This window comes from Magnolia sinica, chromosome 7 (assembly GCF_029962835.1).
Source record: "Magnolia sinica isolate HGM2019 chromosome 7, MsV1, whole genome shotgun sequence".
Lineage (NCBI taxonomy): Eukaryota > Viridiplantae > Streptophyta > Magnoliopsida > Magnoliales > Magnoliaceae > Magnolia > Magnolia sinica.
In genome coordinates this window covers 22,333,367-22,405,455 of record NC_080579.1, presented here as the reverse complement: position 1 = coordinate 22,405,455, position 72,089 = coordinate 22,333,367, and the positions used below count along the sequence as shown (strand labels likewise).

The 72,089-nt window shown below is 39.2% G+C and overlaps 1 long non-coding RNA gene and 1 other non-coding gene across 2 annotated transcripts; both read left to right on the top strand.

Moving 5' to 3' along the window:
- The first annotated feature begins 31,166 nt into the window (after nucleotides 1-31,166).
- LOC131252396 (small nucleolar RNA R71) lies at nucleotides 31,167-31,273 on the top strand. Its single transcript, XR_009174418.1, has one exon. It is a non-coding gene; the product is annotated as a small nucleolar RNA R71 (small nucleolar RNA).
- Nucleotides 31,274-53,808: 22,535 nt separating this feature from the next.
- On the top strand, nucleotides 53,809-54,368 carry LOC131252022 (uncharacterized). Its single transcript, XR_009174104.1, has 3 exons — nucleotides 53,809-53,944; nucleotides 54,055-54,111; nucleotides 54,203-54,368. It is a non-coding gene; the product is annotated as an uncharacterized LOC131252022 (long non-coding RNA).
- The last annotated feature ends 17,721 nt before the right edge of the window (nucleotides 54,369-72,089 follow it).

The window sequence follows — 72,089 nt, the reverse complement described above, 5'->3', positions numbered from 1 at the left end:
AACATCTCAAATTTTCACGACCAGAGTTTATACTCATGACCGAGAAATTTGGGTGTTAATAATTGAATGAATTAGATGCTTTAAAAATCGCACCATATATATTTTTTCCATTTAGATCACATCCAGTTATATTCATGAAGGTAACCATTCATGAGAATAAAATCAACTATAATTATTATTCCATAATAATTAGAGAATTTAGAAAATTGTCAAATGACCTCTTAATGGGAGCTTATTACATTATCAAGTTTGTAGCGGAAGTATAAAACTAAATTATAAACTATCTTCTTATTCTTTAGTATAATCTTCCATAGGGAGATGTTCCTCTAGGTTTTCAATCTGTACATCACCAACATCATCTGTACGGTTGGAGAGGGTCAATGCCCTACTCATAGTGACGATTATCCTTTAAGATTAACAATAATTCAAGAGATTCATAAAAGTAATGTAAAGGTTTTGATACGCCTCGTACTCTACTACTACAAGGGGTATCAGTATGCGCAAACAACCTACATGAGATGCATGCCTAGCAAAGTGTGTGTAGCTCATCATACATAGTGATCATCATAATATGGAATATAATTTATAGAAAAGCCAACTCGACCCGCATCTCATAACTATAGATATTCGCCAGCATGTCCAACACTACCATGGATTTATGTGAACACCTCGAGGTAGCACAACCCATGATTCAGATGAATTATGTGACAAGATTTGTTCATGGAATGATTATTTGCGACATCCAATTTCGGAAGTGATGTAACATGTATTGTGAATTACTTACATCGATTTGTGCACTACTCAAACCTATGGAATTATGCGTCGACCAAGAGGGTCTCTACCAGAGCGCATTGCGTCCATAATATAAAATTGAATCACTAGTTGTGATACCTTTAACACATCGCTTATATAAAAGATAACTGAATCATAGGAGTTTTGAAAATCCAAGGCACTTACCTAAGCCTTAAAGGTAAATAGCACAAGGCTAACAAAATAAGGAGAAGAGTAGCAATGACTAACTCAAAAAAGAGGAGAGTGGTAATGGCCAACCCATTAAAGAGAAGAATAGCAAGGGCTAACTCAACAAAATTGGTAAAGGCAAGGGTAAGACTTGTATCCATCGCCCTACATAAACAAAGATACACATAATTACGATCAAGCCTTAACCATCATTCCCAAAGGATAAATAATCATTGGTGGTAAATAAAATAATTCCAAGAGGAGAATCATAATTGCATGATAATAGGGTATATAAAAGGCGGAATAAAATATACCAACTTAAATCAAAGTAAGCTTAAAGGAGAAACCCTCATATAAATTCAGAAAGATCATGTATAATTAACATTACATCTTAACCATAATTCCCATAGGATAAATAATTGATGGGGGTAAATTAAATATTTGCATGGAGGATTCAAAGCATGTGAGGGAACAAAATAATTCATATCAACTTAAGTTAATATAAGCTTAAAGGAATCCCTCACCTTACCCTTAGATCTAAACCTTAGGTAGATATCCATGTAGGAAAGCTTTTACATAAATCATAACATCGCTTGAGCAAGAGGGAGATATTAGATGTTTGGAGAAGGAAGCAGATGATGGACATCTAGGCTTCTCTTTCTCTTTCTCTCACTCTCTCTCTCCCTTTCTCTCTCTCTCTCTCTCTCTCTCTCTCTCTCTCTCTCCTTGGACGTTTGAGAGGTGAGCGTGTGAGTGAAGAGGGGAACACACGCCCCCTTTTAAAAAGGGAGTGGGCGTATGAGAGGGGCGTATTTCACATCACACTTGGATTTAGTTTCTCTAATTTTTCCTTTTTTGACGATATTTCTTTAAATCCAATTTGTCCATTGTGTCAATGTCGTCGAATAGAGACGGGGTATATGATTTTCTTGGTGATCTGAAATTTAGATTGACTAATCTTGAAAATTTTCTTAACAGGTGCCAAAACGAACTTGATCTCAATTAACAGTTCACACTTAATGATTAGAGCCCAATTTTGAAAAAATATGTAGTCAGGATAGAAAAGCGGTTGGGCAAAATTTGGTGGTTGATCGATGGTGGAAAAGGCATGGATTTAAAATATCACATTTTGCATTAAAATGAAGGAACTGACTTCAGCGTTCAACAGTGCAGGATCATAGATCGGGGTCTAAATTTTGTATAAGCTCATAGTCATATGATACCAGAGTGTGGTCCAAATTTAAGTTACGTTGGATGAAAGAAAGTAGTTAAATCGGAATATCCAGATTTATAAGGAGTAGATAGGCCTTAAAAGGATAACTTCGGGCTTAAGAAGAAGCCTACCAAAGTGAGGTCTTCATATTTCTCACTTAGTCCATATTATGGACAATCCAAGTCATTCATATGAAGAGAAATATCCTACTATGACTAATCACGAGGTTTCTTCAGTCGATATACATCAAAATTAATGGTTAAGGGGATGATTTGTCAATTGGGTCACTTTTACGATGATTTAAGGGCCAAAATTTGACATGTATGGTTTATTTATGATACATAGACATGGTATAAAATTTCACATTAAATGGATCGTGGGAACCATGTGATCTACAATTTAAGGGTTTAGTTAATGGCAAATTTGTAATTATTGCTGACATGAGAGTTTTGGGAAATATAATGGTTCTACATGGTTATAAGCATGTTTCTAAGTAATTCTTACAAAAGGACTTATATCTAAATCATTATGAATGAAGAGTTATTCACCAAATTAATTAGGGAATGTACATATATCAAACCACATAATGGATGGTCAGATGACATATTTAAAATAGAAAAACTTGATGGTTGGTACTCTAAAAGTGTATATAGGTATATGTATGACCAGTTTTGTAAACGAAAAAACACGAGGTAGGTTTCTGGAGTGATTAGGGGGTAGGACGTGTATTGTTAGATTCGAGTGTCTTGTTCACATGTGTAAGTTTCTTAGATTGTAGTTTAGGTGATGAATAAGATGAACGTATCAGAATATAAACTTGATGTGTGTATGAGTGGATGTAGAGATCAAGTAGCTAGTTTCCTATGATCGGGTGGTCCAAAATCAAGGTGGACGGTCTGATGTCTCTATTTAGCAGTGCATATTTGATTGAGCAGTTGGTTGTGATGGACAATGGAGAGTATGTGGGTATATGATGATTTATCTTACAGTCAACGTTTAGTGAATGAAGATTATTCTTAACGGTCAGATTCGTGTTGGAGAATAGGTGTAAGGCTATGATAGCTAGATTGGTATCGTACACATGTACATAATAAGTTAAATTTTATTGTAACACTCAAGAACTTTCAACACTCAGGTATTTAAAAGTTCAGGGTGTTATAAATAGTCCTTGGATACATCATATCTTCCAATGGAATCGAGGGAGACAAAGCCAAAATTGATTTAATCTCTAACATATCTCCACTTAAAAGCATACGCGATGTGCAATCCTTTTTAGGACATGCAAGCTTTTACCAAAGATTCGTTAGGGACTTTAGTCATCTATATCGTCCTTTATGTAATCTTCTTTAAAAGGATACTCTTTTTGAGTGGAGTGAAGAATGCTTATCTTACAATTAACGGTTAGTGAATGGAGATTATTCGTAACGGTCAGATTCGTGTTGGATAATAGGTGTAAGGCTAGGATAGTTAGATTGATATCGTACAAATTTACATAATAAGTTAAATTTTATGATAATACTCGAGAACTTTCAATACTCGGGTATTGAAAAGTTCAAGGTGTTACAAATAGTCTTTGGACACATCATATTTTCCAATGGAATCGAGGTAGACAAAGCCAAAATCGATTTAATCTGTAACCTATCTCCACCCAGAAGCATACGCGATGTGCAATCCTTTCTAGGACACAAAAGCTTTTACCGAAGATTCGCTAAGGACTTTAGTCATCCATATCATCCTTTATGTAATCTTCTTTAGAAGGATACTCTGTTTGAGTGGAGTGAAGAACGTCGAAAAGCTTTCTCTAAGCTTATGGGCATGTTGACTAGCGCTCCTATAATACAGCCACCCGATTGGAGTATTCTTTTTGAGAACATGTGTAATGCAAGTGACTATGCTATTGGGGGCAGTCTTAGGCCAGAGAAAAGAGAAGAAGCCTTACGTGATTTATTACATGAGTAGAACTCTAAACTCGGCCCAAGTGAACTATTTCACTACGGAGAAGGAACTACTAGTCGTAGTGTTTGCTTTAGAAAAGTTTAGGTCCTACTTGATAGGATCTAAGATCATCTTGTTCATTGATTATGCGGCGCCGAAGTACCTTCTTTCTAAGAAGGATGCTAAGCCCCGTTTGAGATGGATCCTTCTACTAGAAGAATTTGATATCGAAATATAAGACAAGAAAGGAGCGGAGAAGGAAGTAGTTGACCATCTCTCTAGACTTATCATATTGGACTCCATAGAGACGAATCATATTAATGACATATTCTTGATGAAAAGCTCTTTAAAGTCTTCCAATTACCTTGGTATGCTGACATTTCTAATTATCTTGCTACATGTATCATGCCTACTTATTGGATCGCACAAGATAAAATCAAATTTATCTGGGATGATCTATACTTGTTTAAATATTGCTCAGATCAAATCATTAGGAGATGTGTCCTAGATAACGAACAACATAGTGTCATCTCCTTTTGTCATTCTCACGTTTGTGGGGGCCACTTCTTAACTAAGAAAACTACAACAAAAATTTTGTAGTGTGGCTTTTACTAGTCCACTATGTTTAAAAACATGTGAATTTTGCAAAGCGTGTGAGCACTGTCAAAAATTGGGAGGTTTATCTCATAAAAATATGATGTCATTGCACCCCATTCTTACTATTGAAACATTTGATTGCTGGGGCATTGATTTCATGGGTCTATTCCCCCAATCATTTGGATATATATACATTTTACTCATTGTAGACTATGTCTCTAAATGGGTCAAGGTAATTCCATGTCGGAATAATGACCATTGCACGATCATTAAGTTCTTAAAGGAAAACATCCTATCTCGATTCGGAACCCCTCGAGTCATCATAAGCGATGGAGGATCTCACTTTTGTAATAGGCCATTTGAGTTTTACTAAAGAAATATGGCATTTCACATAAAGTGAGTACCCCCTATCATCCTCATACAAGCAGTCAAGTTGATATTTCAAATAGTAAAATCAAACAAATCCTTGAAAAAATGGTTAACCCGGATCATAAGGATTGGTCACTTCGGTTGACCGATGCTTTGTGGGCTCACCATATCGCATACAAACTCCCATTAGAATTTCTTCCTTTAGACTTATCTTTGGGAAAGCTTGCCATTTGCTTGTTGAATTGGAGCATAAAGCTTGTTAGGCAATAAAGAATTTTAATTTTAATCTTGACAATGCTACCTCACTTTGCAAATTACAATTGAATGAACTTGAAGAAATCTAGAATGATGCGTATGAGAATTCTAGAATTGATAAGGACATGATGAAGATGTTCGATGACTGGAACATTCTTTCAAAATCTTTCTAGCCAAACTCAAAAGTTCTTTTGTATAATTCTAGACCTCACATTTTTCTCGGTAAACTAAGATCTTGTTAGACCGGCCCTTTCATAATTAAAACAGTATATCATCATGGAGTTGTCGAGATAGAAAACCCAATGAATGGTAACATCTTCAAAGTAAGTGGTCATCATCGTAAACCATTCATTGAGAAATTTGATTTAGAGGATACGTCTATACCTCTGATTGATCCTATCTATTAGGATTGACCTCTAGTCTGATGGAGATCCATTTAGATTTATTGCTTTCTTAGGATTAGGATAGTTTGTTTTAGTTTTAGTTTTAGTTTTTGGTTTTACTAATCCCTTTAGATGATGAATAGCTCAAATCATTTCAGTTATCTTCGTCAGGTACTATCATTCTTACTCACTCCTCTTTTATTTTTGTTGTCTCGTATTGATTTTATTGCATATTACTTACATTGAGGGCAATGTAAATTTTAGGTTGGGGGTGAGATTAGATAGATCTAATTAGTATTTTCTTAGTATTGAGCAAAATTATTTATTTAAAACTTTCACTTTCAAAACTTTTTTTTTTAAAGATTGATATGTTGTGTAATTAGATACATTTGAGTATTATGATAGGATATAAAATATTCTTTTAAAAATCTAGAGTCTAATTAATTAGTAGATTTTTGAAAAAGTCCTCCTAAATAACTTGATTAATAGAAAGTTTCAACATCAAAGTCTAGTTCACAATTCACATTTAACTCATATTGTGTGAAGTGTACTTAAAATTCTAGTTTTAGCTTAAGTATTACTTAAAAGTGATTATGAACCAAGTCTGGAGATCCTTATTTACCTTAAGTATAGAACGAAGAAGAAAAAGACTAGCTTAAAAATAGTGAGATCGAAAATGGCTACCTATTATATGTTTTTCAATGTAAAATCAATGAAAAAGAAAGAAAAGAATGAAAATAATGTGAAAGTCATCGATATAAAATTGAAAGCTAGAAAATAAATGAAAAGGAGTTATGTTCAAAATTAGTTACTTGTGCTGATTTGTCCACTTTAAAGTAATGATCATCGCTAATATTATGAAAAGAAAGTTAACTTTTATGGATTATGAGTTGGAAACCACTAAGCACACTAGAAACTTGATGTTTAGATGCATTCTATTGATTAAATTAATGACACAGAGTTTAGTTCGATTGTCTACTAGTGATGTTGAATTCTAAATTATCAATTTTCCATTCTTATATCTTTGAATTTTACTCATATATGTTGGATTGCACGAAATGTTATTTTTAGAGAAAGGTCTAGAATTTGAAGTTTGAAAAATGGGATTCTTCTCATGTTTTGCTTGGGACTAGTAAAATACTGGTTAGGGGGTGACTTGAATGTGAAATATTATATACTTTTCCCTTGATATGCATTGGTTTTGTGAATATGGAGGTGCTTAATTGATCTAATTACACATGTTTTCTCTTACGAGGTGATTTTAAGAGCTAAGGAGATAAGGATGCTTAAAGCATGGATTTGATGATCAAGAATTACTAAAGTGAAGATTGGATCTCTTAGGTTAAGATTGAAGATTTCAAGAGTCAAAGATCTAAGAAAACCAAGTGATGAATGAAGAAAATTAAAGTGCAAAAAATTAATAGTGCTGAAATCGACAGTTTGATGCCATCGACAACACCTTCAATGCCATTGAAGTAAGTGTTCAATGCCATTGAAGCCGTTCGATCCCATCACAAAAATAAAAAATAATCTGAATTACTTGTTGAAAATATTGGAGCATTCCTCGATGCCATCAAAGCCAAGTTCGATGCCATCGAAGGAGGTTCGATGACATTGAAAAAATCTACGAATTTGAAAGTTGGTTGCTGGACAGTTTCACAATTTCAGTCGGACTCTTCGATGGGACTTTAATGTCATCAAAATTGGCATCGAAGCTGCGATAACTATGTAAATTTGAGGCAATTTTGAAGTCGATCTAATCCAAGCCTATTTAAAGGGATGTTTTATGAGTTTGTAAGTACGAATTAGGGTAGAAGGAGTAGAGTAAGGAGTTGTAGTGCTTCAAGGAGTTCTTTTTCCTCTTCAATCCTCTGGTTCTAGTTAGTTTTTATATTTTTCTTTGAGAGTTTTAGTTCAATCATGTTTATAGTTAGCTAATCTCTTAACGAGCTAAGAGGTGAAGTTTGTAGTTTGTTTTAATATTTATTTTACTTTGATTCAAGTTATTTGATTTATATGTTGAATAATTCATGGATATTGGTTTGAATGAATAAGTATTTTCAATTTACTTTGATCTATTGTCGATTCCGGGACTTTGGATGCTTAGAAAGGCTATTGATATTTTCTTACCTGTTTTACAATTGTGTGAAATCCATTGATCTATCATTGACTCTGGGCATGATATATGCTTTGAATTTCCTGCGATTATTACATTGATGCTTTTTGAGGGAACCAATTCAATGAAGTTCAAATATGTTTTGAAATATATGAATTATGATCCAACCGCACAATTATTCGACTAGATAGATTTGGACTTCGATTCTAGTTTAGTTATATTGATTAAATAAAGTAAAATATCATTAGGATGGCTATAAGTGGATCCTTGACACTCGATCACTTTATCTTTGATAGTTTTTCTTCACAATTACACTATTCAATACTTTTAGTGTTTAGATTAGTTTCTAGTTCTAGTTCTAAAGTAGTTCGGAAATCGCACAAATAGCAAGTGCCTTTGGGTATCACATCGGTCTCATTGAGTTATTACTATATTGCAGCCCTGCTCTTAATGTTTGTGAACATACGTTAGTAGGTTCTTGTGTAGGATTGAGGTTCATGGTGAGCCTATAGAAAACCTCATAGAGTCTCTTACGGGAGCCATTCCTTCTGTAGGATTGTAAAGGTTAGAGGTAAACCTGATTTAAAACCTTTGATTGTGAAATCTAATACACTTGTGAGTTTAGTGCGTCCACTGGGAGTGGAGTAGGGAAACCAAACTATTATACATGCTTATATTTGGAATTGTCTTTTAAAACTTGTTAAGCATCCAATGTCAGTATTTGGCAAACTCATTTATTTGGTAAGCATCCAATGTGCCCGAAGTTGACATTGGATCAAAGTAAACTAAAAATATATTTTCATTCAAACTAAATATTAATGAATTATTTAACATTCAAACCAATAACTTGAATTAAAGTAAACTAAGATATTAAAAACCACTACAAGCTTCACCTCTTAACCCTACTTAAGAGATATAGCCAAACATAGACATTATGGAACTAAACTCAAAAGAAAAACATAAAAACCAAAGAAGAATCGAAGGATTGGAAAAGGACTCCGTAGAAGCTCCGCAACTTCTTATTCTTTCTATCCTACCCTAATTCATGTCTAAGAAGGTTAGAATCAACCATTTTAATAGGAAAAATTTACACAGACTTAGAACCAACTTCAATTTTATGCATTTATATTATGTTTCGATTGCACCGAGTCGCACCGTGTCCAACCAAAGATACCTTTGTTTGCAACCAAATTTCACCAAAATGAATCTAAATCTCTATTTTCCTTAGGTCAAATGAAACTTCCCTTCAATGACACCAAATATGGATTCAATCGGACTTAAGCGTCAAGCCAATTTCCTTTGAAAATCATAGTTTTTTGTTGGACTGTTCTGTGCCAATTTGGTTAGACCGAACCAACCTCAGGTGGGACTAAAAAGTTTGTTATTTCTATTAATACACTTTGTGATTTTTCTAACCTTTGCTCTCTCCTTTGCACTTAGTTTTCTTGAATTTTTAGAACTTGAAATCTTCATTATTCACCTCCAAATTTGTAAATATTTACTTGGTCATTCTTTAAGTATTAAATGTTCTCTTTAATTGTTATGTTTATCTTAACTCTCTAAATCACCTCATATAGAAAACATACGTAATTAGATCAATTCAACGCATCTATGCATATAAAACTAATGCATAATAAGGGTGAAATGTATAATATTTTATAATCAACCCTAGTTGAGCCTAACCCTTGACCCAAAATAACCCATTGAACTTCTAAATGATCCTAAATTAATAGATAAACCTTGTTGATAATCCCTTAACCTTAGGAGAACATTGTTGATCATCCCTTAGCCTTAGGAGCCTAATTAGAATATAATAAGTAAGGCTATAAGAAGTGCAAAGCTGCTGTGAAATCGTATACCCAAAATAACAATTTTTGAGTGGACTTCGATCCCATCAATAGTCCGTTGATGGATTTTGATCCTATCGAAGACCACTCGATGTAATCGAGTAGGTAACTCAGATATGTCCAGTGAGTTTTGATTATTTGATTTGAGTATCTTGATGGAATCGAGGAACATTCGATTAAATTGAAGGGTCCTATCGATCCCATCAAAGACCACTTGATGACATTAGGTAGTAGTGTGTAAAATGTCTAGCAACAATTCAGCTGGAAACCCAATTTTTTCGATGTCATTGAAGACACGCTCAATGCTATTAATAGAGCCATTATCTATCCATTTTTTAAACTATTGGAGCTCGAACTCCATATATAGGGAATTCAGTTCTTTGGTGTTTAGTGTAATAGAAGCTTATATGATTCCGTGATCATAGAAGCTTAGAGATTAGACTTGAACCAATAGTTAAATCTTTGTCTAAACCCTATAGAACACCCATCTTGATAAATCCCTTAAAAATTACAACTTTCCATTAGTTATAGGAGATTCTACCCAACCTTCCATCACTTTGGTCACCGCATCGAAGCATCACATGCAATGTGTTTGATCTTGGATCTAAAGCATTAGTAAAGTATTAACATCATGATCGGGGGAGCAATTAATAAGTAGATTCAAGCACGGGAGGGATTTAAAGAAGTCACTTAAGAACGACGCATGAATGGGGCTTAATTCTACAAGTAAGTGCATCGAGTGAGTCCATACTCTCTTTCCTCATGTAGGATTGAGGGTAAGAGTTTATGACCCAAACTTGATAGGTTCTTATGTACGACTTATGCTCTTGTATAGGGAGAAATTCATCGGACACGGGTTTATACATTTTAGTCTCCACGGGAGCCTCTGACGGGAGTAAACGTAGGTCCTTGAATTAGGACCTATGTTGTTGGTTAGCTAATAGAAAATCAACTCAAGTCTCTTGTATGAGCCTCCGACAGGAATGTACATTAGTAGGTTCTTGTGTAGTATTAAGTTTCATGGCAAGCCTATAGAAAACCATGAAGAGTCTCTTGATGGAGCCAGTTCTTGTGTAGGATTGTAAAGGTTAGAGGTGAACCTGATTTAAAACCTCTAATAGTGAAATCCGGTACACTCATGGGTTGAGTTAGACTGTTGGGAGTGAAGTAAGGAAACTAAACCACTATACATGCTTGTCTTTGGGATTGTCTTTGAGCACTTGTTTAATTGTGCTTATAGGATGAATGATTAATTGTATGTATGTATGATTAGATGAATGCTAAGAGTTGATAGGTAGCACTTCCTATACACACATGTACACTATCATTTACATACTAGTTACTTGAATGACATATCATTTATAGTCTATATTATTGACCCTCTAATCGCTTAGAAGCCTTAGAATTAATTACCTTAGTTTAATTTGTATATTAGTTTAAGTAGGAAATTGTGTTTAAAAGGTATAATTTTATTGGTCATAATCACCCCCCTTCATGACATAACCATCATTCCTTAGCTCCACCAAGCTTCCACAAATAGCCCGTGGTCCCAATACGTGCAATTTCATATATATTGGAATTAGGCTATGGGAAGTGAATTTTGAAACGTTCCTAAGGTATTCTAGAGCAAAATTTGGGTTTTGAGATAGGATTTTGGGGTTGTTCAGATCGGTAAGTCCATTCGTCTCCTGTAACATCGTTTTATAATGGATTGCTTGTCTCTTTGCACCATCGTTCTTTCCCATGAGGGTTTCAAAAAAATGTCCATGTAAAATTTGCATGCTATTTGCATACTTTTTCTTGTGTTCAATTTCTTCTTGTTTGATTGAATTTAAGTTTGCATCCATGCCATCCCCAACAAGTGGTATCAGAGCTAATTTTGGGGTTTCAAGTTCTAATATGAAAAATGTCAATAAAAAGGGTCTAACATGAAGTACGAAATAGAGAAGGTCACTAGTAGAAATAAATTTGAACTATAGAAGGTTAAGATGAGAGGCCTTATATTTTAACAAGGATTGCAACAAGCTTTCCTTGGTAAGGTGAAGCATCCTGCGTGTATGAGTAATGAAGAGTTGGATGAACTTGATAAGATGGCTACAACCTCGATTCAATTGTGTCTAGTGGACAACGTTCTCTTTAATGTCCTGGATCAGCCTTAGGGTTATGGATGAAACTAAATAGTTTGTACATGGAGAAATCCCTTGGCAGTCATCTTTATTTTAAGAAATAATTTTATATTCTTAAGATGGCAGAGATGTCTGATATCAATGAACACATGAGCACATTCAACAAATTGCTCTATAAACTGATGAATGTAGAGGTTAAGATCAAAGAGGAAGATCAAGCCTTAATTCTTTTAAATTCTCTTCCATCATGTTTTGAAAATCTGTTAGATATGCTGATCCATGGTAGGGTTACCATAAATATTGAGACTATCATCTCAGCCCTTCATGCGAAGTAGTTGAGAAAGAAAGACAATGGCGAGGGTACCTTTACAGATGTGTTAGTTGCCGGGAGAAGGAATTCTGAACGGCAGAATGGCAATTCTCGATCGTGATCTATATTGAAAGGGAAAGGTGTTAAGGGTCAAATATTGCATATTGGACACCATTTATATCTTAGTTTTATGAACATAATACTGCTTAATGTCCTATTTTACTCATGTTTGTGTTGTAAGGTGAATTTGAGAGCTTGGATTGAAAAAGGTGTAAAAAGCATGGATTTTACGCTCAAAGATCACTAAGGCAAAGAATGGATCTTAGGAGACAAAGATTGAAGATTTCAAGTTCCCAAGATTCAAGAAAACCAAGTGGAGAAGGAATGAAGCCGAAAGAATAAGTGTAGAATACACATTGACTGTGTCATCGAGTACTATTCGATGATATCGAGGACACATTCGATGACATCGAATTTATGAAGAAAAATTGAGTTGGTCAGTAGACAAATTAAAGACATTTTTTGATGAATCAAGAAGTTATTTGATGACATCGAAGACCTGTTCGATGACATTGAATTTTCTGTGGAATTTCGACAAAACTCGCTGGACATATTAGGTACCGTTTTCGATTACTCGAAGCACTGCTCAATGACATCGAAGGTCTCTTCAATGACATCAAATTTATTGAAGAAATTGGAAAAACTCTTTAAATTATTTTAGACACATTATCGATTCCTTGAACAATGCTCGATAACATCGAAGGCAAGTTCGATGACATAGAAGGTCACAGAGTTCGAATGAAGCTACAAAAGTATGGAAAAAAGCATGTATAAAAGACACCTTCGATGACATCGAAGCCTGTTTTATGTCATCGAATGAATCACGTGAAGTTACGCGGAGTGTGTAAATTTGAAGCAGTTTCCAGATTTTTCCAAAGAGGTGTGGAAGGAGGTGTTGCACAACTATAAATAGGAGTCCCTAGGGCATCCTTAGGCATCTATCAATCAATTTAATAATTCTAGGGTTTGCAGGAGTGAAGCACAACGGCGGAGAGCTGTCGCCAAGCATTTTTCTTCTTTCTTCATTAGTTTTTCATGCTTTCTTCTAGGGTGGTTTTAAATCCAATCATATCTATGGTTGGCTAAACCTCTTAGCTAAGGCTAAGAGGTGAAGCTTGTAGTGTGATGAGATGTTTCTTATTACTTTGATTCATGTTTAAATTGAACTCTCTTTGATTTTAGTTTGATTATAAGGAATACTTTCAGTTTTTAATGGTTTATTGTGACTCAAATTATAATAGATCTGCAGTAGCTTTGAGTATGTTCTTTTCATGTATTGAGATTATGAAGTTAGTAAATCCTGTTGTTCACCATCATCTCATGGGCATGGTTAGATGATGGAATCCCTTTTAATCTTCATGATTCTCTTATGTTTGGTTATGAGATTGGTATATCCTATTGCGAGCTATTGTCTCCTAAGCATGGTTTTGTGATGGAATCACTTCCAGTTCTCACAACTCTCATTTATTGAGAATTAGGTCAAAGGAAGTTCAGATTTGGCTTTACTGAGATATCTTCCAACTGGATAAGATAAGACTCCGATTCAAGTTATGTCCTTGAATCAAACATAGATCTCCGTGATCACTAAAGTGGATCCTTGAAAACCCTAGTTTTCACCTTTAATTTCTTAAGTTTTTTCTTAAATCTCTCACAATTGCTCTCTTTAATTTCTAGTTTAGATTCACATATTATTCTAGTTCTACTTTGAGTTGCTTTTAGAATTACTCATGAGATTAGTCCTTGTGGATTTGACCTCGGTCTCACGGAGATTATTCTCTAACTCGCAAGCTAAAGTCATCTATATTTTTGGGTTGACTATTGTTGCTAAAGCCTCCAATGCTTTATTTGTAGCTTGGGACCTCCCAAAATCTTATACTTTAGTTCATCCCCCAACTCTTCCAAAGAGTTTTTCCAATGAAGCAGGCTATGTTGAACTCTGTGTAAGTGCTAAAATGATTAAAGCACACTTTAGTTATCAAATTTTGTATAGTCAACACAACTTGACAAGTGATCGTCAAGACCGGTCCGAGAACAAGAAAAGATCAAGCTCAAGATCAAGAGAAGATCAAGCTCAAGACTGGTACATTCTCAAGGGAAGATCAACCTAAAGATCAATTGGTGTTCAATAATAGATCAAGCTAAAGATCAACTAATGTTCAAGAATAGATCAAGCTCAAAAGTCAAGATGAAGTCCGTAATCAAGTTCAAGACAAAGAAGTTCAGATATTTCATATATCTCAGGTAGTATAAAACTGTAGAAAGGCCTTACGATTAGGTGCTTTCAAAATTTATTTAAATTGGATTTTTATACTTGTGTTTGCTTGGAATTCGACCAACCTAAGGTTTGATTCGACTAGTATGAGTTTTCTCAGCCAGTCCTAGTTCAAGTTGAAGCAAAACCAATTTTTGTTGCAAATTCGACTGATCGAATTTTTGGTTCGACTAGTCGAAGCTTGATCTTCGACCAGCCCGAGAAAATTTGGCTCCAAGTCTAGCAACTAAATCATTTCGGATTTTGGAATCTTCGACCAGTCGAAGACCAAATTTGACTAGTCGAACAGGTCCTCCGGCTAGTCGAAGTTTGGATAAATCTTATCCCGCGTGATCCAAAATTCGTTGAACAGAATTCGGTTTGCTCGAGCTAGTCGAAGATTCAACTTCTTTACTTATAAATTGAGGTTCTCTCTCAATCCGAAATATCAATTATTATTATGAAAATTCTTCTGTAAGAGAGAAAGAAGCTCCAGTTATTAACAAGCTATTGAACGGTATTTATAAATTTAATTTATAGCTTTTGTTTAATTCCCTTAATCTCAGATCCTTTCATTCTAATTCTAAAGAGAGTAAATACTACTCTTCTTTTGAAATTTAAGAGAATTAACTCAAGTCTATTGGTTTGAACTTAATTAAAATCAATAGAACCGTGGACCCTTTTTTTATCTGACTAAACATTGAACAATCGACATTCAAGAAAGTGGTTCTTCGGCTACAACTTCTAATATGTCTTATACGGTAAAGATAAGTATACGTTCAATTCTTTATTTAGTTTTTCTGAGATAGCTAAAAAATCTCAGTGTAGCTTTTGTCCGAGATAGCCTGAAAATCTCAGTGAGGGATTTGATTGTAATAGACTGGTAAAATCATAAGAACTGTATCAGGTTTTAAGGTGAACCTAGGAAAATCTTTTTCATAGTGAAAGCCAAGGTTATGTGGAGAGTAATTTTGAGAGTGGAGTGGGTGTGGCTATTTTAGAACAATTGTTGACACACCGAACCACTATAATTCTCTGAGTTATGTGGTGAATGTTTTTATCTTTTATGTGGTGAATGGCTGTATTTACATTTCAGTTCAAGTAGTGAATGATTGTAATATTTTTTTTATTTACTCTTGCAAAGTTCCAGATTTTAATTTTAAAGGAATTCCTGAAATAAGGTTGTCCTGCTTAAACTTTTAAGTGAAGGTTGTCTTGTGAATCATTTGGAATCAACGTCTCAATACTTAGGCAATTGAGATATCTGATTTATTTATTATTCAATATTTTATTCGATTATTTCACATAGTCCTATTTACCACCCCTCTAGGACTTCTTAAGCTCTTCTTCTCAAGTGATATTAGTGAGGATTGCTCTATTTTTTTAGATTAACCTCCTTGAGTTAAGATCCAGAGCTTTATAATGTCAAATTTTGACAATTTATCTATTACCAGGCACCTCCTTTTGCTGGCTCTAATTATTCATACTGGAAAGCTAGAATGAGAATTTTTCTTTTATCTTTAGGTGAAAGTGTGTGACAAGCCACTGTGACTAAATGGAGACCTCCTATGACTGAAGTAGTAGCCGAGGATGGAACCAAATATATGAGAGAAATTACATTCTATTTATGGACTGCTAGTCAGAAAAGTTAAAGCAGTACTAATGCTAAAGCCTTAAATGTCATAACTTGCACTCTATCGCCTGATGAATTCAAAAGAATTATTTCATGTGATATAGCTAAGCAAGCATTGGACATTCTCGAAATGACACATAAAGGAACAACTATTGTCAAGAAATCAAAAACACAAATCCTCACAACTAGATTTGAGGAGATTCGTATGGAAGAAAATGAATCTTTCATGGACTTTTATACTAAACTGAATGACATAGTAAATTCCATGTGGAGTCTAGGAGATGGAATCCCTAAAAGCAAGGTTTGCGTAAAAATAATGCGATCTCTTCCTGATAGGTTCAATTCTACGGCTACTGTTATACGGGAATTAATGGATACTGATATTATGAAGGTTGCGGAGTTAGTTGGTTCTCTTCAAACTTATGAGTTGAATTTTAAGGCTCCTAAAGCTAAGTCCATTGCTCGTAAATCTTCTAAATCTGTTTCAAAAGAAACTAATTCTGATGTTGAAGAAAACGAAGATGATATGGCTATGTTAACAAAGAAATTTTGTAGAAATTTCAAAAACAAGAAAAGAACAGATTTTTAAAAACCATCTGATAAAAGAAAAGGAAAATCTAATTCTTGAAAATCTAAAACACAAGACAGTTAATGTTTCAACTATCATGAATATGGGCACTTGGCTAATAAATGTCCTAAAAAGGATAGATCTAAAAGAAAGGGCATGACAGATACTTGGGATGAATCATCTGATTCTGAAAGTACTTCTGAGTTTGATGAATCAGAGCAAGAAAATGCAAATGAGCTAAAAGCCTTTATGACAATTGGCAGAGTCACTTCTTTAGATAACTATAATATATCTGACTATGAAAATCTTAGAAGTGATCCTGAAAATGAAAATGAAGACGATCTTCAAGATGCTTACAATGCCCTATACAGAGAGAGTTGTAAAATTGCTGTCAAGTTGAAAATTCAAAAAGAAAAATATGCTAAACTAAAAGAAGTACTTGAAAAAGATATTTTAAAAAAATCTCATTTTCTGATTGTTAAAAAAAACAAAATTAGATTTAAGTTTTAAATCTTCTAAATTGAAAAAACTCAAAACAAAAAATAAGAAACAAAAACTTGATGTTTCTTCCCTTTAGAGTTCAAAGGACACTTGGAAATATGCCCTTGGTGACCAATAGCTTGAAAAATTGTTAACCTCATCGAGGTGATGTGGTGACAAGTCTGGTTTGGGTTATATTGAAAATAACTCTTTGAAAACCAAGGATTCAACACCTACTTTTGTAAGAGGAGAATCCTCAAACTCTAAAGGAAAGACTTTAAGAGATTCAAATCCTAATGATTTCAAAAACTCTAAAACTTTTCAAATCTCTAAAATAAATAATAATGCCATCAGCTATAAACATTAAAGGAATAATAAACCACCCTTAGTTGAAAAAATTGTGGACTTTCATAAAGAGCTTCTGAAATCCAAGTCAGATATGACAGGAGTTTACAAAAAAAGGAGAAATCCCAACTCCCAAATATAGCAAAAATCAAGAGATACTCCCAAACTTAGAACCGTAACAAAATGAGTTCCAAAGGTTAAGTGTCTTGTTGCCCACACAGCTTCAAAGCCATTAGCGACTCAAGATGGTATGTGGATAGTAGATGTTCTAGACACATAACAGGTGACGAGGCGATATTTACGAATATCAAAGAAGTAAAGGGTGGCTCAATCACTTTTAGAGATGGAAGCAATTGCAAAATAATTCGCTAAGGTAATGTGCAACTTCCTAACTTACCTCTCTTTAAAAATCTGCTTTATGTTGAAGGATTAAAATATAATCTTTTAAGCATACCTCAGATCTGTGATAATAGACATAGTGTAAAATTTTCAGATCATGGAAGTGAGATTTTGAATGACAAAGGTAGTGTAATATTAAATGGTCGCAGGACATCTGAAAATTGCTATATAATTGATAATTCTTGCTCAACAAACCATTCATGTCACATGGTCCAAACAGACGAGACTGAACTATGGCATAAACGTTTTGGACATGTGAACTATACAGATTTATATAAATTGAGCAAAAGAGATCACTTACGTAGCTTACCCAAGCTGAAAAAAATAGAAAAAGTCCGTGACGCATATTAAATCGGCAAATAGATTAAGAGTAGTCACAAGAAAGTGAACTCCTTAGCCACAGCGAAACCTCTAGAACTACTCCACATGGATTTAGTTGGACCAACTAGAATAGAGAGTAGAGGTCGAAAAAAGTATTTTCTGGTCATAGTTGATGACTACACCAGATATATGTGAGTAGCCTTTGTAAGAGAAAAATCAGATACTCTTGATGAAGTCAGAAAAATTTTAAAACAAAATTAGAAGTGATCATGGCACTGAATTTGAGAATAACAATTTCGAGAAGTATTGCAATGATCATGGTATATCGCATGAATTCTCTGCTCCTAAAACACCTTAATAAAATGCAATTGTTGAAAGAAAAAATAGAATTCTATAAGAAATGGCTAGTGTAATGCTAAATAGCATGAATCTACTAAAAAATTTATGGGCTGAACCTGTTAGTACTGCATGCTATATTATAAATTGTGCTTATATTATAAAAGCTAAAAATAAAACAGCTTATGAATTATGGTTTAATAAAAAGCCCACAGTTAAATATTTTCAATTTTTTGGAAGAAAATGTTTTATATTACGCGATTGAGAAAATTTGAAAAAATTCGAAGCTACGAGTAATGAGGGAATATTTTTAGGTTATGCTCTAATAGTCGGGCAAACCGAGTTTTTAATAAAAGAACTGGGGTGATACAAGAATCTATAAATGTTGTGATAGATGATCAACAAATCACACCTAATCCTAATCAAGATGATGATGAAGTTAATGTGATTAATATACCTGACTCTTTATCTAAATCAGTCAATATTGAGATAATATTAGTCAAGGACCATCCGACTAATCACATACTTGGTAACCCTCGTACTGGTGTTCAGACAAAAAGACAACTGGAAAATATATGTAATTATGTCTGCTTCACTTCCCAAATTGAATCGGCTAATGTAAATGAAGCATTTGCTAAAGAAAGTTGGATAATTATCATACAAAAAGAATTAAATCAGTTTGTTAGAAATGATGTATGGTACTTGGTTTTCAGACCTGCTGATAAATATGTAATTGGAACCAAATGGATTTTTAAGAATAAAATTGATGAAATGGGTAATATTATTAGAAATAAGGCTCCACTAGTTGTACAAGAGTACACTCGAATAGAAGGTATTGATTACTATGAAATGTTTGCACCAGTTATGCTCCTTGAATCTATAAGATTATTTATCTCAATTGCATGCCATAAAAAATTCAAACTTTATCAAATAGATGTTAAAAGTGCATTTTTAATTGGTGATCTGTATGAGGAAGTATATGTTGATTAACTAAAGGGTTTTGAAGATCCCAAACTTTCAAACCATGTGTACCATCTTAAAAGGCTCTTTATAGTTTGAAACAAGCTCCCAGGGCATGGTACGAAAAACTGACTAAATTTTTACTTAGTCATAATTTTGTTATGGGCAGTGATGATAAAACCTTATTTGTCAAAAAATATATCGATCGTATACTGATAGTTCATATCTATGTTGACGATATCATTTATAGATCTACATGCACAAACTTATCTATTGAGTTTGCAGATCTAATGAAATTAAAGTTTGAAATGAGTATGGTTGGCGAACTAAACTATTTCCTTGGATTACAAGTTAAACAACTTGAAGAAGGTATATTCATCTCACAGACCAAATATGCCTTGAACCTTGTAAAAAGGTTTGGGTTTGAGAATGAAAAAAATTTTGAGGCTCCAATGAGTATGACTCTTAAACTTTGAAAGAATGAATCAGGTAAAAGTGTAGATTCCCGTCTATATCAAAGTATGATTGGTAGTCTTCTATACTTAACTGCTAGTAGACTTGATATTGCTTTTAATATTGGAATATATGCTAGATATCAATCTAATTCTAAGGAATCACATTTAATTGCTATTAAAAGATAATCAGATATGTCGCAGGTTCTACGAACTTAGGACTATGGTATCCACATGATACGTCTGTACAAATTGTTGGATATACTGATGCAGACTAGGCAGGAAATATTGATGATTGAAAATTTACTAGTGGTGGATGTTTCTACATAAGAAACTGCTTAGTATCATGTTTCAGCAAGAAACAAAATTCAGTATCTCTCTCTACAGCTGAAGCTGAATATATTGCAATAGGAAATACTTGCACTCAGCTAATTTGAATGAAAAGAATGTAAGCTGATTATAGAATTGTGTAAGATACAATGACTTTGTACTGTGATAATTCAAGCACAATTAATATTTCAAAAAATCCAATCCCACATTCTCATACGAAACATATCGATATTCGATACCATTATATTCGAGAATTAGTTGAAGACAAGTCTATCATACTTGAATACATTGTTCACACCCCAAGTATAGGGTTGTGTTGTAGTAATAATCTCAGTAAGACCAAGGTCGAATCCACAGGGACTGAACCTTGTACGTAATCTGAAAGTAACTTGAACTAGAACTAGGCAAAGATGTAATCTAAACCAAGAAATTTTAAGGGAAGAACGGTGAAATCTTAAACTAAAACTTGTAGAATTCAAAGGTGGGAAACTAAGGTACCAAGGATCCACTTGTAGAGATCAGGGAGATCTACGCTTGATTTAAGAACACAACTGGATTTAGAGTCCTATCTTCATCCAATTGGAAGATAATCCATTAAAACACAAATATGAACTTCCTTTTAATCTAGTTTTCAAGAGATGAGAAGGATGTGAATTCGACTTAATTCCATCACAAAACCATGCCCATGAGACAAAGCAAACAACAGAAGTTAGCCAATCCACAATCAATCTAAGGGGATTATGGATGTTAGGAAGGATTCAATCACCCAACCATGCCCATGAGATGATGGTAAGGAACAGGGTTCTCAAGTACACAATTCTTATAATGAAAAACGCACACTCAAAGCTATCGTAGATCTATTGTAATTTAAGTCACAACAAACCATTAAAAACTTAAAGTATCTCTTATAATCAAACTAAAATTAAAGAGCATTTAACTTAAACATGAATTAAACTGTAGAAAACATCCCATCACACCACAAGCTTCACCTCTTAGCCCTAGCTAAGGGGTTTAGCCTAACATGATCATGCTAAAATCAGGAAAACATAGAACGAAAAGAAGAAAAACAAAGAAGGAAGGAGAAAACTCGTTGACAGACCAGCCATCGCTCTCTCTCCTTTGCTCCCTTGTCCCAAGATGCCCTCTCCACGTCCTCTCTCCTTTTATAGGTATTTAGGTCGGTTGAAGTGGAGAACCGACTCTAGTTTCGCAGCAAGAGGCGGTGATGCAGTAAAAGTGTGGAAGCAGCTGCATTTTGATGAGATTTTGGAACATTGATCATTGCAAACGTGGATTTTGACTCCTTGGTGGGGTTCAAGACCCCCACTGAAGGTTCTAAATGGTTCAAATCATCCAAACAACCACAAACGGTGGCCCACAATACCCCGCAACGTCCGGGAAAATCGGACGTACGTACGGTGCGAAATTTCCTGCGCTGATGTGTTCGGTGGACCCCACAGTGATGTTTTTTAGAAAATTCACCCCATTCATTAGATTCCTGGTAAAATTTCAGTCGGAAAGGAGTAGTTTTGGTCGAGTTTTGGTGCGGTCCACTATATAAAATTAATTCATCGTCCATCATGCATTTTCTGGTGATCCACGTGTGTATGTGCACATGGGGCCAAGAGGCCACCATAGTGAGGGTCATGTCCCCCCTCTGGAGCATATGGACGGTCCAAATCATCAAACCAAGTGATGAGCGGTGCCCACTAGCAAAGAATAAATGACCAACACCTGCCCACTGGTGTCTTGCACGGTGGAAGACAGGCCAACCGTTTATTGACCGGATCGAATGTCCGGTGACCGTCTAGTGCACGTGCGAGTTGTGTATGCATGATGCACATGTGGGGTCCACTGTGAAGTGTATTTGAAATCTGCTCCATTCATTTGTTTTGTCACCCTATTTAAGGGGTTGAGACTAAAATTGAAGCATATCTAGATATCAGGTGGGCCCTAGATCAGCATTTTAGGGACTGATCTGTCTGTTGGGCCACTTCCATAAGGATCTAATGGCTGAAATTCGATGTGTACAATTAATTTATGGTCCTCATGCCAGATATAAAGTTTCGACCTGAACGGATGGTGGGAACCCTGTGATCTTGCATTCTCGACGATTTTTAAGCCCGTTTAACGTGAGTGGCGTGATTTTGTCAAATCTCTGGCATATAAATTCTTTGATCTCGGTCTCTTGTGGTCCGTCCCTTGCCTTGGTAATTTATGAGCATTAAATTCATGCTTTTAATACCCTTTTTCAGTCCAGCCTCCTAAATACACCTTGGAACACAAACACGATTAAAATACACCGTTAAATAGTATCATGTTCATAAAATTAGGTAATAATTGTGGTCTAAAATGAAATATTTGACCCTCAACACAATCCCCAACTAGCATTTTACTAGTCCCAAGTAAAGTATGCAAAAAATAAATTTAGAATTATGGGACAATTCCTATAAAACTGAGTGATTTTGAAAAACAATCCAATCAATAGAATTTTAAGATTCATGAATGTTGGGCATTACTTTCTCCTAGACTCAAGCACATGGTAAACTTTGTAGTCAAGTTCAAGGTATTAATCCATCGATTAGAACAATTCTAAACATCGAGTTCCATGGGTGTATAGTGAAACCTAAACTTATCAAAATCAAGGGCTCAATTCTTTATTTTCATGATAACATTTATCACGCCCCAAACTTGGAACTGGGCTCACAAAATTTTTGATCGCCGAATCCAGTGTCGACAGCTTCCGTAGTACCCCATTATAGGCTTTCAGCGCCTATATGCCAGATTACGATTCTGGGATCCTACAAGCAGGATTTTCCAACGTACATTTATCTTGTAAAAAGCATAACCACAAGTTTACCCAAATCACAAAGGCAACATCATCATCACATATCCACTAATATAAACAGTTGAATACAATGCTGAAAAGGAAATACATATATCGATGATCAAAGCTCCAGAAGAAAGTTGCATGCTCCAAGCTTGACGCTGCTGTGACCTAATGCCACCTGCACGTATCTATCATGCATAAGCTTATAGAAAGATTAGAGGGTGGTGTAAGTGTGTGTGTAAGATAAGTGTCAAGTATGCAATATTAGAGCAATGCGAAAACATGCCGGTAAGTCTATAATTACCATCAGCCTTATCCAGGCTATGCGATGCAAAACATAATAAGCCAATACCATATACTGAGGATGCAATGCAATATACGATGTGAATGAAATGACCAAGCTAGAGTGTGAAGTCGGGATGATAGTATGTAGTATCGCAAGTTATGGGGTCCATCACAAGGGACTTCTATCCAAACCAATCCCATACCTAAATTTAGATAGGTAAACTTAATGTTGTAAACTCTTGATCTTAGGTTGGTCGTGTACCTCAACCAAAATTATGACCATTGTGAAGGTACACATAACAATTAGTTGGGCACCACCAGCCCGAGTGGATAGTGAATGAGTAAAATGATGAGTATACAAATCCTGCTCAATAAGTCCACATATTAGTACTGTGCATCTCTAGGATCATCACTGGGGTCTAGTACACTCCCACTGGTTGCCACCTCCCTAGCCGTTTAGCCATGCAAGTGGAAAAGATCTCATTACCCTCCTGCCAACAATATACCAATGCCTACTTGACTCATCGATAGCGGGCCCATTTGGGAGCTGGTCAAACTTAACCTAGCTTACAGCCCCCTCACTCAGGTGGATAAGGCCACACCCCCTTTCAACCGACCATAACACAGTGAGAGACGCGGCCTACTGCTATTCGGCACTTGGCGCTCATATATCCACTTGTTCTAGATGTTGGAGCATCTCCTAGCCACGAAGGTTTACGGACTTTCACCCACGGATATCCAATGTGCCCAGATGCTCGAACCAAATATTTTCAGTGTCCCATCAGGTCATCCACGACATACCTGTGGAGGCCACGACCCTGATGTCACTAGGGCATACGGTGGTCATATTACAAAATGCGAGATGCATGAGTTATACCATCCAATCATGCATCAAACCTGCATGTACCACGCGCTCATGTGGGGCAACTTCGTGCGCATCAATGAGTGGCCCTCAAGGGAAGGTCACAATGTGCACATTTAACCATCATTGCCCATCAATGTGGACATTTAACCAACATTGCTCCCAATGAGTGGCCCTCATAGGGTCAAACATATATTGGGGCCCATGGCCTCACATAAGGGTCTCTCATACAACATAATGAGACTCACACAAGAGCCCAATGTACATCACAATGGCCTCATCACATAGGCCTCACATACATCACACTGGGCCTTATCATATGGGCCACATAAACATCACAATGGGCCGTGAACATATCATGGTGGGCCTACACAATCACGATGGGCCTTAGACAAGGGTCTCATACATCACACTAGGCCTCATCACATGGGCTTTGCATACATCACACCGGGCCTCATCATAAGGGCCTCATATATCACAATGGGCCCATCACATTGGCCTGATATGCATCAAGTGGGCCACATCACATGGGCTTCATATACAACACATCGAGCCTCATCATATGGGCCTCATATACAACACGTTGGGCCTCATCATATGGGCCGATATACATCGCATTGGGCCACAACCCTTAGGCCTCAAATACGTTACAATGGATCATAAATACATCCAAATGGGCCTCACTAAATGGAATGCTGGGATCAAACACATACATCACGTGGGGGCCAAGTGAATGGATGGTGTGAATATATGATACATCACAAGGTGGATGGATGTGAGAATAAAACAGATACATTTTGGTGTAACTACAGAATACTTAAATCAATGTGGGTCCCATGTCTAGCTGGACGGATGGACTAGATATACAATATATACATAAGGTGGGTCCCACCATCCAGAGTGCTGGACAGTGTGGATCAGGCCCACACATCATGGTAGCTCACTTAGCACAAAACAGATGGACGGTATGGCTACAAAATCATGGTGCGTCCCACAGTACCGTCTAGATGGACGGACAACTTGGATATACAATACATCACGGTTGGGCTCCACGCAGTAGGAATGAACCACATACATCATGCATGCCCCACCGGCATGGATGCAACACATACACCAGGTCAGGGCCCACCATCCAGCTCCCTATTGGACATGTTGGGGAAATATATACATCATGGTGGCTGGATGATGAAACACATATATCACGGTGGGTCACTCAGATGGACGGTGGATATACACTATATATATCATGACAGGCCACAAACATCAGGGCCCACCGCCCCATACATATGGACGGTGTGGGTATAAAACATATATGGTGGGTCCCTTCGAGATGGACAGACAGCTTAGGTAAAACACATATATTAGAGTGGTCTACAGTCCAGATGGACAGACGACGTGGATGAGATCCATATATCAAGCGGGTTCCACAAAACTAGCTGACGTCAATGCACAGCAGCTAAGTGCTGCTCGTCCAGCAGATGGGCGATTTGATAAAACACATACCTCATAATCAGACCCTCTGATCTACTAACGTCAATACAACAACAATAAACCCATACATCGTGGTACATCCCACACAGATGGACGGTTGGGATAAAACCCATGCATCAGGGCTGGGCTCCAAGGGTTGGATGGACAACCTGGATCAACACATATAACATGGTGGTGGGCCTCACACCTGGCAATGGGCCCCATCAGTTTAGACTGCATGGATATGAAGCACATGCAGCAAGGGGCCAGCGACTAGCAATTGCTGCATGCTGGCTGTTTTTGGTCCAGGCCCTAAGATGATCTGAAAGACTGGATGGGCGGTGCTGATAAAACCCATACGTTGTGGTGGGGTCTACACGTCCCACGCGTGGACGGTGGACATACAACACATCATCAAGGTGGCCACCCAAATCCTGTTCAGGGATGGATGGTTTTGATAAAACACACACATAGGGGTGGGTCCCACACCACCCGTTTAGATGGACGGTGTGGGTAAAAAAAACATATACATCAACGTGGGTCCCACCTGCCCACACATGCCAGGCAGGAGCATCCAGCACTGTCCTTTACTGGATGGTGTGGATGAAATAGATACAGCATGGTGGGCCTTATATCTTGCTAACATCAATACTCTAGCTATATAGCTGGGGTACGGTACTCCAGCCAATCTGTTTCTACATTAGGTGGGTCCCACGTGGGGCTGACCACACACACACACACACACACACACATATATATATATTTATTATTACTTTTTTTTTTTTGCATTTTCCCTTCACACAGTCCAACAGCAGAGGCTGCTGGACGGAATGGATATATAACGCAGTTTTTTTCTAAAGATAAAGCTGATATTTATGGTGTCCCTTCATCCGGGCCTGTCCAATACGAACGGTTAGGATCAAGCACATGTGTATCAAGGTGGATCCCCACACAGTGGTAGGTGGTCCCACTGTCCAGAGGTCTGGACAGTGTGGATCGAAACCACATACAGATGGACGGTATGGAAGTCATATGCATCAGGTATGGTCCACATCAGCATGGCCCACCAGCCTTGAAGCAGGCTGATATTTATGTTTTTCCTTCAATCAGGTCAGTCCAAACGGACTGTCGGGTGGGCCGACTCAGTAGATGGCTGGATAAAATACATTCATTATGGTGGGCCACAAAAATATTGAAGAGAGAGATAGAGAGAGAGAACGAGAGATGGGGGAGCTCCGCCACTATGAGCTCCCCTAGGTAGGCCATATACAATGCATATAACAAGATGGGTCCAAAATGAGATCCATACCATCATTCGGTAGGCCCCACTTAGTTCATAAAAAAAATTACAATCTAACCCTATAAAACACCCACCGTTTCCCTCCTTGGCTCCTTGATCTCCCGAGCTCCTAAACTTCCTCTTTGATGGAGGATGATGAGAATTGAAGGGTTGGATGGTGAGGATTGAGAGGGGGTAGGAAGTGGGCCACTTTTGGCTCTTCTCTCCTTAGTCTTTTTCTCTCTTAGTTGTTAGGAAAAATGCTAGAGAATGAGTGAAAGATGGGAGATGTAAGGAGAGAGGGATGGGTGTGTAAGAAGGATGGGATGAGAGGTATGGTGGTGTGACTTTTGGGTAAGGCTTGTGTAAGAGAGGGATGGGTTGTGATGGGATATACTTGATTGATTTGAAATGTGGTAGAGATTCTCTCAGAATTTGTAATGTGCAACGTTTCCCTCGAAATAAATGCGGGCTCACAACTCCTAGATTGGGTATCGCATCTGTGGGCGAGACGCAGCGTTGGAACCGTGGTGACGGTGTGGTCACTAGGGTATAAGTTTCGAGTCGAGACGATATAAATACAAAGGATGCGACTTAGGGTCGGAGTAAATGCCGATTACAGGTCTCGGATCGCCAGAATTCGACCGAGAGGACCGCAAGAGTCTAAGGAACGGTACGGGCTAGGATATGGGCCTTACAACATTGATAATCACAAGAGTATTCAGGATAATCGTAACCTAAACCAAAACTTGCCTTACAATTCAACTTTTCATTCTTCTAGCTTTTGATTTTTCATTGATGGCTTTCACGCTATGTCAACCTTTTAATGGTAAAGCCAAGGAGGGGAATCAAACCCTTACCTATAGGGAGTAAACTCATGGTGAAGACCATTTGCCCAACCCTTTCCAAAGGTAACTATTTTTTAGCTAGGTACTATAGTTTCTTTGAACATGATGGACAAATTCCATAGGTTGGCTCCTTCCATGTCTAGTGACCACCAGGTTAACAATTCAATATCGAACTGAAGCCTTAATGTGTAAGCGAGGTGTGACATGTGAAATCATGACTCAATCAATGTTTTAAAACTTCTAATCATGGATTAACAATTCGACTTAACTATGAAATCTATCAGATAGCTGAATCTAAGAGTCATAAATTACCAACATTACGTATCTTATAATTCTAAATCAAAGATGGCCATCAACATCGCTTCGAATTCACAAGAATTTCTAGAAAGATTTTAAAAATTTTCTACAATTTTGCTCAAGACCTAGAAAATACTAATTAGGTAATCTAATCTCCCATCCCCAACAAAAAATCTACATTGTCCTCAATGTAAAAGATATACGCATGCATTGCATATGAGACAACGAAAGTAAAGGAGAAGTGATGAAAATATAGTACCTAATGACGGAGTTAAACAGATTCTTTCCCAAAGAGATTGCAGCATGAAGGCGACTTGGCACAAGAGTTAATCCAACCAAAGCAACCTATCCTAAAACAACTTAGAAAGCAAAATAACCTAACGGCATAAAGTCGACTATTCTAGAACGATATAAAGCAAACTACCCTAGTCTTATGAAAGCAATAAACTTATCTATACCTCCGTCAGACTAGGAGATCAAGGGAATAACTACTTAGTCATGTTGCAAGTTTCCTCCTCCAGCCAATATCTTGATAAATTTCTCAGAAGGTTTCTCAACAAGATCATCTAAAAGCCCCTTTTGCAATAGGCTTGGATGGTCTGGAGTATGAATTCTCAGAGAAATTTATATACCTCAGCATAAGGTTTCCTCTTAATCTCCTAGGTGTCCAAAGTATATACGATTCACCGATGATAGAAAAAGTTTCAATATCAGTATAACATGGTGAATCAGAAACTATATATAGATGAAATTCAGAATTTTTTTAGTAGGTGGTATAGTCTCAACACACTTCGAAGTTGCAGTCTTCGGTTCAATTTTCAGCTTCTCCTTTAATGGTAAACATTCAGGATCTGGGGGAGGAGAGTCTTTAAAATAAGGGTTTTCTCGGTTAGTAAGAACTACCAAGGTATTGTCTTGCTAGGTATCCATTATATTTCGTATCATGGGATTGTTTATATCCACAAAGTGTACTAAGCCATCTTCTAAAGAGTCAAAGTATTTAGTTGAAAGGAGTTCATTCATTATATCGAGATCTGTGATGATATGCCCAATAACTCCCTTATTTTCTTTAAGAGTAGAAATGAGCATACTCTCTTGGTTTGTCTCAAGGTGGGATGAAATCACCACTGGGTATTCTCTTCTTGACCTAAATAATCATATTTCAAATTAGAGGGCAATGGTTTTAGGCCAAGCTTCGGTGCCTTGAGGCTAGACGGTAGAGGCACTACATCAGTTTGGGGGCAATTCTTCAATTTGTCACCTCCACCGGTTAACTTCAAGTACCGGCACAGCATCAAGCATGACACCCATCTCCCTAATCATGTCATCATCAAAATCCTGGGAGTGGGCTAGGCATGTCTCTTGAGGATTAAAGGATAAAGTCAAAGGTGTTCTTTCTTCCACGAAAGAGTCAATCATGTTAATGTCGTGAAAATCATCATCATCATCTAACCGTATGCCTATATTGAAAAAGATGTTTAAGTACAATGTCATATTCCCGAAAGACATACTCATGACTCTATTCCTGTAATTAACGATTGCATTTGAAGTGGTAAGGAATGGGCGACGAAGAATGACGAGAATTTGAGTGCTCATGTTACTGATAGGTTCAGTATTCAGGCTGATAAAATCTACAGGGTAGTAGAATCTATCAACCTGGACCAACACATCCTTAATTATCCCTCTCGGTACACGAATTGAGTGATCAACAAGTTGTAATATGGTTAAGATGGGTCTTAATTCACCCAATTCTAACTGCTTGTACGCCGAGTAGGGAAACAGATTGACGCTCGCTTCTAAGTCAAGAAGTATGTGCTCAATTTGATAGTTCCCGATTACACATGATATGGTTGGGCTACCGGGATCTTTGAATTTATGCGGCACATCTTGCTTTAGGATGACACTCACTTTCTCAGTCAAGAAGATTTTCTTTTGAATATTTTACCGACTTTTGGTTGTGCAAAAGTCTTTCAGAAATTTGGCATATGAAGGTATTTATTTTACAACATCAAGTAGAGGAATATTGACCTTCAATTATTTCAACACCTTTAGAATGTCCTGAGAGTTAGAGAGAGGTTTTGGTGCAACCAACCGTTAGAAAAATGGAGCAATCAGCTTACCCTAAAGTTTCGGTTCTAATTCTTGTTGGGCAATGCTAGGTTTATCATCGTTGTCCTTTTCTGGGTCCTTAGGCTTTTCAACCCTCACTGGAATAGTTTTGTCAATTATCTTTCTACTCCTAAAAGTGGTGATAGATTTAGCTTGTGCCATCTAATTTGAAGAGCTGGGGTCACTTATCTCATATTGCTGTTTAGGATTGGGGAGAGGTTGAGCAGGAAGCATCCCCTTTCCCTCAATTACCAATTGTGACTCCATCCTTTGGACAGACGACGCAAGCGTTCCAATCACTGATTTGATTTTTTGGATTGCTTATGCCGTATTCTGATTAAATAGCTCTTGGTCCTAAATGTATTTTAGAACTGGATCCTCTTGAGGTTTCCCTTGATTTGGAATTTAATTGAAGAAACCTTGAGGGGTAGTAGTTTGTCCATTCCTCCAAATGAAGTTTGGATGATTTCTCCAACTAGGATTGTACGTATTAGAGGTGGGTCCATTGAAAGGTCTTTTGTAATTATTTATGACATTAGATTGCTCAGTCAATACCTCTTAAAAGGCAGATATAGTTGGACAATTTTCAGTTGCGTGACTATTACAACCACAAATACCGTAAACAACTTCCTTACCCTTATCCTTCTTTAATTTCATGGCCTCAAATTTCCTTATGAAATTAGCCACTTTAACATTGATATCATCATCCTCTTTTAGAAGGCATACTCCGCCCCTTTCCTTTGATTGAGTGGGCCTAGAAGTGGCACTTGATTTTGGGTATGTGTCCCATGATTGTGCGTTTTCAGCAAGTCTATCCAAGTAATCCCACACATCATTGACATTTTTATTCATAAATCTCCCATTGCACATTGTCTCGACCAATTGGCGCATGGCAGATGTCAGCCCATCATAGAAGAAGTGTGTAATGTGCTACATTTTAAATCCATATTGTGGGCATGAGCTGACAAGATCCTTGAACCGCTCTTAACATTGGAAGAATATTTCATCCTCCTTTTGGGCGAAGTTCCTAATTGACTTTCTAAGGGTGTTCGTTTTGTGATATGAAAAAATTTCTTTATGAACTCCCTTTGCATATCATTCCATGTGCCAATAAATCTAGGATGTAGTGAATGTAACAACGTCTTAGCTTTCTCTTTCAAAGAAAAGGGAAAGAGTTTCAGTCTGACTGTGTCCTCAGATACGTTTGGAAAATATAAAGTGGCTATGATCTCATTAAACTCTTTCAAGTGTAGATACAGATTTTCAAATTCAAGCCCATGAAATTTTGGAAGGAGTTAAATCACCCCTGGCTTGATATTCATGTGTCCCATATTTTCTGTAAAAACCATGCATGAGGACATGCTCACCCCCGCCTACTGTAAATAATCTCGCAAAGTACGAGGCGAGGGTGCTTGATGCACCTCATTCTCATCTTGGATATCTTCCACCCTAGGTTGAGGGAGAAGAGGTTGGTTTGCAGCCATCACTTCAATCAACTCTGGGGATCTCGAGCGGTGTCTAGTCCTGCAATGGATACCCCTCAACCAATCCTCCTTTAGTCAAGAGATGTCGAGTATTATCATGGACCAACTTGGGCATGAAACACTCGTAGCCCTCAATTCAGGTTCTAAAGCTAACCTAAAGGAAATAGAATTCTAGGAATAATTAGAAAAGAGTTGGAAGGAAGTTACCAAATTCGAAGTTTCTAAGTTAGATCCTGCAAAATAAAACAAACTAAGTTAGTTTCTAAGGATAAAAAATCTAGAAATAGCAAGAGATCCTAAAATAGAAAGTAAACTAGTTTCTAAGAAGGGAAAAATTTCCTAAAAGGAAATATAATCCTTCTAAAACAAATTAGGAAAGTTCTAAACCTAAATTAGAAAATGAGAAAGTTTCTAAAAATAAAAGAAATCCTAGAAAATGAGAAAGTTTCTAAAAATAAAATAAAGGAAATATGAGTTAGTTTCTAAAATTAGAAAGAGTTTCTCAAAGGGGAAATAACTAACCTAGTTTCTAAAAGTTAATTAGGAAAGTTCTAACCTAAAATTAGGAAGTTAGTTTCTAAAAATAAAAGAAGTCCTATAAAAAATATAAAATAAATCCTAATCAAGAAATAAAAAAATTAGAAAGAGATTACCTATATCAGGGTCCTATAAAACAAGAAAGTTAGGTTAGTTTTTAGGAATCAAACAGAAAACATAATCCTAAAAATAAAAATTAGAAAAACCCTAATCTTAACCTAATTCTAAAACTAGTTAATCTAAGAAGAACGTAACCATCAATCCCCGGCAACGGTGCCAAAAACTTGTTTACAGCCCAAGTATAAGGTTGTGATGTAGTAATAATCTCGATAAGACTGAGGTCAAATCCACAGGGACTGAACCTTGTACGTAATATGAAAGTAACTTGAACTAGAAATAGGCAAAGATGTAATCTAAATCAAGAAATTTTAAAAAAGTATAATAGTGAAATCTTAAACTAAAACTTGTAGAATTTAAAGGTGGGAAACTAAGATGCCAAGGATCCACTTGTAGAGATCAGGGAGATCTACGCTTGATTCAAGAACACAACTGGATTTAGAGTCCTATCTTCATTCAATTAGAAGATAATCCATTAAAACACAAATATGAACTTCCTTTTGATCTAGTTTTCAAGAGATGAGAAGGATGTGAATTTGGCTTAATTCCATCACAAAACCATGCCGATGAGACAAAGTAAACAATAGAAGTTAGCCAATCCACAATCAATCCAAGGGGATTATGAACGTTAGGAAAGATTCCATCACCCAACCATGCCTATGAGACGATGGTGAATAACAAGGTTCCCAAGTTCACAATTCCTATAATGAAAAGAGCATACTTAAAGCTATCGCAGATCTATTGTAATTTAAATCACAACAAACCATTAAAAATAGAAAGTATCTCTTTTAATCAAACTAAAATCAAAGAGCATCCAACTTAAACATGAATCAAACCATAGAAAACATTCCATCATGTGTAAGACTCGACCCGAGTTCATGTGTGTGCATGCGTATTTATAAGTATGCATTTTGTTTATCTTGATCCCGCGGTCCTACCAGTTGAATCCCGCAGACCCACAGCCCTCGGATAGTGTTTGCGATCATCCTTAAGTCCGATCATGTAGACCTGACTCGGATCGAGCCAATACATGTGCCATCTTGTCTGCTTCGTCGTTGCGGTTCCAACGCCACGTCTTGTACCTCCATCCGATGTATAGATCATAAGTTGTGTATATCTCACGTTACAACACTTGATCTTGATCATGTGGCCCACTTGGGAGTAGTGCATGTAGCCCCACTCCCTTTTTGCCCAAGTTCCAACACACACCACACACACACACAACCTAAACCCCATCTTCTACACCACCCACTACTCACACACTACCCATCCCTATTCCAAGCCTATGAGTCTATGAACATTGTTTATATCACCCTAGCATTATGATGGATTTGCCTATCTTAGGAGAGAACTCATGATGACTCTCTCTCTCTCTCTCTCTCTCTCTCTCTCTCTCTTCTAGCAATTTCTCTTCTCTCCCTCTCATTTCTCTCTACTCTCCTCTCTCTTCTCCTGATCCATGCAACCAAAGCTCCCAAATGTCCAGCCCTCTTCCTCCATTTTTTCAGCCCTTTGAAGCTTCCATATATACCTCACAATCCAACCCCGAAGAATCCATCCTAGCTGCTGATTCTTCTTCCTTGGTGCTAGATCTCCCTTGTGTGGAAGAAGGAGAGGTAGATTTAAAGGTGGGTGTCTATAAAAGTACTGATCTCTCTTCTCTCTCTTGTTTCTTTTATTTCTTCATGTATGGGACACGTGGGACCCACCAATCCATGGTGGGGATCCCATTTAATCCCTTGGATGTGGCCATTGGCCCATCCTTCATGCATGTGTTACTCCATGATGGGGCCATTCTCCATGGACCCCATCATGATGTATTTCATAATCTCAGCCCTTATAAGGTCATCTAGTCCTTTGTTTTATGGTGGGGATAGCATCCCCACCTCAGGTTTTATTGTGGGGTCCATGCATGCATGGACCCATAAGATGAGCATTATATGGATGATTTTTTATTTTTTTTTGCATGAGGGATTTATAATGGCGAAACCCTCTATGTATGGCCGATTACTTCTTTCTTTCTTAGTGAGAGTGCTGATCATGAGTGTGTGGCCCACCTTGTGGACCAACAAAATCCCAACCATCCATAGAGAGGGGACGTTTTCACAAGTCCCTCCCATTAAACATGTGGCCCCTAAATGCACAAAAGGGGTGCACGCAAGGTTATTTTTGGTGATGGGATGGTTTGGATATTTGTGGGGCCCACTTGGTTGGACCACACCATGATTTTCAAGGGCTAGATCCCCATTTAATTTATGTTTGTAATTTATTTTTGTGAAGTACATGTTGCTGTCCAATCTGTCTAGGCAGATTTTGGACCACTTTGGGGCCTAATTTTTAGTCATTTTTTGGAGAATTTGATGCCATCCAATATATGATTCTTGAAGACCTATGTCACAGCTATAAACCTACCAAATTTCAGTCCCATCTGACCCTGATTGAGGTCCCAAAGGTGTGGCTCAAGTGAGGTGATTAGTCTGAAATTTCTGCACTATTCCAGCAACATATCAGTGTGGAATTATTTAAATATAAAATAATTTTTCCACTGGTGGGCCACATCCGTGGACCGCAACTTATAGTACATATATGAGGGGACATAAAACCTATTTTTCTCAAATTTTTTGAGGCCATTGATCCACCCCATTGGAGGCTCAGATCAGGGTCTATCAAAATTCTACACTTAGCAGATTTTCTGGATAGTTTGTATTCCTTGAATTAATTAAAATACTTATGACCATCCAAAAATTATGAAAGTTTTTGGAGATGTGGAACACCCATGGAAGGACCACCCTCTAAATTTTCAGGGCCATCAGGCCCCTGTACCGACCGTGGTGAGGCCTGGAGTGGCCCACCAGGCTGAGTCGTCCAGCCTTGGTTTGTCGTCCAGGCCACCTTGTGGGCCCACCTTGATGAATTTTGTTGTCTCACCTTCCATCAAATCTTGTTCCATATGGGACATGGCCACCTCCCTCTGTTGTTTCCATTTTTGGGGTCCTTTTGGGTAATTTTTAGGCCAAATACCGAGGCCCATAGGATTACCCACCATGGGATGCCCAGCCCATTGGGCTGCTGCTGGACGTCCAGTCCAGCAGCATGGCCCATCTGATTTATGTGTTTAATCTACTCTCTTCATTTAGTGGACCCCTTGTGATATGTATGGGTCACCAGGAACTAAAATAAATATATAAATTAATTAATTTTTAAATATCCAGCAAGCCAAATTGTGGGTGGGCTGGAATTTCAGCAATAGGCCCAACGTTGTTGCCCATAAATGAATATTTTGGGGTAGCATGGTCCACCAAATTTGGGGACATTATTACACATATCTTACCCTATTGTAAATTATATTTTATGCTTAATTAGTACATACTTGAGGCCCACCCCAGTTGAGGTTTTATTGGGTCCATATTTCTAGCTAATTGTTGGACTATTTAGCCCTTTTTGGGCTGGAAATTTTAGATAGGATCATTGGACCTTGGGGCTTATATTTATCATGCTATTGTGATGGGTTTTGTGGGCCAAAATACTCAAGTATTTGGGCCCTTGGCTGCCCATTAAATTAACCCCATACTTGGGCCAAGAAGTGAGGCCCAACTCACTTGTTTCAAACATAAGAATTTGCCTATATGGTTGGAATATCGGGCTGCCCATTAGGCCCACCACAATGTATGGGTTTTTGATATTTATAGTTGGGCCCGACCTTGCTTGAGGGCCCACCATATTTCCTATGTGTTGGGCCATGTGTATTGCCCCCCTAGGCCCATGGATTGTTTTAGGCCTTGGGCCTCGGTTTGCTCAAGTAGTAGCAGGCTACCTTTTGGGACCTAGTTGAGGTTGGATGTCCTCCGGGGTGATCTTAAGGTAGGCCCATGGGTTTCTCTATAGATGGTTAAAGGCCCACCATAGACTCTATACACCCTCCATCTGGTGGAGCCCCTTATGAATATTGTTGGCCTTCATGAGATTGTTTCCACATAGTTGGTTAATTTCTGAACTTTAGTAGGTCCAGGAAGTCAAACGGGCTAAAATTTTATCAAAGGGCCTAAAATGTACATTTTTATGGTCAAAACTTTATTTGGCTATGGTGTAAGACCCGTATCCTAGCCCTTACTGTTCCATTGACTCCTGCGATCATTACCATTGAATTTCAGCAATTCGTGACCAATGATCGATGTTTGCACATGACCTTAAGTCGTATCCCGTAGATCTGAGTTAGCTCAATTCGACACTTGTACCATTACGATCGCACCGTCGTCACGGTTCCGACGCCACGTATTACGCGCCGAGGTGATACCCAGGCCAGGAGATATGGTCCCGTATTCAGTTTGAGAAAACACCGCATGTTTGCAATCCCAAGAGAATCTTTACATCATGTCCCATCAATTAATCAATCAATCAATCAATCACCTCATTTCAAGTATAAGAGCAACCTCAAAGTCAACTCTCTCCCTCTCTCTCTCTCTTACACACCCATACATGTCAAGTACAACTATCACCTCGCATCCATCACCTCTCTTACAACCACCCATTCTCTCTCTCTCTCTCTCTCTTCACAATTTCCAAGCAACACCAAAGAAGAAAAAAGTACACGTCCAAACATTTCAAGAGAGAAAAGTGTATGAGTGCGGCCCACTTCATCTCCCAAAATCCTTCATCATAGCCACTCATTTCTCATCACCCTCCATCAAAGAGAGGCACAAGTAGATCGGCGTTCCATCGGACCAAGAAGATTGAACGATGGGTGTTTTTATAGGCCTAGATTTCTTGTTTTGATGATGGGCCAAGTGAGGCCTACCAATTGATGGTATGGATCTCATTTTGAACCCTAGATATGGTCGATGGCCTACCTTGATTCTCATGATCACTCCATGATGGGGCCATTCTCCATGGACATCATCATGATGTTTACTTTCTAGTTTGAAAGAGGTCATCTAGACCTTCTATTTTGGTGGAGAAGGAATCCTCACCATTGATTTTTGATTTGGTGGGCCCACATGTATTGGGACCCACATGATGTATGATTGAATGTAGGAGCGGAGGGTCCATAGTGTCAGGGTCCCTCCATCATCATGTGTCTATCTCTCCCTCCCTCCCTCCTTTATTTTGTGGCCCACTTAATGAGAGTATGTGATGTCTAGACCGTCCATCAAATGGACCCCACGGCCGTCCAAGTTATGTGGGCCCTTCCCTCTGGATGGATGATGGGAAAACACGAATAACAGCTTGATCCAAATCATGTGGGCCACGTCCATGTGGGACCCACTATGATGAAATGTATGTTCACACTGTCCAGCGTCCCTGGACGATGGACGTGTAGTGAAGTGTGATAAGCAAGGGGATGCACTCCAGCATCTGGACGTGCTTTGTAAAAAAAAAAGAAAGATAATATTAGAATTTCAGGAGGGCTGCTCATGTAGGCCCCACCTTGATGTATGAATTCAATCCACACCATCCATCCTATTTCCCAACTCATTTTAGGCGTTGAGTCGAAAAATGAGGCTAATCCGACTATCTGGCGGGCCATAACATAGAAAACATTGTCCTTTTACCGTTGAAATCCACCTGCTGTTTCTACACACCAAAACATGCCGAATATTGGGCTTGTTTGGCCTATCTTGGGCATAGAATCCAATGGGTGGGGTGGATTCTCCTGATGCGGGCCTCACCTAGGAAAAACCTCAGAAAAATAGTTTTTCTTTTAAAAAAACATGAGAAGCAATAGGCGCTGTTGATGCTACAACAACGTCCTGCTGGTGCTGCGTATGTGTGTTGGCATTAACACCGTGCATTTGTTAGGCCTCCTTTTGGGACCGTGGGCCACTCCAAAATTAGCCGTATGTGGTGCTTAGGTGGCCCACATCACAGGGAACAATGTGATTGAACATCTTCCATTGAAACCCTTTATGGGTAATAGGAGTTTTGGATCCATATGAAATTTGTTTTTCATTTTAACCCACGTCTTTGTGACCTTATTAACAGATTGGATGGAGAATAAACATTATGGTGGGCCACACGTGTGGCCCCACCATGGTTGTGTTGCATCCTCACCGTCCAACCTCTGAATGGTGGGAGGCTGGGTCCATTGGAATACCTTACACCTGCTATATACATAATAATATTATATATATGTTATGTATATATATTATAATATTATAATATGATATAATATTATATTATGTATATAATATATATACATATCAGTGGTATACTACACGTGTGGGCTCCGTGTGGGACCCACCTTTTTGGGACACAGATTGCTGGTGTACGTGTACAACAGCTGTATTAACGTTGCCCAACAACGTGGGACCCACCTTTCATCCTAGGCGTCCATCCGTTTGAACGGTGGGTCCCCACCATGGCATGCACGTGATGTCCAAACCGTCCATCCATTGGCAAGCTCGTTTTAAGGCTTAAGCCTAACTAAGGTAGGTTCAAATCTTTGGTGGGCCACCACGTGGACACCACCATGATGTATTATTTTATCCACACTGTCCAGATTATGCTGGACGGTGCTGGACAATGTTTGGACGTGTTGTCCAATGTTTGGACGTGCTATCCAATGTTTGGATGGTTTGGATTTACTTAGGCAATGTTTGGACAGTGCTAATCATCATTAGTGGGCATGTGCCTCATAGAATAATTGTGTACATGGTACACATGTTACACCTACAACTATTGAAATGATTTTGATGTGGTCCAAGCCCACTTGAGGCCCATTAGTACGACCCATCCACGAGGCCCATCATGATGTATTTTGGCCCATGTACAGGGCCCACCTGTTGTATTGTTAGGCCTGTGTAGCGTGGCCCATTTGATGCATATGAGGCCCAAGCAGTGTGGCCCACTTGTTTTGTATAAGGCCCACGTATGAGGCCCATGGTGATGCATTTACGACCCATTTGATGAGGCCCATTGTGATAGGTTGGAGGCCCATGGGACGAGGCCATTGTGATATATCCGAGGCCCATGGGCGAGGCCCATGAGTGAGGCCCAATGTGATGTATGTGTGGCCATAACGTTGTGTATGAATACCTTATGTAGGCCACTCCTTGGGAGCAATATTGGTTAGATGTCCACATTGATGGGCAATGATGATTAGATGTCCTCATTGTGACCTTCCCGTGGGCCTTGTTAGGCCCATTCTCATCATTACCTTAGGGGGTTAACCTAAATAAGTGGGCCCAATTCACCATAGATGGATGGTTTCGTGCTATGAGATTTGATATAAACACGGCCGAAGGCCAATCTTTATATTATGGTTGATCGGCTATTCACTATGGACCCTGCCTTATTTATATGATGATTATCGATGCTGATTATCGATTATGATTGTCGAGGTCGATTCTGATTATCGAGGTCGATTGATGAGGCTAATTCTGATTGCCGGTTCTGATTGTCGAGGCCGAGTATCGAGGTCGATTTCGATTGTTGAGGCCGATTATTAAGGCCGATTTCGAGTGTCGATTCTGATTATTGAGGCTGATTTCAATTGTCAAGGCCAATTGTCGAGATTTATGTGATGTATATGCGGCCCGTATTTGAGGCCCATTGTGATGTGTATTCAGCCCATGTTTAAGGCCCAATGTGATGTATATGAGGCCTATGTGATGAGGCCCATTGTGATGCATTTGAGGGCCAGGCGATGAAGCCAATTGTGATGTATGTTAGGCCCATGTGAAAGTCCCATCGTGATGTGTACTAAGCTCTTGAGTGAGGCCCATGATGTTGTATATCAGGCTTTTTGTGAGGCCATGGGTCCACTATATATTAGGCTCTATATGGGCCGTTCCTTGGGGGCAGTGTTGGTTAAATGTCCACATTGTCGAGGTCGATTGTAGATGCTAGTTATTGATACCAATTATGAGTATGTGACAGCATAGTATCCTGATACATGCCTATACACATCACTGCATGTTTGTTATGAGATGTGGTTGACCATTGCATATGTCATTGGGCAGGTTGTTATGAGACCCCCTGATAGGCGGAGGTTATCTCACATGAGTGCATGGTATGCGCAGGATTGATGTATGACTGGATTGTATAACTCATGCATCTTGCATTGTGTGTTGTGACTACTGTACGTCTTAGCGATATCAAGGCTATAGCCTCCACAGGCATATCGTGGATAGCCATATGGGTCATTGGAAATATTTAGTTCTAGCAACGGGCGCCATAGATGTCCCTGGGTAAAAATTCCTAAACCTCCGTGGCCAGGAGATGCCCCAACATTGAGACTGAGTGGATACATGAGCGCATGAGTGCTAAATACCAGAAGGCCACGTCTCCCACTGTGTCGTGGTTGGTTGGGAGGGGGTGTGGCCTTACCCGCCCGAGGGTAGTGGTCATAGCTAAGCTGAGTTTGACCAGCTTGTGAATGGGTCCGCTATTGACGTGCCGGGTAGATATTGGTTGACTACTGGCTAGGCGGATGGTGAGGTCTCTTCCACTTGCATGGTCGGGCGTCAGTGGGCGGCGATTTGCATGTAGAGTATACTAGACCCCGGTGATGATCCTAGAGATGAACCGTATTGATATGTGGACTTATTGAGTAGGGGTTGGATACGCATTCATTTATTCACTCACTATCCACTTGGGCTGGTGGTGTACATCTATTTGTTACGTGTACCTTCGCAATGGCTAGGATTTCGGTTGGGGCGCGCGACTAACCTGAGATCAGGAGTTTACCACATTGAGTCTGATTATCTAAATTTAGATATGGGACTGGTTTGGATATAAGTCCCTTGTGATGGACCCCATAGCCTGCGATACTGCGTACTATCATCCCGACTTCACACTCCAGCATGGTCATTCCATTCGCACCGCATATTGCATTACATCCACAACATATGGCATTTTGGGTCACTTTGTTTCTGCATTTATATGGTCTAGGTATGGTTGGCACTATTTGTGAACTCATCAGGAATTGTATATTGCGTTGCATCTTCGGCATTTAATATTTGGCTCTTTATGACTCTTCATTTACATAGTTGATCTGTATTGCGTAATCTGATATTGATTGACTTATGAACTTGTCAGTATTTCTTCTTACTCTGATATAGTATGATTCATGATCTTACCAGTATTTTTAACATTGTATGATTATGGTATTGAATTGAATACTTAGCACTTACCTTGTGCATACACTTACACCACCCTCTAAGCTTTCTATAAGCTTATGCACGATAGATGCGTGTAGGTAATGTTAGGTTGTAGCAGCGTGGAGCTTGGAGCATATAGCTGTTGTCACGCCTTAAACCTGGGAACAGACAGCTTCCGTGATGCCCCGAATTCGACACTCAACTTCCATACACCAAGTCTCGAGTTCGGTGCACCACAAGAAAGATTTTTGACTAAATTTTTTTATGTATATATATCTATATATAATAATACCTGAGCATGAAGATCCATGATCAAATTACCAAGCAACACTCTCCATTATAAGTCCTGATGGCTACAAGTATGAAGCTTTTCAAATGGTACATAACGTCATCATTGCCAAATCGAAAGATAGATGCAATGCATCGAGAAAGCTAAGTCTTCCAAGCTACTCTAACCCTAAAAAAATGGAAAATAGGAAGTTTAGGCAAAAAGCCTAGTGAGTACACACATGTGTGCAGTGTGTCCTGCATGCAAGCAAGATAAATATATCACACGGAAATCATATATGTGAAAGGCATGTAGCATGTAAGGTATGATATCAATGTCAATGCAATGCATATGCATCATAGTAATACTCCGAGTTAATGCTACTAGCATCATCAAGTCATATTTTCATTTCTCTTATACCACGACCATAACAGTATTGCACGCATCCGTAATCACATGATCATCATCATATTGTCATGCAATAATCATACAATATCAGAGTACACAATACAGATCAACTATGTAAATGAGGGTCATAAAGAGTCAAATATCAGATGCCTAGGATGCAATGCAATATACCATTCTTGATGTGTTCATGCATACCGTCATCCGTATCTAAAAGTAAAAGTACAGTAACCCAAAATGCCGTATGCCATGGATGTAGTGCAAGATGTGGTGCGAATGAAATGACCATGCTGGAGTGTGAAGTTGGGATGATAGTACATAGTATCGTAGGCTACGGGGTCCATCACAAGGGACTTCTATCCAAACCAGTCCCATACCTAATTTGGATAGTCAGACTCAATGTGGTAGACTCCTGATCTCAGGTTAGTTGCGCGCCCTAATTGAAATCCTGGCCATTGCGAAGGTACACGTGACAATAGTTGTGCACTATCAGCTTGAGTGGATAGTGAATGAATGAATGAATAAGTATGCAACTCCTGCTCAATAAGTCCATATATCAGTACAGTTCATCTCTGGGATCATCACCGGAGTTTAGTACACTTCAAATGACACTGCCGCTCTCCCAACCACACAGTCCAAGTGAGCATAAGAAACCTCACTATCCGCCTGGCCAATAGTTTGCCAATACCTATCCAGCACGTCGATAGCGGACCCATTCATGAACTGGTCAAACTCAGCCTAGCATTGCCCCCTACACTCGGGCGGGTAAGGCCACACCCCCTCCCAACCGACCACGACACAGTGGGAGACGTGACCTCTTGGTATTCGGCACTCGGACGCTCATATATCCACTCGGTCTTGACGTTGGGGCGTCCTATGGTACCAAGAGGGTTTAGAAATTTTCACCCAGGGCTATCTATGGTAGTCCGATGCTAAAACAGATTTTCGGTGTCCCATCTGGCCATCCACGATATGCTTGTGGAGGCTACGGCCCTGATGTCGCTAAGGCGTACAGTAATCACAATGCAAGATGCATGAGTCATACAATCCAGTCATGCATCAATCCTGCACATACCGTGCACTCGTGTGAGATAACCTTTGCCTATTAGGGAGTCTCATAACAAACTGCGCAATGACATATGCAATGGTCAACCACATCTCATAACAAACATGCAGATGATGCGTATGGTCATGTATGATGATGCTATGCTGTCACATACTCATAATTGGTATCCATAACCGGCTTCAACAATTGGCTTCGACAATGTGGACATTTAACCAACATTGCCCCTAAGGAATGGCCCACATAAACATTAATACATACATCATGGCGAAATCACACATCACATCAGTCCTCAGATACATCGCTTTGGGTCTCACACAAGGGCCGCACATTCATTGCATTGGGCCTCACTCATAGGCCGCATATACATCACATTGGGCCATATCATATGTGCACTACACATCACAATGGGCCTCGGCTCATGGGCCATAAATACACCACATCGGGCTTCATGACCCATGGGCTTCAAATACACAAGAGGTGGGCCCTATACATGGGCCTCAAATACATCACAATGAGCCACAACCCATGAGCCTAAAATACATCTCAATGAGCCATGCCCATGGGTCTCAAATACATCACATTGGGCCTCGCCCATGGGCCTCAAATACATTGCAAGTGGCCTTAAATCTATTTCATAGGTAGGCCACATACCTGGGCCTAATACACATCACTATGGGCCACATCACATGGGTAGAAAATACATCACAATGAGCCTCATCATATGGGCTGAAAATATATCTCAATGGGCCTATGATCAATCTGTCACAAGTCTTAAGTTCATGTACCTAGGAAGTTACACCGTCGGCATAGTTCATGAGTCTGAGTAATCACACAATTTCTCATATGCCCACATGGTCTTATGGTCACTCCATTATCAGAAGTCCGTATGGTTGAGTGGCCACACAAATGTCACTCTACATGTCATAATAAGGGACTTAAGGTAAGATGGTTACTTATTATTATTATTATTATACCATATTTCGCATAATGGGGCAACCGCTTTACTGAATTTTCACGTAGCTGGGCGGCCAGTACCATAATTTTACATAGTTTAGTAGTCACCAAAGCACTACTTGATCATATGGTTGGGCTACACATTCCCCACATACCCACATGATTTACGGCTATCCACGTCACGCATGATCACAAGATTCATGAGCTACATATTTAGCACCATTTTGTCAAATCTAGTTATCACTCATCCCGTCAGTGATCATATGGTTAATGGCCACAACAATCATAAATCTACTTAGACAAGTAGTCACACGATTGCCCCAATTTTCATACAGTTAGGTGGGCTATAATAATCAAGCACTCACATGTGGTGGTCCACATAACTTTCACCAATCCACACTACTAGTTGGGCCACCCAAGATCCCAAATTCCTATAGTGTAGTGGTCCACATGATTCCTACCAACTGGCGGACTAAATGAGGAATAACTATTACAATAGGCACCATGAAAATGACTTAGATTGCCGTAAATATATAGGCAGCCCCACATTCTAAAATGATCTAATCAAAATAAATGAATGTCTGGTAAAACATGTATATTAGGTGGTCCATGATCGGTTAAAAGGAATAGATGGATAGATTTCTCACAAACATTACTGTAACTCTAGAAAATATTTAACAGTGGACAAGTGATCAATATTGCTCCTGTGGCATGAGATTTGGATCTGACTAGTCTATGGAACCATACCCTAAAATGATGACGATAAACCGATGAAAGGCATAGATCTACATCATACTACAAAGTGGAGTCCATGGTCAAGGAAGCATCCCAGCATATAAGAGCATACTAGAGCCTAAGAATTTCCAATAGTTATTACACTGTTTCTACTTGTAGCATGGCCTGACCCACCTAAAATTGAGTTCTACTTCATCTTGTGTCCACGGGCAGGAGGTGGGCTCACTTCCCAAGTGAATGGAAAATATATAGGCAGTGTGGGTATACAACACATGCACCTAGGTGGGCTTCACATGCATCATATTATGTCGAGGGAAGCTTTCATTGGTAAGCATGCAATTCCCTTTCCTTATTATTATTATTATTATTATTATTATATTTTGTATAATTGTGGGTCCCATTCACATGGTGGGGTTCACCCCATGAACAATTCATATAACAAATAATATCATAGCTAATACTACCTACTAGATGAATGACATGGATATAAGGTGCATACGTTGAGTGGGATTTATAACATATGGATGGTCTAAATGATGGACGATTGGGATGTAAAATACATGTAATGTGTTAGCTCCACGATCTAATGGCTGACTCAACTTTGGTGGCAGTCACACATCACAGTAGAACTCAAATGATTTAATAGTAGGGAATTTTATTCCCACTGTTTCTTATAGTGTGGTCCACCTAAGTTGTGGATCTGCCTCATTCTTTTACTCATGACTTAAAATGGTCTGAAGGAGTGAATGAATGGCCCAGATATACCTTTCATCACCAAGGTGGGCCCTAGAAAAATCTAAGTATTTTGTGTACAATTTCCACTGTCTAAGTGGCATGGCCTACATGAACTTCTAATCGGCCTGATTTTTGGGACCATACAATAAATGGTGCTAGTAAGATGGATGAATGGTGTGGATTTAGCACATACATCATGGTGTGGCCATGATCGACCCACAAAATTTTACCCCAAATGTGGATGTCCAGTGAGGACCTCACTTCCTCACACCATTATTTTATTTTGATATTATTTGTATATTTTCTCATCAAGGTGGGTCACTTGAGAGATCCAGTCCATCCATTGTGCGTGTCCCACTTGGTGGAGGGGTCAGTCCAAGTTTCAGATGCATCAAAGTTTCAGGTGGGCCCCAGTAAGTACTGTTGTATGTTTTAGCATGTCGTTACATGATTTTTGATGGTGTGGGCCACCTGAGTTTTGTGTATGGCTAAAATTTGGGGGTGACTCATTTTTAAACGGAACCCATTAAATGTAAGGTACTGATGTTCAAGATACATCAAGGTGGGGCCTGTGGTGGGGCCCACATTCTTCCAGCGTCTAGCAGTAGATGCTGCTTGCTGTAGTGTCATTTTGACACTGACAGCAACAGTGTCAGCTGCTGCCATTTTTTTTTGAAATCATAGTTTTTCAAGTATGAAGCCCACAATAGGACAATCCAGTCCGTCAACTGGGTTCTATGGCCAGGGAAAAATGTAACACATCTAATATTCATTAATTTTTGGCATACAGAACATCACAGCGGGCCCTAACAATTTATTACCTTTAAAATAATTTTGTTGATGGTGTTGCCTACCAGAGATTTGGATTGGCTTAATTTTTTGGCTCAAGGCCTAAAATGAACTGGGAAATATGATGGACGGTGTGGATTAGGTACATACATCAAGGGTGAGGCCCATTGTGGGCCCACAGCCCCTCCTTTCCAATTCATGTAGCAAGCAAGCAGCGTCCCTGTACGCTGGACAGCAGCGTCTCTCCATCTCTCTTATTTTATATATATATATATATATATATATATATATATATATATTGATATGTGCAGTTGTGTGTATGGTGTGAATGTGTGAGTTTGGCCACCCCAATGGGCCAATGCTTGGATGATTTGGATGTTATATAAACATTTTGGTGGGGCCCACTATCAATGGGTCCCATAAGAACTCTAGAATAATTTGATTTTTCTTCTTCTTCTTATTCTTTTTAAAAAATATATATATATATTCTCCTATGCATCCACACCATTAATAGCATCATCATCATCATTATAATTATCTCCACTATCATTCATGTTATGTTCATCATCCATATCATTCCTAACATTAGAGTGTCATCTTCACCATCCATAAACACAATGAAAACAAAAGTAAATATAAGTGGAAAGGGTGTACTCACCTTGATGAATTACGTGGATTGTTGAGATGGATGGAAGGGATGGAATTGATGGTTGAGATGGATGGAAGGGATGGGATTGATGGTGTTGATGGCCCACCAAAATCACTCCTCTCTCTCTCTCCATGGAAAATGGTGAAATGCTAAGGGATAGAGGGGTATTTATAAAGAAATGGATAACTTTTTGGTTAAGTTAGATTAGGCTAGGATTATGGTAATTAATATATGCTTTGTAATTAATGGTGGATTAAAGGGACATGAGATGACATGGTGTGATGATGTCATACATGAGGTATGGCATGGAGGAGAGTTGACTTGAGGTGTGCATGAGAGAGGGAGGGGTATGGGTGTGTGACATCACACACATGGGTAGAGATTCTCTCACCCATGTGTGGCATGTACATGTGTGTATCACATGTGTTGTGCACATGTGTGGAATGAAATACATGGTGCCATGCGCACATGATACACTTATTATTCTTCACAGCGTATCTCACTAACAGAGTATCATACCGACGCACGGGTGGTACCTCCACGATCAGGGTGATAGGGCGGTCGATATGAGATAGGTTTCAAGGTCTTGGGGTTTCGGTCAGTCAGGTATGTACTATAAACGGCCAATCCAGGTCTAGCTAAGGGCATCGATCATCAAGCACATATGCATGGAAAATGGTACGGAATGGATGGGTTCTTTACAGCTATCTTCTGAAGCTTTGATTTTATTTTGACATATGTATTTTCTCTTTCGGCATTGTATTCAAAGTTTATATTAGTGGATATGTGATGATGATGTTGCCTTTGTGATTTGGGTATACTTGTGGTTATGCTTAATACGAGTTAAATGTACATTGGACAATCCACCTAATAGGATCTCAGGATTGGAATTTGGTATATAGATGCTGGGTGCCGAGAATGGGGTACTACTGAGGCTGTCGGCACTGAATTCGATGATCAAAAATTTTGTGAGCCCGGTTTTCAAGTTTGGGGCATGACATGTGGGGCCCACCATATTGAGAACTTGTGTACGCGTTACATGCTTATGTTTTCTTATAATCTTTGGGCTTAATCAGTGCACTCTTTTGGGTCACCTTTAGTGATCACATGAGGACCCCATCTTAGATCAGGTTTTTAGGGCATCCTGTAGGTCCAGAATGGGTTGGGACATCCCAGCTTGGCCTAACCATATATTGGGCCGATGTCCACCATTTTGATGGACTTGTGGGCTAAGATAAGGATAGTGTTGGGCCCTTGGTTACCCACTTAAATTGCTAGTTATTAGGCTGATGTAGTGGGGCCCATTTCATACAAACTTAAACTTATTTTTTGGGCCATATATTGTGTACGCAGCCTGCCCACCAAGTCCAACTTAATGCATGGATTCTATGGCCATTGGGAATTGAGCCTTGAGCCTTAATTCCCCTCTCGGAGCCCATGTTGTTAAAGGTGGTATTATATCCTTTTTCTTATGGCCTATTATGAGGAATATATGTATGTGGTTACCTTTATTTTTATCTTAAATGTAGGCCTTAGGCCTTCTATCCATATAGTTCAGGGTTGATATGCTTTTTGGGGAATGGTGGTTAAACGCCCCCATTATGGACCCCTCTAGTCCCGGTTGTATTTAAGAGTGATTGGATGCTCATCTTAGACTCTTGCTAGGCTCATTTTTAAATTACTTAGACCCATAGCTTGTATGCTTAGTCTCGTGAGCTACCCCAGGTAAATGAGCCCCCACTAGAAGTTGGATTCCTTAAGGATATTGTCTAAGTAACTAGTCTTGGTCCCTTCTTGGATAGGAGGAATGTGATATACATTGTATATCACCATATAATGTGATTAAATTCATCCTCATGACCCATGTACATCTTTGTATGCATGGTTGACACTGTGTGTGTGTGTGGGGTCATATTGTGCCATTGGGCATTACATATTACCTTCTCTGAGGGACGTAGTATTCCCTCTTGAGCATGTTAGATACTTGGAATTGGTGCATGGTTGATTGTATGATTTATGCATCTGGCATTGCATAGCATATGGACATTATCGCCTTTGCTTTATCAGGGTTGTAGTCTCCACAGTTACATCATGGATGGCCATGATTGGACACCAGAATGTTATCTGAGCATATAGGGTGCATAGGATGTCCATGGGTGAAATTTCTAAAACTTCCATGGTACCAAGGATCTGCTCCAGCGCCGTGACCGAGTGGAAATAAGAGCGCATCAGGGCCTTATACCTTTAGGCCATGACTCCCACTGTCATGTAGTCAGTTGGATTGGGGTGTGGCCTTACCTGTCTGATCGAAAGAGGGCAATAGCTAGGCTGAGTTTGACCAACTTGTGAATGGGTTCGCTACCGTCAGGCCTTGCTGGTGATTGGCTGTCCACAGGCGGGTAGTGAGGTCTCCTACATTCTTTTAACTGTGCGGATCTGTAGAGCGGCAGTCATCTTGTAGTGTACTAGACCCCGGTAGATTCCTTATGAAGTAACTGTACTAATATGTGGATCAGATATGAGGACTGACATCACTTCGTATTGCATTTGCATTGGCTGTATAAACTTACATTGCATTGTCTTGGCATGGCGCCTAGTACTCATTATATTATTTAGCCTTGGTATGGCTTCATGCATTTATTGTACTGCCTTGGTATAGTTTCTTGCATTCATGGCAGCCTTGGTAAGGTTGGTGGTGTTGGCTTTGATCATGTTTCCTTTCTGTATCCCCTATTATTATTCTACGCACCATTGTCACACACTTTTCACCACCCTCTAAGCTTTCTATAAGCTTATACATGATAGATGTGTGCAGGAGATCCTAGGTCAGCATTATTTTCCTACTTTTTTCGTTATCAGATGTATTTTCCTTTCTGTTATGTACTTGTAAAAGTTCAAATTTATAGTAGATTTTGTGATGTGTTCCATTATTATTTTCGAGATTTACTTACTGTGATCTTGGGTATACTCCCATTTAGAATGGTTATACAGTTATGGAAATCCTCCTTGTGGGATCCTAAGATCGGAACCTGCCTCAGGAGCCGAGAATGAGGTACTATGGAGGATGTTGAGGCCAGAATCGGCTATCGGGTTCCTTGTGAGTCCAGTTACCGAGTTTGGGGTGTGACATCACGCTATAAGCTTCACTTCTTAGCCCTAGCTAAGGGGTTTAAACTGACATGATCATGATAAAATCAGGAAAACATAGAAGGAAAAGAAGAAAAAAGCTAAGGGGTTTAGCCGGCGCTCTCTCTTTTACTCCCACGTCCTAAGATGCCCTCTCCACGTCTCCTCTCTCTCTCTCTCTTTATCCTTTTATAGGTGTTTAGGTCGGTTGGAGTGGAGAACCGACTCCACTTTCGCAGTAAGAGGCGGTGACATGGCAAAAGCGTAGAAGCAGCTGCATTTGGATGAGATTTTGGAATGGTGATCGTTGCAAACGTGGATTCTGACTCATTGGTGTGGTTCAAGACCCCCCCTCCCCTTTGAAGGTTCTAAACGGTTCAGATCATCCAACCGACCACAAACAGTGGCCCACAACACCTCGCAATGTTTAGAAAAACCAAACATGCGTACGGTGTGAAATTTCCTGCGCTGACATGTTCGGTGGACCCCACAGTGATGTTTTCTGGAAAATTCACCCCATTCATTAAATTTATGGTAAAATTTCAGTCGGAAAGGGGTAATTTTTGTCGAGTTTTGATGCAGTCCACTGTATAAAATCAATTCGTCATCCATCCTGCATTTTCTGGTGATCCATGTGTGTACATGCACATGGGGCCAAAAGGCCACCATGGCGAGGGTCATGCCCCCCCTCTGGAGCTTATGGACAGGCCAAATCATCAAACTAAGTGACGAGCGGGGCCCACTAGCAAAGAACATATGACCAGCACCCACCCACTAGTGTCTTGCATGGTGGAAGATGGGTCAACCGTCTGTTGACTGGACCGGATGTCCGGTGCTTGTTTAGTGCACGTGCGCACTGTGTACACTCGATGCACATGTGGGGTCCACTGTGAAGTGTATCCAAAATCCGCTCTGTCCATTCATTCTGTCACCCTATTTAAGGGGTTGAGACTAAAATTGAAGCATATCTAGATATCAGGTGGGCCCCAGATTAGCATTTTAGGGGTTGATCTGTCCGTTAGGCTACTTCCATAAGGATCCAATGGCTAAAATTCGATGTGCACGGTTAATTTATACTCAGGCTAGATATAATGTTTCAGATGATATTCAAGTCCGTTTAACATGAGTGGCGTGATTTTCTTGGATCTCTGGCATGTAAATTCTTCGATCTCGGTCCCTTGGGGTCTGTCCCTTGCCTTGGTAATTTATGAGTGCTAAATCTATGCTTTTAGTACCCTTTTTCAGTCTAGGCTCCTAAATAGACCTTGCAACACAAACACGATTAAAATATGCCGTTAAACACTATCATATTCGTAAAATTTAGTATTAACTGGGGTCTGATATGCAATATTTGACCCTCAACATACATTCAAACTGAGAAGTAGCTTGAAGATATACTGACCAAACAACTTGACAGAAATAGATTTTCTAACTTAAAGCATGATATTGGTTTGTGCATTGTTAAATAATTATCTTGTTTCTTTTTGTGTATTGTTTATTTATGTTTATTTTTATTAAATGTATAAAATGTTAATAATGATAAATTTTTAATAAATAAGTCAAAATTTCAAATTTTGTGATTTTCGATCTGTCGGAGTACATATTCGACCAGTCGAATTTTCAACTAGACAAATATCACGCGATTTCACCTAAAAATGAGAAAAATCACTTTTTCTATTTCATTTCTCGTCTTCTTCCTCAACTAGCCGGTGCCTCACTTGACTAACCAGTCACCTAATCTTGCTTGTAAGTGTTTTTCTTCCAATTTCCTTTAAGTATTTGGTGAATCATTCCTAGTAAATATCTTTTGAGTGTTGTATTCTTGATTTGAAACCTCTTTGAGGTGGCTTTTCTTCAAAAAATGATCGAGCTTCATTCCTTTCACTTTCTTTTATTTCTATCTTGTGCAAACCAAAATGGATTATCGATCAAAGAAAATGGCATGCAAAAATCATGCTAGCTCATCATGTAGGTCGACTCCACTTGGTGTGTGAACCCTACGGGCCCCCATAGAAGATTCAGAGCACGTTAGGGATTTCCGCACAAGGGATACTAGCATCGAGAGATTAGTTAATCTTGATCATATTTCTTCCTTTGGTCTTATTCCCATTCTCATCGAAGTCGGTTGGGAACGCATTTTTGGTTGGGGTGGAACGACTTACTGCTTAATTGCATAAAGAATGTATGCATTGATATGTGATGTATCCCTTGATGATCTAACATTCACGGTTACTCGATACCTTATTTCGGCGTTAACATAAATTGCAGTTATAGACGATGGCATTCCTATTGCCACTTTAACTGATAAAATGTCTAATATTGAGAGGCAAATGATAACACGTAAATTGTGTCATTTTAAGGCAAATGGAAGTTGGGTAATGCCAACCCTATAAACCAAATGCTCCCTAAGTATAGAGTTTTGAACAAAATTTTTACTTCCAATATCTATCCTCGATCAGGGAATAAGTCTGAACTTACTCCTTTTATGGTTCGAGCTCCTCATTCTATTGTGTCGGGCATGCATGTTTGTCTTCTTTCGTTAATCTGTTACATCATTATTCAGTTTCGCTTGCATCCCAAGCATGGTTCGATTCTTTTTACATACCTTATGACTTGCCTCGCTTTGTACTGTAATGTTCATATCCCATCCTCTGAGGCACCAGAATCAGAACTCCCATTTAATAATGCTAATCTGAATAAGATGAACTTGAAACCTCTTCCTAGTCAAAGTGAAGAAGAGGAGGAAGCACATCAACCTGAAGACACATCCATGCATGATATTTTTTATAAATTAGAATCATCCAATGATCCAGAAGCTCCCGATCACCAGCCCTCCCAGGTTGTTGAACGTTTCAAATCATTGGAGGAGAAGGTTGAAGCACTGCATGTATCACAAGAAAATTTGGTTTAAACCCACAAGTCCTTAATGAAGTACATGAAGAGGTACTTCCATTGCATCAACCGGAGTTTGAATCAACTTGACCTGTCAATGCCAGCTCCTTCCTCGTCTGGGTTGGATTGAGATTGGTTATCTTTTGGTGGAATTTATTTTCATGGTTATGTAAACTTTAAACTTTACTTCTGTGATGGTGCTTGGATGATTTTCCTTTAGACTCCCTAAACACATTAATGTCATTTGATTTCCTGACATTTGCTATTTCATATGGTTATTTTATATGCTTAAACTCCTGCTTCGCTTATTTCATAGATATATATTATGCTTCTTCCTAATCTTCATTGACTATCAAGCTTACTTGTTGTTATTATCATTCTTCCTTTGTCAACCTATGACAAAAAGGGGGAGAGTTGATTGAAGAATGCATGATTGGAAAATGCATGTCATGTGTATGCTATCAAGAAAACTGAGTTGATTAGAGAATGCATGTCATGTAGAGCTAGGCATCGGACCGAGTCGAATCGGATTGGGTCCAACTCGACTCAGTTCGAGTTCTGCATGGCCTGACCCGAACTTAGTCCGATCCGGGACTGAGTGCGGGTCATCTGACTTGATTCGATCCCAACCCATACTGGCATGAACCGATCTGAGTTCGACTCGATCAGGAAAACTGAGTCGGATCGGATTATGCCAAATTCGGATCGGTCCATTTTTTACAGTTTCTGCCACTGCAAAGGGGTGCACAAGGTGTTCCATCACTGCAAGATGTTAGGGGAGAAAAGGAGTGGTGGGAGACGTTTGATTGGGATGAAGATGATGACATCAAGGCCTATTTCCAACCATTTTTTATAGAAGAAAGGTGATTCATTCATTCGTCTTGTTTTAATTATTTTAGTATTTCTTTTCTTTCTTTCTCATTTAGATCCAAAGACTTAAATTCTACTTTGATCTTGACTTTGTTGATGCTAGAGCACAATGGGATTCATTTGGGGAAGCAAGGGATTCATTCGGGGAAGCAACCCAGTGGTAATTCCTTACATTCAATCTTTGCTTGGCAAGCTGCCACCATCAAGAAAACAAAATGGTTCACATGTTTCCTTGCTGGCTTGTGATGCAGATTCAGTTAATTTTGCCCAAGTTCTTCCAACTATTGTTGGCCTTGTTTCCAACATTCAACTAGTCCTTCATCAGCCTACTTTATCAGCATGCATGTCTGCACTCCAACTTGCTATATGGAGAAGTCCTTACACTCTTACTCTTGCTAACAAATAGCAAGTCCACATGTTGCAGACGCAAACAGATTTAAAGACGTATAGAATTCTACCAGAATTTAGTGGGCGCATATAGGATGTTGACAAATTGTACTTTGATTGAAATCCAATTAAGGTTACAGATTCAACAAGACAAAACAGACCCTAAGATTAATAGATCTGGGAACCTGTTTTGGAGGTTCATGATACGTGTAACCCTGTCAACCATATAATTGGCAAATTACATCCAACCTACATATGTCTCAGCTAGACACTTTTACAAGTCAGACAAAATGGATGAAGACTTTGGCTTTAAGGGAAGAGTTTGATACCAAGCATCCATATCCCTTTTTTTTTTGTAATATATATCTTTCCCAGCCCAAGGGTCTTAATCCAGCTGCCACTGCCAAGACTCATGGGCAACTAATTGTCAAATTTTTAGGGTATGGTTGACACTGTGCAGGTACTACTAAAACTAGTACATGCCTTTTTAAGAGAGGAAATAGAAAAGGAAAGGAATTCTCTAATAGTAAACATCCCTAATACAGTTGTACACATTTGCCATGATAGCCTAGCCCATAGACCTAAATGCTCTATGGGGCCCAATTTAATGTCCTTGTCAATTTCATTAGATCATTTTAAGATGTGTAAGCCTAAAAATAAGTTAGATCCAATAACTTTAATGATATTTTAGCTTAAACAGATGGACTTTCAATTCAAGTTTTCAAGGTGTTTTTTTTTTTTTTTTTTTGAAACCTCATAAATCCGAGTTTTCAAGCTTTTTAAACCATGATCAACATAACCTCATAAATTCTTTTTCCTTGTATGTGTGACTAAGGGCCTGTTTGCTAGTCAGACACAAAATATGGTAGGGACATTTGCAGCCAAGTTGTAATTAGTGTACCTTTTCTCAACACTTCATTTGTCTTGCAGTGTTTGAAGTTTTAAATGAGAAATCTTTCAAATATTGTTAATTATACTATGGTGTGATTGCTAAAGGACAAACGATATGAAGAAAAAGTTAAACTAAGTGCACCTTTGAACAGGATGTGCATACATGCCTACATTTTACACTTCTCATTCCCTTCTTAGCTACCCATCTGTCATTAATGAATTTGTTGAGGGATCTCATTAGTTTTACACTTTTGTTTCATAGCATCTCAGTTCAGAATTTTTGCTGTAAGGCCCGTATCCTAGCCCGTACTATTCCGTAGGCTTCCGCAATAATCCCGGTCGAATTTCGGTGACCCACAATTTGTTATCGACGTTTGCGCGCAACCCTGAGTCGTATCTCGTATTCCAGAGATGGCTCGACCCAAGACTTGTACCCTAGTGACCACGCTGTCAACATGGTTCCATTGCCGCATCTCGCGCGCTGAGGCGATACCCAGGCCAGGAGATGTGGGCCTACGTTCAGTTCGAGAAAATGCTGAATATTTGCAATCCCAAGAGAATCTCTATAATATGTCCCATCAATCAAGTGCACGTCAATCACCTCATGTCAAGTACAAGAGAAATCCCAAAGTCAACTCTCTCTCTTACACACCCATACATGTCAAGTACATACCCATCACCCATCACTCACTCCCCATCACTCCATCACTCACACCGATCCCTCTATCTCCTTACATCACCTCTCTCTCTCTCTCATATCTCTCTCATTCTTCCAAGCAAAGCACCCAACGTCTGTGGCTTCCATGAAGAAGCTAGTGTGCCTCACCTTCTTACCTCGCATCTCTACCATCCAAAGACCATCTCAACCGTTGGAATTGTTTCCTTAGAGCTCCAAAACATATAGGCAGAAGAAGGAAGATGAGATCTAAGGGTGGGTGATTTATTTTATCTTATTTTATTTTCAACCGTTGATTGAGGGCCCACTTGTGGTGGGACCCATCTTGATGTATGCATTATATAGAGGGGCCCATAGTGGCAGGGTCCCTCCGCTACTCCGATCCTCTCTCTCTCTCTTTCCCTCTTTTGCTGTGTGGCCCACCGTGATTTTATCCGCGTTGTCCCATTTGTGGAGCCCACCTTGCTGACATCCAGGGCAGTGGCCCATTATGTTGATTTTATCCACGCTATTCGTTTAACAGGGCCACCCGGTTGGCTATCCAGTAGCAGCCCTTACTGCCCGTCCATGATCGGACCACCTGGATGAAGGGACAATACAAATATCAGCTTTATTTAAAGTTGGTGGGTTTCATGTGTGTGGACCCACCTGATGTGTGTCTTTTATCCATGCCATCCACCGTCCAGTCTGCTGGGCGGTGAGGCCTACCCAGCGTGATGTTTGTGCCATCCACACCGTCCACGTAGGGACGGTGGGGCCCTGATGTGGTGACCGTTCACGTGGGACGTGACCCACCTTGATGCTTATGTATGAGATCCATACCGTTCACCACGCAACAATAGCTGCTGTTTGGCGTCAACAAGTGTTGTGGGCCCCACCATCTCCACCTGCTCCATTGACATCAACAAGTTTGTGGGTCACCATGAGGTATGGGTTTTATCTTAACCATCCGTTCCTTACTGGGATGTGAACCCCACCCACGTGGCCCCGCCTTGATGCTGCATTTTATCTGCACCGTCCAGTGCAAAGGCCTGGACGGTGAAGATCCACCTTAATGTATGTGCCTTATCTGCACCGTCCAATGCCTAGACGGTGCTGATTTACTGGAAATGAATGGAGGGTGCTGTGGTGCCCACTATGATGTACGTGCTTCATCTGTGGGATGTGGGACCCACCCACACATGCTGCACATGTGGGGTGGGGCCCACCTTGATATATATATATATATATATATATATATATATATATATATTGTATCCACACCATCCATTGCTTAGACGGTGGGCCACCAGCATGTATGTGGTTTAAATCCACACCGTCAGTCCAGAGCGTCCAGAGGGTCTGGACGCTAGACTCTCTTTTCAAATATAATATAATATTATATTTTATATATATATATGTGTGTGCATATATATATAATATTAATATTATAATATATATGATATTATATGGTGGGCCCTACGTGGGACCCATCGTGATATATGTTTTTATCTTGCTGCATGAGCAGCCGTGGGACCCACGTGTGTCTGGACCCCATGTGATGCATGCGTTTTATCAATGCTGCCCATCTGTTTTAACCCATATCATCCACTTGTTTTGCAATCCTCACCGTCCAGTACTCTGGACAGTGGGACCTCTTGTCGCATGTGTGGGGGACCACCATGATATATGTGAATATCCACACCGTCCAATATTGCTGGACGGTGGATGCGCTTTGGCTGGTATACCTCACACCAGTTATATATCTGTTGTATGTCGTTAGCAGCCTATGTGGGCCCTGTATATGATGTTTGTGTTAGATCCAAACCGTCCATCCATTAGTGGACCACCCAGATGTATTTATTCCATCCACATCGTTAAGATGATGTTAGACAATGTTTGGACGGTGTTGTCCAATGTTTGGATGGTGCTGGACAATGTTTGGACTGTGCTGATTTATATGGACAATGTTTAGGTGGTGCTGATTATCATTAGTGTCCATAGAATGTTAGTGCACAGTGATACACATGTTGCACTTGCCACTATTGAAATGATTTTAAATGTAACATAAGTTCTCACCCACATCATAGCAGGACCCACCGCGATATATATGTTATTCACACCGTCTATGTCGCCCTCACATGATGTACGTGTTGATCCGAGCTGTCCATGGATGAGGCCCATGTTATGCATTTGAGGGCCCATGTGCAGGGCCCACCTGTTATGTATATTGTGGCCCACCTGATTTATATGAAGCCCATATAGTGCGGCCCTTTTGATGTATATGAGATCCATGTATTGCAGCCCATTATGATATATGAGGCCCATGTGATACGGCTCACTTGATGTATATTGAGGCCTATGGGTTACAATCCATTATGATGTATATTGAGGCCCATGGGTCGCAGCCCATTATGATGTATTTGAGGACCATGGGTCGTGGCCCATGGTGATGTATATTAGGCCCGTATGAGTGGCCCATTGTGATGTATTTCTAGCCCATTTGGTAAGGCCCATTGTAATGTATATTAGGCCCATGTGAGAGGCCCATCGTGATGTGTATTGAGCTCTTGGGTAAGGCCCATGGTGTTGTATATTAGGCCCTTGTGCGACGTCATGAGTCCACTATATGGTAGGCTCTATGTGGGCCATTCCTTGAGGGCAATGTTGGTTAAATGTCCACATTATCGCGGTCGATTGTTGATGCTGGTTATTAATACCGATTATGGGTATGTGACAGCATAGCATCATGATACATGCCCAAACGCATCATCTGCGTATTTGTTATGAGATGTGGTTGACCATTGCATATGTCATTGGGCAGGTTGTTATGAGATTTCCTGATAAGTGGAGGTTATCTCACATGAGCGCACGGTATGCACAAGATTGATGCATGACTGGATTGTATGACTCATGCATCTTGCATTGTGTGTTGTGACTACTGTACGCCCTAGCGATATCAGGGCCATAGCCTCTACAGGCATATCGTGGATGGTTAGATGGGATACAAAAAATGTTTGGTTCTAGCATACGGGCGCCATAGATGTCCCTGGGTGAAAATCTCTAAAACTTCATGGCTAGGAGACTCCCCAACATCGAGATCGAGTGGATATATATGAGCACATGAGGGCCGAATACCAGGAGGCCGCATCTCCCACTGTGTCGTGGTCGGTTGGGAGGGGGTGTGGCCTTACCCACCCAAGAGTAGGGGGCATGCTAGGCTGAGTTTAACCAGCTTATGAATGGGTTTGCTATCGACGTGTCGGGTAGATATTGGCTGACTACTGGCTAAGCGGATGGTGAGGTCTCTTCCACTTGCATGGTCGCGCGTCAGTGGGCGGCGATTTGCATGTAGAGTGTATTAGACCTCGGTGATGATCCCAGAGAGAAACCGTACTGATATGTGGACTTATCAGTAGGAGTTGCATATTTAGTCATTCATTCATTCACTATCCACTTGGGTTGGCGGTGCACAACTAATTGTTGTATACCTTCGTAATGATAAGGATTTCGGTTGGGCGTGTGACTAACCTGAGATTAGGAGTATACTACATTAAGTCTGGCTATCCAAATTTAGGTATGGGACTGGTTTGGATAGAAGTCCCTTATGATGGACCCCATAGCTTGCGATACTACATACTATCATCCCAACTTCACACTCCAGCATGGTCATTCCATTCACACCGCATATTGCATTACATCCGCGACATATGGCATTTTGGATTACTGTGTTTCTGCATTTATATGGTCTAGTTACCGTTGACGCTATATATGAACTCATCAGGAATTATATATTGCATTGCATCTGATATTTGGCTCTTTATGACTCCTCATTTGTATAGCTGATTTGTATTACGTACTTTGATATTGTTTGATTCATGGACTTGTTAGTATTTCCGCTTACTCTGATATCATATGATTCATGATCTTACCAGTATTTTCGGTATTGTATGATTATGGCATTGTATGGAATACTTGGCACTCACCTTGTGCACACACTTACACCACCCTTTAAGCTTTCTATGAGCTTATGCACGATAGAGGCGTGCAGGTGATGTTAGGTTGTAGCAGCGTGGAGCTTAGAGCATGTAGCTGATTTCTGGAGCTTTGATTTTTAACATATATATTTCCCTTTCAATATTGTATTCAAATGTTTATATTAGTGCATATGTGATTATGATGTTGCCTTTTTGATTTAGGTATACTTGTAGTTATGCTTATTACGAATTAAATGTACATTGGAAAATCCTCCTTGTAGGATCCCATGATCAAAATATGGCATATGGACGCTGGGAGCCGAGAATGGGGTACTACGGAGGCTGTCGGCACCGGATTCGGCGATCGAGAATTTTGTGAGCTCAGTTTTCGAGTTTGGGGCGTGACAGAAGTTCAGGAACCACTTTTGTACTTTTATTTTTCTTTCTTTCTTTCTTTTTTTTTGAGATTTTGGGGAAAGGGTGACAATGTGCCAGGTAGCCAGTCCCACCTAACTAAACTTAAGTGGGGTTTAGGCCTGCTAATCAAGCCTGTAGGGGGCTGGAGCAGGGCTCAGGGCATCTCAATTTCATTTTGGTGGGGCTCAGCTTGCTATTTTGAGCCTTTACAGGCTCAAGCCTACTACCTTCTATGTTGGGGCAGATACAGCATGGGCTTGTCCCGACCCATTGACACCCCTGCTTTCTCGTGCTTGATGCATTAAGGTATTTCTCCCACAGAACTTGCATTTATTGTAGAAGGATGACAGCAAAACATTTGTGATTTGTGGGAGATTATTAAAGATGTATACCCAATTTTGCTATTTTAGTATTATATCCATGTTTTCTTACATCACTATATTGCATTATGAGGTTAGCTGCACATTGATTATTTGTCCCAAGTGGCCTTAAACTTTGATCAATATAAAGTGGTGTCTTGTAGTTTAATATGTCAAAGTCATTTGAGGTTAAAGTTTACTTTCAGACCTAAAATGCCACAATCTCTAACATTAGTCCATCGAATATATTTTCTTCTCTTTTCTCTTTTCTTTTTTCTTTTTTCCTTTTTCCTTTTTTTTTCCCTTTTTTTCCCTCTTTTTTTTTTTTTGTAATGTTCAAATATCCTAAGAAACCAATCTTTTGCAACTTAGAAAAAAAAAGTTAAGAAGCACTCTAGCTCCATACATCTGGCACATGTACAAGATCCACTGTTCATCCCTTTTTCAATAAGTATTAGCACTAAAGAGAAAAGAGGATATGCTAAACGGTCAGCCTATCAGGCCTACCATAGAAGAGCCATACCCCAAAGTTGCACCACTCAGTCAATCCTAGCAGCTGGCTAGAGGTCTTTGGCTGATTTAACATTGACATTTGCCAGACTCTCCTAACTATCGATTTGTAATCATCAAAAGTCTAATACAATCAGTGTGATTTTCATGGCACAACTCATCCATGGTAAGGTTGTGCAGATGAACATTCAGGATCTACAGATGAACAGTCAGTCCTATCTGCAAAGCAACAACATAGATCTTGTACACAAATGCCATAAGCATTTAATCGCTTAATAAGAAATTTGGATACAAGATCACTTATCTAAAATAAAACATGGGTACATGATTCCACATCCACAACCAAACAAAGCAGAGCTCAAAATAAAATAAAATAATCATTTAAACAATATTGAAGCTAACAGATCATTAAAATAATCATTTAAATAATATTGAAGCTGGGAGTATTTCCAGACCCTCGTGCATTCAAAAAAACCCAAATTGCAAAAATAGAGAATCCACCATAAAGATAAAAGAACGATAAATTGAAGAAGAAGAGGAGAGGAATAATTACCTGGTGGGTTTGGATCGAGTGTTAAAGAAGAAGAGGAGAGGAATAAGATTGGGCAGGCATTAGGCAGCGCTCGTTTGTTAGTGCGGGGCAGGGACAGATGGTTGGACGAGTGGGATAAGGGTGTCGGGTAGAGGAGAGGAAGAAGATCGAGCATTGAAAAAGAAGAGGAGAGGGAGAAGATCGATCGGGTAGCGACATTCATTTGGTAGGGTAAGAAAATAGGGTAAAAAATGTATTTATACTACCTGACTACTTGTTCTGGGTCGGGTCAAGTCGGGTCGGTTCGGGTCATTTCGGTTTGGGTTATTGGATCGGATATGTCCGGTTACACCATTATCCAAACCCGACCTGAAAAACGATCGGATTTGGATGGATAGACTTAATCAGGCATGATCTTGGCCATCGGTTCTGCTCGGAACGGGTCGGATCGGGTCGGATCCACCGGATCGGGTCTAAGATGCCGACCTCTAATGTCATGTAGTATGCTATGAAGAAAACTGCTATGGAATACTATGTATGGAATGTTATATGCTATGGAATGCAATGCTATGTTTAACAGTACAGGGGAAGTGCCATTTGAGGGGGAGTAGTACCATTTGCATTTCATGAACTTCAAGAAGTTCTTATAAAGACTTCATTATTCTCTTTTTTGTAATACCATTTGCCTAAGGTTTTGTTCGACTAGTCTGACTTTTCTCGACCAGTCCTAGTTTAAGTTGAAGCAAAACCAATTTTTCGTTACAAATTTGACTGGTCAAATTTTTAATTCAACTAGTCGAAGCTTGACCTTCGACCAGCCTAAGAAAATTCAACTCCAAGTCCAACAAATAAATCATTTTGGATTTTGGGATCTTCAACCAGTCGAAGATCAAATTCGACTAGTCGAACAGAGCTCTTCAACTAGTCGAATTGCTCCTCGGGCTAGTTGAAGTTTGGATAAATCTTATCTTGCACGTTCTAAATTTTGTTGAATAGAATCCAGTTTAATCCGGTTTTCACAACCACAAGTGTAGGGTCGCGATGTAGTAATAATCTCGGTAAGACCATGGTCGAATCCACAGGGACTGAAACTTATACATTAATGAAAATAACTAGAAGTATAACTAAAAAAAGATGTGAAACTAATTCTGAAGTATTTGAGAGAGTAATTGTGAATAAAGTAATTAAAATGACCTAATTCTCAATGAAGGAGAACTATAATTGGCAGGGATTCCATCACCAAATCATGCCCAGGAGACAATGGCAAATAACAGGATTTACCAATCCCATATTCTCAAAGCAGGAGAATTGTAAAGATTAGGAAGGATTTTATCACCCTACTATGCCTAAGGGACGATGGTGAACAATAGAACTTACTAATTTCACAATCTCAAATCAGGAAAAGAAGATACTCAAAGCTATTGCAGATCTACTATAATTTGAATCACAATAAACAATTAAAAACTAAAAGCATTCCTTAAATATCAAATTAGAATCCATGGAGTTCAACATAAACATAAATCAAAGTAATAGAAACATCTCATCATGTTACAAGCTTCACCTCTTAGCCCTAATTAAGAGGTTTAGCCAACCATAGACATGATTAGATCTAAAACCATAAAAGAAAGCTTGAAAACAATTAAGGAAGAAGAAGAAAAACTCTTGGCAACAACTTCTCCACCCTTTTGCTCCACTCCTTAAACTCTAGAAGATACCTAGGAATATACTAGGGAGTCCTATTTATAATTGTAGAACTCCAGTTTTCGTACCTAGTTGGAAAACTCTAGAAATTGCCTCAAATTTATGCAGTTTGCTAAAATAGACTTCACTCCGCGCAATTTTCCAAAATAGACTTTACTTCGCGCAGTTTCCCAAAATGGCCTAGAGTTTCAGAATACGTTTTTTCAAGACGATTTTTGTCACACCCCAGACTTGAAAACTAGGCTCACAAAATTTTCGATTGCCGAATCAGGCGCTGATAGCCTCTGTAGTACCCCATTATCGGCTCCCGACACCCATATGCCAGGTTCCGATCCTGGGATCCTATAAGGAGGATTTTCACTATGAATTTTTTTGTAAGAAGCATAACCATAAGCATAACCCACATCAACAAGAACGCCACCACATATCCACTAATATCAAAACCTTTAGAGTACAATGCATAAAGGGAAATACAATGTTGATATTAAAGGCTCCAGAAACTCAGCAGCACGCTCCGTACTCAGTGCTGTTGCGGTGTCCTAGCTTCACCTGCTTGCAACAATCATGTATAAGCTTATAGAAAGCTTAGAGGGTGGTGTAAGCATGTGCGGAAGGTAAGTGAAAAGTATGCAATATCAGAGTAATGCGGAAACATGCTAGTAAGTCCATGAATGTTGTCAGCCGTACTAAGGTTATGCGATGCAAGGCCTACATGGCTAATGTCATATGTGAGATGCGACTCAAGCATATCAATCCTCATCTGAATCCACATAACACTACAACTCATCTCTGGAATATTACCAGGGTCTAGTACACTCTACACTAGAATGTCGCCCCAACTAGATACACAATTATGCAAGTGGAAGAGACCTCATTATCCGCCTGGCCAGTAGCAAGCCAATATCTACCTGACACGTTGCTAACAGACCCATTTACAAGCTAATCAGACTCAGCCTAGCTTTATCCCCTACCCTCGGGCGGATAAGGCCACACCCCCTTCCAACCGACCATGACATAGTGGGAGATACGGCCTAATGGTATACGGCCCTCTTGCACTCATACATCCACTCGGTCTCGACGTTGGAGTATCCTCTTGGTACTATAAGGGTTCAGAGACTTTCACCCAGAGACATCCCCGAGCTCCAATGCTAGCAACGAGTATTTCCAGTATCCAATCCTGTCATCCACGATATGCCTGTGAAGGCCACAACCCTAATATCGCTAAGGCATACAATAATCGTATCACACAAATACAAGGTGCATGAGTCACACTATCCAGTCATGCATCGATCTTGCGCGTGCTGCGCGCTCATGTGAGGAAACTCCATCTCTTAGGGAGTCCCATAATCAATCTGCCCATTGGCATATGCTATGATTAATCACTCCTTATATCAAGCATACATATGATGCGCATGGGCATGATCATGAAGTTATACTAAGCATGTTATACGATGATGATGTACTCTCCTCATAATAAGGAGCTGCCTAGATGTCCTACTCATATCAAGAATGGGCCTAAGAACAAGGAGTGGGCTTCCTCATCCATTCTATCATGTCATGAAGAGGTCTCCCTTATGGAGGCCCAGTAAACACACAAGGTGGGCTTCAAGGTTTGGATAATACTACTAGCATTAATGGGGGCCCAATGGTTTGGGGTTAGCCCAATAAAGTGAGATGGGTCATACCAATAACAGTGAGGGTCCAAGGATTTGGGTCAGCCCACTAAGAAGAGATGAGGATGGGCCTAACAGCAGGCCCTAGGGAGGATTACGATGTGAACATTTAACCATCATTGCTCCTAAGGTAATGGGAATAATAACAGGCCCTAGGGAAGTTACAATGTGGACATTTAACTACCATTGCTCCCAAGGTGTGGCTCACTCATAATTTATCTTATAATGGGGTCCATGGTCTTTATACTAACTAGGAAAATGGATGGGCATCATAAACATCATCACATATATCATGGTGGAATCACACATCACAATTGGGCCTCATCACATAGGCCTCATATGCACCTCAGTGAGACTCATCACAAGGGTCTTATACACATCACAATTGGCCTCACACAAGGGCCTTATACAAATCACAATGGTCCTCACACAAGGGCCTCATATACATCACAATGGGCCTCACACAAGAGCCTCATATACATCACATTGGGCCTCATCACATGGGCCTCACATACATCATATTGGGTCTCATCACATAGGCCTCATGAAACAGCCCATGATCTAGGCACAACGGGAGGATGGTGTGTGTAACACATGCATCAAAGTGGACCTAATGGGGCAGCGCATGATCCAACAAAATAAATGGTCAACATGTGTAACATATAAATCAAGGTGGGCCTCACAGGTCCCCCCTATGGTCTAGATAAATAGATGGACGGTGTGCTTACAACACACACATCAAGGAGGTCCTTATGCATCACAAAATGGGCCTTAGTTGGACGGCCTGGATACAATATACACATCATGCTGCGTCCAACACCGTCCCACGTTGGATGGTGTAGATAAATACATCATGGTGGGCTGCTGCCCTGGACAGTGAGGATGATATGCATCACGGTAGGTCCCATATGTATAGTAGGTGGGCCCTGCACTTACACAACAAGTGGGCCCTGCACGCTCATAGCAGGTGGCCCTTGTACATCCAACAGGTGGACAACATGGGTATGAAACACATACATCATGTGGGTCCCACCGTCCCACGTGTGGATGGTGTGGACAGAACAGATACATCAGGTGGGTCCACACGTGTGGCCCACTAGCTCCGAACCAAGGCTAATATTTATGTTTTCTCTTCTGTCCAGGCGTGCTGGATGTCCTGCTGATGGATGGCCTGGATGGACACATCATCAAGGTGGCCCCATGTCCAGCAAAATGGACGGACGGCGTGAATACAACACTTACATCATGTGGACATGAAACACATGCATCATTTGGGCTCCACTATCCCTTACTGGACGGTGGATAGCATGGATGAAATGCATACATCGGGTGGGGTCCACGTCAATGTGGCCCACTAGAGTTTGGGATTAAGCTGATATTTATGTTTTCCTTCCTCCAGGCCTGTCCCAACGGATAGGCAGCAAGCTTGTCCGCTAGACAGGCAGCAAGGTGGGCCCAACACAAGGACGGTGTGGATATACAATACATACATCACAGTAGGGTCCATCAAGGTGGGCCACATGACCCTCGGATCAAGCTGTTATTTGTGTTTTTTTCTCATTTAGGCTGGCCCGAAATGTACAGCAAGGTGGGCTCCACCGACTGAACATCTAGTCCATCCGAAACTTGCTGGACATCCAGAAAATTCTGGACGGTGGATGTCCCATGCATGCATCATCAGGTGGGCTACACATCACCATGAAAGAAAGGGGAGAGAGAGAGAGAGAGAGAGAGAGAGAGAGAGAGAGAGAGAGAGAGAGAGAAAACAGTGGTGTTGGGAGGAGCTTCGCCACTATGAGTTCCTCTCATGCATGCACATGTACATTAAGTGGGCCTCACATAGATGGGCCATACATCTGAAATTCTAGTGGGGAAATCCCATTTCCACCACATAAATCAGGGCCTAGGTGGCCATAACAAGTTGCATGACATAGAAATTTCATGGTGGGATCCATGGAGAATGGTCCCACCATGGATACATACATGCAAGATATGGTGGGCCATTGGCCACACCTAAGGACCAAGATGGGATCTCCACCATTGATTGGTGGGTCCCACTTGCCCCATGCTAAAAAGGATGAAAATCCATGCAAAGATTAAAAGAAACAAGTGCTAAGAAGCACCCACCTCAAATCTCTTCCTCCTTCCACCTATAGGTTCTAGAGCTCCATGAGGGTTGATTTAATGGTTGAGATGAGCTTGGGATGGTTGGATTGATGGGGAATATGCTGTGAAGAGGGCTGAATTTTCTCTCCAAAGTGGGACATCCAAGCCTCTTTCTCTTACTAGGGAAGATGAGAAATGAGGGAGAAAGGGAGGGAGAGAGAGGGATGTAGAGATGTAATCATGAGATTATAAGAAGGCATAGCTAGCTTACCATGATTACATCTAAGAGATGGGATGATTGCTTGTAAGATCATCGTTACACATGGGGTAGAGAGAAGCATGCCTAGCATGATTACCTAGCAAGCATGGGAGTGGATGATGTCACCCTAGGCTTCTAGCCTAGGGTGACATCACCCTTATGATGGTCCTAGGAAATGGTGTTATCTGGAATGTCCTAACCCTACAACATGCGGTCCATGGCCAGAATAGAGTGCGGGCTACATCTCACAATCTAAGCGTCGAATTGGCACACGAGACGCGGCGTTGGAACCGTGGCGACGATGCGGTCGTATTGGCATATGTCTCAGGTTGAGTCGACTCAGGTTGACAGGATGCGACTTAAGGTCGCTCGCAAATGATATGTACGGGTCACGGATTGCCGGAATTCGACGGGGTGGATCATGAGATCATAAGGAATGGAATAATATTAAGACACAGGCCTGACAATTTCAGGATTTCTTTTCTTTACTTCAAATATTTGATTCTCTTCATTCCTCACTTGATTTTCTTGGATCTTTGGCTTGTGAATTCTTCAATCTTGGTCTCATAAGATTCATCCCTTGTCTTGGTGATTCTTGAGCATCAAATCCATGCTTTTAGCACCCTTTTCAATCCAAGCTCTTAAATTCACCTTACAACACAAACATGAGTAAAATAGAACATTAAGCATTATCATGTTCATAAAACCAAGATATAAATGGGGGATAATATGCAATATTTGATCCTCAATATCGGGCTAGCCAAAGATTGTCTCGAGCCAGTCGAAAATTCAACTTCTTTGCTTATAAATTGAGGTTTTCTTTCAATCTAAAATATCAATTATTATTATAAAAATTCTTCTACAAGAGAGAGAAAAGCTCCAGTTATTAGCAAGCTATTGAACAGTATTTATAAATTTTATTTATAACTTTTGTTTAATTTTTTTAATCTCAGATCCTTTTATTTTGATTTTAAAGAGAGTAAATACTACTCTTCTTTTGAGATTTAAGAGAATTAACTCAAGTAGCCATTGGTTTAAACTTAATTAAAATCATTAGAACCCTGAACCCTTTTTTTATCTGACTGAACATTGAACAATCGACATTCAAGAAAGCGTTTCTTCCACTACAGCTTCTAATACGTCTTTTACGGTGAAAGTAAGTATATATTCAAATTTTTATTTGGTTTTTCTTAGATAGCCAGAAAATCTCAGTGTACGTTTTGTCTAAAGATAGCTTGAAAATTTTAGTGAGGGATTTAATTGTGATAGTCCGATAAAATCACAAGAACTGTATCAGGTTTTAAGGTAAACCTGAGAAAACTTTTTTCATAGGAAAAGACAAGATTATGTGGAAAATAATTTTGGGAGTGGAGTAAGTGTGGTTGTTTTAGAACAGTTGTTGACACATCAAACTACTATAATTCTCTGAGTTAAGTGATGAATGTTTTTATCTTTTATATGGTGAATGGTTATATTTATATTTCAGTTCAAGTGGTGAATGATTGGAATATTTATTTTTATTTACTCTTGCAAAGTTTGGGATTTTGATTTTAAAGGAATTTATGAAATAAGGTTGTCTTGCGTAAACTTTTTGGTGAAAGTTGTCCTACGAATCATTTGGAATCAACGTCTCAATACTTAAGCATTTGAGATCTCTGATTTATTTATTATTTAGCATTTTATTCGATTATTTAGCTTAGTCCTATTAACCCCCCCTTTAGGACTTCTTAAGCTCTCATTTTCATCTTGCTTGTGCAGAAATTGTTAATTTTTAAATTAGCCTTCTCTGCTTCCCCCTTTCTCTAGAGCCATTTCAGGAATTATCTTAGAAGTGAGCATGCATGAGACAAGAAACAAAAGCCTCTAAACTCTTTTTTCTAGTCACCTTCAGACTAAATTCTATCTTTATTATAAGTGTTAATATCTAAGATTATGATGAGGAGTCTGTATCTACTTTTCCTTTACATCTTGGAAGATCCATTTGTTCAGTTGTGGAGTGCACACATTCATCTAATGCTTTAATTAGTGTTGTTTCAAGGCATCATAAAAGCTTTCTTTTGAAGTTAGCAAATACTCTACTGCACTCCTTTTACTGGCCTTAGGTGTGGGCTTCGCTCATCTTTTTTTTTTTCCCTTTATTTTCCTTTCTTTTTTCTTGGGCTGGGATGTAGGGATTTTTTTCTTAAGGTTTTTCCTTGTTTTGTTTGTTTTTACTTAGGCTTTGCCTTGCGTTAGTAATAAGAGAGCCAATTATTTCTTACTTTTCCCAAAAACACATACACGCACACAACTAAATTCACTCACAAATCCACTGAAACTAGGATCCCTCATCCCTCCCAATTCATTACGCCAAATGAATGTCCTTAATGGTCATGTGCTAAGGGGCAACTAATTGGGTCAAGTAGATAATCTCCCTTAATTGGCTAGCCACTATAAGGGACAATGGTCCTTTAATATCTGGATGAATTTTGTCAAATACCATTGGCTAGGATGAGTTCTTAGGAGTTGGAGATCTACAATTGATGAACAACTACAATCTAGAAAAAGATATATATTCCCATGAATTTTGTCAAATACCATTGGCTAGGATGGGTTCTTAGGAGTTGGAGATCTACAATTGATGAACAACTACAATTTGGAAAAAGATATATATATATATATATATATATATATATATATATATATATATATATATATATATATATATATATATATAACTAAGATCCACACATGTTGTACAAAAATAAATTAGTATAAATGTACACGCACAAATAAGATATAAATAGATGGTAAGGATTTAAAACATCTGGAATCTCGTGTATGTGCATGATCCAACATAAATAGAACATGGCTAAAAAGAACAAATATCAAACATTCAAATCATGGATTGAGATAAAAGGGCATGGTGATCACTCGGTCTAGATCATCAATCAATTTGGACCGTCTCCAATGGACCGGTAACTAATTTGACCAGTAACTCAATCAATTTAGGGGGCCCACATGTTGAGTGGACCAAATTTACTTTTAGGAGAACATGTATGAGGTTAGGCATGAAAATCAATCGGTCCAGTAACTCATTTGATGATTGTGTTTGCTTGATTCTTTTATGACGGTCTAGATCAATAGATCAGATTGGACATATTGGGAAGCAACACATTTCTATCTATCTAGATCCATTGTTAGTGTTGGCGAAGAAACACCTTGAAGATGAAAATAAAAATTAATGAATCCTCGCCAATAGTCATGGAGAAGAGAATACTCTCTTTGATTTCATTTCTGCAAATAACAAGTTGCGGTTGAGTCGCAGATGAATGAGAGAGCGAAAGAGGGGAAGATGATGGTCATGAATAACTATAGTGATTGTATACAATCGACAAATGTCTTGACATCAATGGCCGAGGCCCATTGGCACAATAGACAACCATCATTGATACACAAATAGAGGATTTTATCACTCTGACGCCACATGTAATCCCCGTTTGTGCATCACCATAGATCTAACAAGGGTTTTGATTTTACCTCTTTAAGATAGATAGAAGACCATCATTAATGACAAAACTGATGTCGTTGGAGTGGAGCACGACCAAGTCTTCCTCTCTCTCACTACGCCAAAACAATGAAAAAATGACACAAAAATGCTTGGTTTTACGATAGACTGTCGTAAAAAAATTATTGGTTTAACGACGGACTGTCCGTCGTATTGTTTTATGATGAACCATATCCGCCATCAAATTAAGAAAAAGTATGTCGCTAATTCAGAAGTCCTACTCAGGTGGAACTTGGGTAGGATTTTTACGATGGACCAGTATCTGTTGCTAAATTGTTATGTTGCGACATATAATCCGTCACAAAATTTATGACGGATTTTATCTGTCATAAAATTAGTTTTTTTTTTTTACATATCTAGTCCGTTGAAAAATACCAACTTGCTGCGTTACAACATTTAGTGACGGACTTTTCAATATTTTGCGACGGTTCATGATCCGTCGCAAAATCTTGCCAAATAAAACTTCCGATGAAAACTCATTATTATTATTATTGTGAATTTTGATGGAAAATTTTACTTTATTTTTTTCGACGAAGTGATTTTTCATATAATTAGTAAGTTTTGCCCCAAATTTTTATATGTTTTTTTTTTTTTTTAATGGATTGATTGAATGCATCTATTTTTTATTTTTATTTTTTTGTATCCATAGTTGAATTTATGTTTATTTCTGCATGAAAATTAGTTTTTAAATGCTTGGCAATATCACATGAAAAATCCCCTAAGTTGTTGTTTTTGAAAAAAAAAAAAAAAAACAAGAATTGATATTTAAAAAATGGAGATGTTAAAAAGGGAAGTAATTTAAAAAAAAAAAAATTTTAAAAAAATTGAGATTAAAAATAAATCAAAGTTTTAACAAACAATTATCATTTTGAATAAGAAAATTTGAAAGTTTTAAAAAATAGGATTATGAAACAAAATGTTGAGAAGTACAAGAAAAATAGACAATTTTAGAAAATTTGAGATTTTGAAAAGAAATTTTATTCAATAAAAATTGGGATTTTGAAAAAAATAAAATAAAATTTAACATTTTCAGAATAATTGTAGTTTGAAAAAAGTTGATAATTCTGGAAAAAGAAAAGATTTTGGTAGAAAAACAAGATGACATTTTTGAAAAGTTTTAAAAC